The sequence below is a fragment of the Magnolia sinica genome, chromosome 6, assembly GCF_029962835.1.
Source record: "Magnolia sinica isolate HGM2019 chromosome 6, MsV1, whole genome shotgun sequence".
Taxonomy (NCBI): Eukaryota; Viridiplantae; Streptophyta; class Magnoliopsida; order Magnoliales; family Magnoliaceae; genus Magnolia; species Magnolia sinica.
This window is the reverse complement of record NC_080578.1, coordinates 16,840,732-16,912,820: the sequence shown is the minus strand read 5'-3', so window position 1 is coordinate 16,912,820 and position 72,089 is coordinate 16,840,732. Positions and strand designations below refer to the sequence as shown.

The 72,089-nt window shown below is 40.9% G+C and overlaps 1 protein-coding gene, 1 long non-coding RNA gene and 1 other non-coding gene across 5 annotated transcripts; all 3 read left to right on the top strand.

Annotated features, from left to right (window-relative positions):
* The first annotated feature begins 132 nt into the window (after positions 1 to 132).
* LOC131250468 (small nucleolar RNA R71) lies at positions 133 to 239 on the top strand. Its single transcript, XR_009173393.1, has one exon. It is a non-coding gene; the product is annotated as a small nucleolar RNA R71 (small nucleolar RNA).
* Positions 240 to 30,110: 29,871 nt separating this feature from the next.
* LOC131248411 (uncharacterized) lies at positions 30,111 to 32,518 on the top strand. The gene has a single exon (XM_058248691.1). It carries the CDS (start codon positions 30,235 to 30,237, stop codon positions 32,131 to 32,133), a length of 1,899 nt encoding a protein of 632 aa, XP_058104674.1. The 5' UTR covers positions 30,111 to 30,234; the 3' UTR covers positions 32,134 to 32,518.
* Positions 32,519 to 49,413: 16,895 nt separating this feature from the next.
* On the top strand, positions 49,414 to 59,315 carry LOC131248412 (uncharacterized). Of its 3 annotated transcripts, none has more exons than XR_009172225.1 (4): positions 49,414 to 51,101; positions 57,581 to 57,699; positions 57,816 to 59,001; positions 59,088 to 59,315. It is a non-coding gene; the product is annotated as an uncharacterized LOC131248412 (long non-coding RNA). The 3 variants fall into 3 exon arrangements; XR_009172224.1 differs by lacking the exon at positions 49,414 to 51,101 and adding an exon at positions 56,848 to 57,481; XR_009172223.1 differs by lacking the exon at positions 49,414 to 51,101 and having other exon boundaries at positions 56,848 to 57,699.
* Positions 59,316 to 72,089: the final 12,774 nt, after the last annotated feature.

Genomic DNA, 72,089 nt, shown 5'->3' with positions numbered 1-72,089 from the left:
AAGGTTTCAAAGAAATTCCAAGCTTCGACATCACTTTTGGTCATGAATGACCCTCCACTGGTGGCGTCAACCATGCGACGGTTTTGGGGTGTCAGACCATCATAGAAGTATTGAACCTATTGCCACTTTTCAAAACCATGGTGTGGACATTTAAGAAGTAAATCCTTCCATCTTTCCCAACATTCATGAAAGTGCTCACCCTCTTTTTGTGTGAAATTTGTAATTTCTCTACGGAGAGCATTAGTTTTGTGAACCGGGAAGAACTTGTTTAAGAACTTCTTAGACAGTTGGTCCCATGTAGTGATAGACCCAACTCCTAGAGAATTCAACCATGCTTTCGCCTTATCCTTCAAAGAAAAAGGAAAGAGGCGCAAACGGATCGAATCATCTAAAAAGTTTTGGAACTTAAAGGTGGAGCAAATGTCTAAGAATTCTTTCACATGATGATATGGATCCTCCTTATCTGAACCATAAACAATTGTATGACCCCAGTTTTAAGTTCAAAGTGTGTTGCCGTGGTGGCAGGCAACACTATACATGAAGGCGCATTGAATTGGACAGGAGCTGAATAATCTCTAAGAGCTTTAGTTCCATTCTCTTCCGCCATTTCAAATAGGATGTTTCTAAATCTTCTACGAAAGGTTCTTTCTATTTCAGGATCGAAAGGTGCTAGTTCTATGTTCAGAGATCTACGTCCTAGCATAAATTATGTTATCAATATAAGAAAGAAAACTAAACTAAGATGTAACCTAAGATGAATAAAACTTAAAAATAAAAGTTATGAATTCCTAAAAATAAGAGAAAGCTATGTAAACGAGAATTGGAAGGAAGAACCCGGAAAAGGCGATGATGAATGTCTGAAGATTTGAGAGCTCCTCCTTTTGAAGATAATCTTATTTAGAAGCTTCCTTCCTCAATTCCTGTAAACATAAAAAAAATAAATTGAATTTCCTAAAATAATGCTAGAAAAATCCTAAGCAACGGTTAATTTCTAAAAAAGAAAGTTTATAATCTTAGAAATAAAAGCTAAGTTAGTTTCTAAAAAGGGAAAAAAATTTCTAAAACTAGAAAATAGAAAGTTACTTGAAAGAAGAATCAAAATCTAAAATTAGAAAATAGGAAATTTCTAAAAAAAAGAAAGCCTAGAAATAGAAAATTTCTAAAAAAAATAAAACCCTAATTCTAAAAATAGAAATTAGAAAAAAAAATTTGTAAAGAGATTACCAAATTAGTAGTTTATGTCAGGTCCCTACAAAACAGGAAATAGGTTAGTTTCTAAAAATAAAAATTTAACCTAAAGTTAGTAAAAAAAATCTAAGACTATGAATTATGATAAGAGAGAATCCTAAATCCAATTGGACCGAAATAGTCCCCGGCAACGGCGCCAAAAACTTGATGTTTTATTTAAACCAACCTGATTTAAATGATTTTAAACTCGCAAGTATACGAATCAGATGTAGATATGATACGTATTACGAGATCGTTCCCACGAGGACTGGTTGTCACAATTCAAAATTAAAGACTCTTCTTTAACTAATCCAACAAATATTTGAGATAGTAATTGAGTAAACTAAATAAAAATTAATGAAAAAATAACCGAGAGCAATAAGGAAAATTCAATCAAGGAGAAAACTAGGACTTTCGAATCCACCCCTAATTATCATAAACCTTGTTCTACCTGTTGATTCACCCTAATTCAGATTGATATCAAAATAAATACAGCGCACTCTATGTCCTTGGCCGGGCACACATAATGTATATTCCTTAAAGCATATGGATCACATCTTTCCATCCATGGTCAGGCATGGAGAAATGTAGATTCCTGTTTCTTCCTCTATAGGAACCTGTTCATGGTCAGACACAAGCGCCTAGAATAATATTTCAAACAACATCCATAACTAGACTTTGGTTAAACTCGTAAAATGGAGAAGTACGGAGATTTCTATTAAGCATACTAGAGAAAGAAACCAATCAAATCATATGAAATCAACATATAACAAGAGTTATTCAAATTAGGGGCTTCATCTCAGCCCTAGTTAAAAGATTAACAATCCATGAATTCAAATAAAAAGAAAGAAAAATAAAATTGATACAAGGAGAACATCATTCTCTTTCTTCTTCTCTTTTCTTCTCTTTTCTTCTCTTTCTCTTCTCTGGATCTGTTCCCTGGCTCTCCTCCCCCTTGTCTACGTTTTGCATCTCTTCTTATAGCTGCTGGAGTGGCTGGAATGGAGAAAATCGGGTTTGGAAAGCTGTCGTATGCGCAGCGAAAGCCCTTTTCGCAGCAAACTTCTGTACCTGCATAAGTCCCTCATTCTTTGCACTTTATCCGTAAAATCAACGTCTCCTGGGACGTTTTTGGCTGGTCTATATGATGGACGGATCAGATCTTCCATCTGATCAAAGATGGTGGGCCACAACCGCCCGGAAGTCCGCTTTTCGCGGACGTGCGTAAGCCTTCGCACGTCCAGCGCTGTGATGCTCGGTGGGCCCCACATAAGCTTTTTCGGGGAAATCCAAGCCGTCCACTGGATGCACGACGAATTTTCGGTCAGATATGGATGGTTTTAAACATCCATTGACGCGACCCATAGAAGGAATTACAATAAAATCAATTTTGAACGTCACCGGACAGTCCACTTGTGGCCTCTGTATCTCACACGTGTGCACGTATGGGCACAAACTGTAAACATGGTTTTGTAGCTCTTGAACCCTTCTACACGATGAACGGCTTGGATCAGACGAACGTGCTATCGGTGGGGCCCACAGCGGTCCGTAAAAACGGACTTTCCATCCGTTACACGGTGCCAGAAACGGCAACTTCCGTTTTTGAAGAAGGAAGTCGGGTCAGCGCTGCTGACCGACTTAGTTCGTTCGGTGCACGGGCAGTGCACATGTGCACTATGCACATGTCACACAAGGTGGGGTCCACTATGATTCTGTCGAGAAATCTAATCTGTCCATCCTATTTCTCATCTTATTTAAACCGTCTAGGTCAATTTTGAAGTATATCCAGATTGTAGGCGGGCCTAAAATTGGAGATTAATGAGCTGATCTGTCTGTTGGCCCACTTCTCGAGATATCCAATGGTTGAAATTTAATATGTACGGTTTATTTATAGCCTCCAGGCCATGTATGAAGTTTCGAGTCAATTGGATGACAGAAACCATGTGATCTTGCATTCTGGACCATTTTCGGGCCCTTTTAACGTGAACGACTTGATTTCCTCGAATCCCTGGCATGTAAATTCTTCAGTCTTAGTTCTCTAGAGTGCGTCCCTTGCTTTGGTGACTTCAGAGTGTCAAATCCATGCTTGTAGTAGTCTTTTTCCATCAACGCTCCTGATTTCATCCTGCAACAAAAATATAATTAAAATACTCCGTTAAGCATTATCATATACGTAAAATCAGGTAATAATTGGGGTCTGATATGTAATATTCGACCCTCATCAGTCCCACCTGGCGATGTTATTAGTCAGCTGAATACTGTCATACTACAACAACAAGCTTCGATCGCCACACTGTTAAAAGATCTCCAACATAATATGGGTGCATCAGTCTCGAAGACTGAAGAAGTTAGTGGGGCAGATTTGTTTAAAAGGTTTCAAAGGCTAAGGTCGTCGTCTTTCTCAGGAACACCAGATCCAGTTCTAGCAGAACACTGGCTGAATAGAATGACTAAGATGATGAAACCAGAAGGTTGTTCTCGCCACTTATGCCTTGGAAGGCGAGGCTAATATATGGTGGGAAGGCATGCTAAGAAGAGTCCCACCTAATTATGAGTGGACCTAGAATGAGTTTAAGAAGAGGTTTAATGAAAAATACTTTCTTCCATGCTATCGTCACGAGAAAATATCCGAGTTTCTCAAGTTGGAACAAGGGAATACGACAGTACCACTATATGAAGCACGTTTCGACGAATTGTCACGATATGTACTAAAGGCTGTTGAGGATGAGGAATATAAATTGTAAAAGTTTATGGAAGGTCTCCGATCTGAAATTCAGTCGAGATCGTGCACCTTCAACTTTACTGACTTCACTGATATCGTGGACAAGGCCATGTGCGTAGAGAAGGACTTCGAGCATAGGGCCAAAATATGTACTCTTATTCGAGGTTCAGCAAGCAAAGCCAAGACGGTGCCATTTGGATCTCCTATGACTAAGAAAAGGATGGAATTAATGTCTCACCCAACTCATTCTTCAGGTCAGGATAAGCTTTGTGACTATTGTAGAAGGCCAAGTCACTTCTTAAAGCGGTGTTTTAAGAAACGATGAGATGAGGGAACCTTCCCTCCAGTACAACAACTTCAGCCACCAAGGTACGACCCTTATAAATCTTCCTTAGTAGTTATAAGGTAGTTCGCAAGGATTATAAATTTTTAAGAACGCGTAGTAATGTGACTAAAACAATTAGAAACAATTGGATTATTGATTTTTGGATAGCACCCAGATAGCTAAATTGCAATGTTGTAGCGTAAAGAATCATTTAGGCTTATTCTTTAGGGAAGTAGGAAATTAAATAGCTTATCTCAAAAGACTAAAATGATCAGGAACACAAATCAACGGAACCATGTCTAAGCAAGATATGCGCGGTTTGACGTGACTTCTAAATCCTAATGATTACAATGATCTCAATGCCCTGATTAAGCAGAAGATCGGTACTCACGGGAATTAAGAAAGATACTAGTAAACTCACTGCCCGGCCAGGCAGAAGTTTGACGTATCAGGCCTAGACCAACTATAACTATCCGTTCATATTTACCTGAACACTAAAAACGTAAACTACTCTTCCTATAAGATGACATAGATTCTCATCGTGAATTTCAAACTTATATATATAAATAGGATAGTCATGATGAAACTCCTCTTTACGACATGTGAGCAAACCCTTGATCTTAATTGATACTAAAGGAAATTGAGATGACCATAATCGAATCTTGTGGGTGAGATTCTTCTTTAAGGGGGGTAGATTGTAACAACTCTAGTCCTAATAGTTGATCGTGAACGCTTACGCGTATACATACAAGTAATAGAAAACTAGTAAATGCATAGAGACATTGTTGCTCCCATTTAAGGTAGAAATATTGAATTTTGGGGGCGAGATTCTTCTTTAAGGGAGGTATATTGTAACAACCCTAGTCCTAGCAAATAGTCTTGAACACTTGTGCATACAAACATGCTTCAGAGGGAAGGTAGTAAATGATAAGAGACATGGTAAAATAGATTGTCCTCGTTTCCATTTAAGTTAAGAGCGTTGAATTTCGAGGGCGAAATTCTCTTCAAGGGGGGTAGATTGTAACACCTCATACTTTTCAGTACTCGGGTGTTACCATGAGGGCCTAATTTAGGATCCCAAAGTTGATTTAGTGAACCAATTACCCTCGTCTGTTAGTAGGGTCAAATCGACTCGAATCACTCGACTTAAGGTAATTCGATCTCCACGATGTTGAAATAGAACTTTATTCACATTTTTGAACTAATTAGAATTATTCCTATTAAATTGAGAAATTTAGATTCTCTAACCCTCACCCGAAACTAGTTGATCGGATTTTGTTTAGATTTGATATACTCCTAATTAGAGTACTTATGGTCTTGTAGGGTTAGCATTCTCTCACCGATTCATAGTTGAACTCGATACCGAGTTGGGTCAAATCAGGTGACTTATTCCCCTTGATTAGTAGGTAAAATCATTTCTATTAGAGTGATGTTCGGTCTCAAATCGCATTGGTTTAAGTGAAGTAAGATATTTAAAATCCTCAGTTAGGACTTTATTCAATTGAGTTGAAGCTGGGCCAAATCGCCCCTAGGGCAAGTTGAATCATAAATCAAGGTGATTTAGTATCCAAGCTTCTAATAGTTTTCAGATTAGGGTTTAAGTTGGGTTTAATTAAGTCAAATTTTGACTAAAATGTAGGGATTTGGAGTTTTTCTCTTTCTTGTTCATATTGGAGTATATACTCGATTGAAGCTGCACTCTAAGGTGAGGACTCACCCTTTAAGCTTCTCACTTAAATTCACCAATCTAGATATAAATGATACTTTAATTCTATGAAGTTAGTAGCTCTAAATTATCTCATAGTTTACTTATCTTATTATATAATTTTGCCAAAATGTCATGTGACTGACTCATGTAATGAATAATTGTTGTCTCTTTAATGTTAGCAGACATGAATGAATTGGTTGCAACATGTTATCTCAAGTTGTAGGGTTTGTTAATTAATTAAATGTGGACGTTTGTGATTATCTTATGGACTGAATGGAACATGTTAAGGTCTAGCCATCTTGCGGTCCATGGTTGCCTTACATGGCTTGGATCGCACTTTGCCTTACATGGCTTGGACCGCATGTTGCCTATGTGGCTTGGATCGTCTAGTTGCCCTTCGTGGCGTTGATGGATTATTGGTGCCTTCTTGTGGCTTGATGGTTGCATTCACATATCGTGTTGCGTCCTAGCCATCTTGTGGTGTTCAGTCATACCATGATCTCCGAGTGGAGCTAAAGTTTGTTTATCGATTTTCTAGCCATCTTGCAGTGTTCACGTACGATATGATTTTCGGGTGGTTCAGGGTTTGTGTGTTGATTGTCTCTTCATCTTGCTGTAGTCAGTCGTACCATGATTTCTGGGTGGAGCTGAAGTTCGCTTATCAATTTTCTAGTCTTCTTGCGGAGTTCACACATGGCATGATTTCTGAGTGAAGAAGAGGTTTGAAGGTTGATTTTCTATTTACCTCATGAATTTCACTTGTACCACGATTTCCAAGTGGAGTTGAAGTTCGCTTATCAATTTTCTAGTAATCTTACGGAGTTCACTTACAATATGATTCTCGGGTGTAATAGAAAGTCGTGTGATTGATTATTTAACTATCTGAACACATTTTCTTATATTGTAATTACTACCATATTTTGCTTATGATGAGATTCTATTGATTGGTTTAATTTTTGAGTATATACGTATGATTATGAAATGCCTTGTTTAATATATATAAATTCCTGACTTGTGTTCTATATTGATTATGAATGATGAGTGCGCAATCTTAGAGGGTGCTCATCCCTGCGATAGCCATTGATGCTATCAAACCGTAACAGTTGATGCAGCTGTAGAGTGAGCCGATGATGTTCACTTGGTTGTTAGGGCAGATCGGGTAGCTGAGGAGCTAGACGGGGTCCCTGTGACCCATATTGAGCTCCACCATTAGATGATAGAATTCTGTTTTTTCTTTTATTTAATGAACTTTGTATTTAGAATTATATAAGTCCTATATGGGTGTTACATTTGGATTTTCATTATAGTTGGAATGTTTTTATTCAATGCATGGTTTACTCTAGTTTCATTGCTGTTAACTCTAATTAATGATTCAGCGGTTCAAATTCACCCTAAATTTTATAGGCTAACACTTGGGTTTTTGGATAACGAGTCATATACTCAGGTTCCAAAAACTGGGGCGTTACAATTTCAAATATAGGGGGTTCTGACTCAGGAGTTTACAAATCCAAACTTCCAAGCGGGCCCATCAGACATTAGGATGATAACCGAACCATGATTCTAGTCCGACTGTTTATTTATTTCAGTTTTAAAATATATTGACGATTCAAATCACCACACCATCTCAAAAGTTGGCCGCAAGTGGTGACACACGTATCATCATGGGTTGCGACAAAAGAAGGGGATTGACTGGTGTACCACACACCATCAACTTAACTAGGGGTATGTGTCATGCCAAGACTAGCGGTGACGCACTTCTCATTAGCTTTGAGCTGTACGAACGCTTTAAAGGAGAACAAAGTTACATGAGCCTCACAATAATGTATTTATTATATCCACACCATTCATCCATTTGGCCATATAATTTTAGAACATGAGCTTATAATTGTGTCTTATATCATTTAAAACATGAGCTTAAAATTGTGTCTTATCCAAAGCTCAGGTGGAGCCCACCATAAATAGTAGAAGAGACAATGACTCTCACTATTAAAACATTCGTGTGGCTCGGCATAATGTTTATTTTCCATCCAATCTTATCATAAGGTCACACAGATGAGATGAAGAGGTAAAACAAATATATTATTGATCTAAAACTTATCTGACTGTGTAAAGGTTATGATGGTATACATTCAATCCTCCCTCGCTTTTTGTAGTTTGGTCCACTTGATTTTTAATCTAATTTTTTCACTTAAGCTTTACTAAGAGCCCGCTAAATGAATCTAAGGGGTCATTTAGCATCATAGATTTGGGGGATCTGAGGAGGTTTCAAATCCCTTGGTTGTTTAGCACTGGGGGTTTCAAAATCTTGTGAAAGCTTAGATTGCATCTAAAATCTTTCTAATAGTTACATATGTAACATGTGTGTCACTAGATTATTAATCTATTAGACAGATGACCTACTAATGATATTCTAAAATAATTAGATTATCAATTACACCACTGTAATTACTTTAATATGATTAGAGCTATACACGAACTGACTTATCTCAGTTAACTCGCTCAACTCGACTCGAAAAAGCTCGATTCTACTCAGTTTGAAATGGAGTTCGAGGCAATTTTTGGAGCTCAAAAAAATTTCGAGCCGAGTTCAAGCTTGGCCTAGCTCGAATCGACTTGGATCGAACCTCAACTCAAATTGAACTAGTTTGGTGGCTCGATTATTTTGATATTGATGTTGCTCACCAAGTGTTTGATAAAATGACTCAACGAAGTGTTGTTTCGGATGGATACATTCTCTGCGGGATCGGCCAGTGGTGAGGAAGGCATGGATATGAAAAAAATCACTACCAGAAAAAAATAAACATTACATTATAAAACTAACCTTGGATCTTGATTTTAATGCTACCTACTAAGTGTTTGATGAAATACCTGTAAAACTATTGCTGCTATTTTGCAAACTCTGATAAATTGAAGGTACACTTCATATGTTTGAGAAAATGCCGCACATGCTCAAACTAGCCCAAGCTGTTGATCGAACCGAGGTGAGCTCTCCAGTCGGGCTTAAGTACCTAACTGAGCTGAGTTCGAGCTAGGATCGGCTAATGGACGAGCTGAGTTGAGTTGTGCCAAGCTTGACTCAGTTCGACTCATGTGCAACTCTAAATATGATGATCAACGCCGTCCAAACATTGTCTATGTAAATCAATGATTAAAAATCGTTGGTTAGTCAGTTGGACATAATCTTGTGCTTGTGGCCTATCCATGACTTGGAATTTCATCATTTTCGAGCAAAATTTATATTTCAATGGGCTTATTACAACCATTGTGTTAAACGTTGCATACGTTCACTAATTGGAAATGTTAAAGTTGGTTTAGTAATTAAATTCAAATCCATGTAAATATATTATACATAACCACTTTTGGGTTAAAGTTGATTTTAATTATAGGATGCCAAACACAATACAGGATTTCAAATTTAGGGGTTTTAAAACTAGGGGTTCAGGGGTTCCAAATCTATGCTTCCAAACATGCTGTAGATTTGTATATAACACGTTCCTTTTGATGGGACTCACATAACTCGGTGACACCAACACACCATTTAGTTAGGTGGTGTTTGATACACCAACCAAACGACTTCCCTTTGAACAGTACTATTCGTTATTCCTGGACGGGAATTTGACCGTACTGACCTCGATGTTTGGTCAAATTACCTGGAGAGGTACTACCTTCCAGATATCCCAAGGGTGGCCTTATGACAACTTTGATAATTTTTTCAGACGAAAATGCCTCTGTCCTTTGGTTCTGTAATTGTACGGTCCTGGAGTGAATAAGAAGTTACCTTTTGTTTCAACCCCGAGAAGGAAACAGATTGGCTACTCCCCCTGCCACCAGCCAATGGCTGGTGGTCGGTGCTCTATGGGCCCCACCATGATGTATGTGTTTCATCCATGCCATCCATATATTTTTCCAGATCATTTTATGGTATGAGACCAAAAATGAGGTATATCCCAATGTCAAGTGAACCACATTACAAGAAACAATGTTGAATGAGCGTATACCATTAAAAACTTTTGGGGGGCCATAAAAGTTTTGGATCAAGCTGATCTTTGTTTTTTCCCTTCATTTGTGTCTGTATGACCTAATCAACAGATTGGATGTCAAATAAACAGTACAGTGGGCCTTAGGAGGATTTTAATCGTGGATATCCAATCACTATTATTTACCGGTGCTGTGGTCCAGCTGAGATTTATATACCTCTCATTTTTAGGATCAAGCCCTAAAATGATCTATAAAAATGGATGAACAGAATGGATGAAACACATACATCATGGTTGGGCCCATAGAGCACCGAACGCCAGCCACATGGCTAGTGGCAGGGGGAGTAGCCAATCCGTTTCCCCCCGAGAATGTGTGACATGGACGGAAGCATTTATGAGCTTGGGAAGGGTCAAATGTCGCATTTATTCACATTTTACAGACATTCTTCTTCTTCTTTCGCTTTCCTAGAAAAGTGAAGATCCAGGGACCAACTGTCAGAGAGGGACGTTGTTTCTCCTTGTTGTTTCTCTTGTCGAAAGCCTCTTCCACTACGAGGTTGGTATTTTATTTTATTGTAGGCATTTGTTAAGGTAAAGAAAGATCGGAGTGGAGAAGGTGAGGGTTTTGGTTGTCACGTGAAGGGAGCTTACTGTAAGGCACACCTTTATCAAACATCCACTATTGATAGTAGAAAACCACGACTTCATGTTTTTAAACCTTTCACCCTCTAAGAAATCAAACATCGACCATTGACAGTGACAACCACAACCCTTCGCGTTGTCAAACCAGTTGTTATGGATAGTGGTTGTCACAGTATATGGATTGTGATTTCTAGTTGTTATGGATCGTGGTTTCCAGTTATTATGGGTCGTGGTTGTCATGTTATATGGTTCGTGGTTTGCATGTTATACGGGTCGTGGTTGTCAGTTATCATGGGTCGTGGTTATCATGTTATATGGGTAGTTGTTGTCACGACATACGGATCGTGGTTGTCATGTTATAAGGATCGTGCCTTTCATTGCCCTGTGCAAGGCCCAACTTGTTTGGCCCATAACCTTGTATCATGGTTGTCAAGTTATATGGGTCATGGTTGTCACGGTATATAAATCGTGGCTTCCAATTGTTATGGATCATAGTTGTCATGTTATATGGGTCGTGGTTTTCATGTTACACAGTTTGCGGTTGTTAGCTATTATGGGTCATGGTTGCCATGTGATATGGGTCGTGGTTGTCACGGAATATGGGTTGTGGTTGACAACTACGATCCACGTTGTATACAACAACAATCCATTGTTCATCATAACTATGACCCTACATGTATGACAACTACGATCCATCGTGCATTTGAACCGCGACCCATTGTCTATGACAATAGGACCATTTGCTCTTCATAACCACGACCCTTCGTACTGGCCTCGATGTATGGTCATGCCTCTCAAATATTCTAAGGGTGGCCTTCTGACAATCTTTATAAAATATTTTGGACGAAAATGTCCATTGTCCTTGAATCAGTAGTTATATGGTTTCAGAGTGCAGAAGAAGTTACCTGTTTTGAACAATCCCGATAATGTGACGTGGACCAAAGCCTTTTTGAGCAATGGATCGTGGTTTCATGTAGACTGGGTCATGGTTGACAACCATAATCCAATGTGGATGAAAATCACGATCCAATGTGCATGTGAACCATGATCCGATGACCTGGTCGTGGTTGTCATACAGAGTGGGTTGTGGTTCCCAACCACGATCTAATGTGGATGACAACCACGACCCATTGTTCATAACAACTAAGACCCTTCTCATGGGTCGTGTTGTCATTCACATAGGTATCACGACTCATTGTAAATGACAACCATGACCCATTGTTTGTCATAACCAAGACCCTTCGAGTAGATTGTGATTGTCATCTACAGTGGTCTTGATTATGAAGAACAATTGGTCCTTGTTGCCTTGTTGTCATACACAATGGGTTGTGGTTCAGGTTGACAACCACGACCCATTCTTCGTCATAACTACGACCCTTCGAGTGGATTGTGGTTGTCGTCCACAGTGGGTCGTGATCGTTAACCACAACTCAATTTGGATGACAACCACGATCCATAGTGGTGATAACCACGACCCTTTACAAATGACAACTAGGATCCTTCATTTCTAACAAGCTGTACCCATTCAATTTTTTTGCAGATTAACTCATATTAGAAGAGTATGGGTCGTAGGCCTATATTATGCTATTATGATGGAGATAGTATATAAGACAAGGGAAGGTTTACCTACGATGGTGGAGACTCAAAAAGATTTGTTGGGAGTGATGATATTACATATTGACAGCTCCTAGATAAAATGCATCAGATTACGAAGACTACATCGGATGGATTTGATTTGATAATTAACGTCATGTATGGTAATGGACTACATGGATTCCTCCGTCCACATAAAATTAAAGACGATGAAGATCTCGAAGCATATATGTTATTTTGTAGACAGACTCCAGCACAAATACCATTGTATTTAGAGAAAGTGAGGCGTTGTCCTCTCGTTGAAGATAATAGCATAGATTATACTTTACATTCGAACCTATCGTCTTTTGATTTGTAGCCTTCAAGCAATGATTAGATAGTCGATAATTTCGATATACTTGGCCCTTCAAGTAATAATAGATATCACGATCAAGGACTCGACGATTGTGATACATGCGGCCCTTCATGTAACGATACATATAATGATCTAGGGAATGATGACTGTGATATACCTGACCCATCAAGTAATGATAGATATCATGATCGAGGACTCGACAATTGCGATATATGCAACCCTTCAAGTAACGATCAATTTCAAAGAACAGTTGACCACTGCAATCTCCAAATCTCATCCGTCAATGATGCATCTTTTAATCCATCTGTGTAGGTCAATCCACAGCCTATAAACTTAAATTTACCCATACCGGTATATGAAGAAAATGAAGATATTTCTAGATCATTGTATAGTGTCTTCGCTCCATTTAATGAAGCTTTTGTCAATTCAGATCATCAAGGATATCCGGAATTGGTGGAAGATCCAATCGAAATATCTGTCGTATAAGTGTTCAAGGACAAAGGTCGATTACAACATTTTCTATGTAAATATGCGATGCGCCACAACTTCCAATATAATGTCTTGAAGTCTAACAAGCTGAGATATACGATTAAGTGCATTATAGAAATTATAGTTAAAGGATGCATGTTTCAAAATTGGACGGCACAGGGATGTTCAGGATAAAGACTTACAACTCGAAGCATACATGTACCATGTCGTTTAAGGCGATATGCCACTTTGAGTCAACAATCGTGGAGGACGAATGTGATATAGTAACCCCGAAGAGGAAGGGATAAGATCATCGCCAAGCCACCAGTTTGATAAGTAGTGAATTTGGCGTTGGTCGTATAAGTTCGGGACTGACTTGCATGCCAAAATAAATTTAATATCAAATGAGTGAGATGCACGGGGTTGAGATCGGCTACAAGAAATCACGGAAAGGTAAAGAGATTGCAATGGAACAAGTCTTGGGATCTTACGAGGGTTCTTATTATTAGCTTTCGACCTATCTTCATGAGTTGAGAAATGTCAATTCAGGGATTATGACCGAGTTACAGGTGAATGAAGAAACAAATAGTTTTGAAAGATGCTTTATTACAATTGGACAGTGCATCAGAAGCCTGCATTTGCATATTCGGAGGGTTTTGTGTGTTGATGCGACATATTTAACAGGAAGGTACAGGGGTGTTCTTTTCATGGCTACTGTATTGGATGAAAATAATTATATTCTCCCTGTGGCATATGGGATCAGAGAATCCAAGAATAATAGTGGCTGGAGGTGGTTTCTTAGAAATTTATCTAAAGCAATCAGGATTCTTCCAGGACTAGTTATCGTGTCAGATCATCACAAAGGGTTGGTTAGTGAAGTCCCTAACATTTTTCCCTTGCAATCCATGGATATTGTGCTCATCATATTCTTAGAAACATGAAGAAGGCGTGTTCGGATGATTCTGTGAGGGAATACTTTTAGGGTACTGTTAAGACATACAAGACATCTACGTTTTGGGAGATGATGCGATGCATTCAAATGTTGAATCCCATAGTATATCAGTTCCTTAATGGTATAGAAATGGAAATATGGGCGTCCGTTTTCTTTCCTGGCATGAGGTATAACGTTGTAACCACCAACATTATCGAAAGCATGAATGCATTGTTCGTAGATGCACGAGAGTACCCCGTCACGAAACTTCTTGAATCAATAAGAAGTAAAATCTAAGATTTCTTACTCCACCGACGAGACGAGGCCTCGGCTTGCAAGGGAATTTTGACTCATTGGGCAAAAAAAATGACTAAATTTTATCATTCGAAAGTGCGAAAGACACAATGTATTGAGATTTCAGCGGATGAGTTCCAAGTGACAGCACAGGGAATGACCGATGTAGTGAAGCCAAGAGGAATGAAGTGTACATGCAGTGAGTTTAGTTCTATGTTGTTGTCTTGTGTTCATGTGATAGCGGTCTGTAATAAGTATCAGCTTGATATTTATAAATACTGCTCTCCATTCTACTTAAAAGAAATATATTGTAAAACATACTAAGAGTCGGTTTACTCAGTGTTTGACAAGACACAATGGAACATTCCAGACGAAGTAAAAGTTTTATGTGAGAATATGAAGTATCTAGAAAGGAAAATGTAAGACCCGTATCCTAGTCTGTACCGTTCCGTTAGCTTCCGCGGTCCTTCCGGTTTAATTCCGGCAACCTTCGCACCGTATCCGACGATTACGCGTAATCCTAAGCCGAGTCCTGCATACCGAAGACCGCTCGACCTGAAACTTGTATCATGGCGACCGCATCATCGCCGCGGTTCCAACGCCGCGACTCACGTACCGAACAGATACCCAGGCCAGGAGATGTGGGCCTGCATTCATTCCAAAGAAACGCCGCGCGTTGCGGATTTCGAGAGAATCTCTACAAAATGTCACATCAAATCAAGATAAGTACACCACCTTACCTCCATGCTACCTCACCCAACAACTAGTACAAGTGGCCTCTCTCCCTTTTCCCACAAGTCAAACCTCTCTCTCCCCTCACCATTCCTCCTTTTTACAATTTTCAAACAAACCCATCCCCTTTTTCTAAAAAAATCAAACTCACACATACCTCCCATCCCATTCCTTACATCATCCCAGCCCTTTTATTATTTTTCCTCTCTCATTCCATCTCTTCACTCCCAACAACAAAACTTCACACGTCCAATACTCTTTCCCAAATGTCAAGTGTGACCCACTTTCCCTACCCTCTCATCTCTCATCTCAACCATTCATCTTTCATCAACCACCATTAAAAGTAAAGGCAATGGGCTAAGGAGGCTAAGGGAGCAAGGAGGCCTAGAGGTGGGTGATTTATCGTTATTTTCGATTTTAGGCCCACTTGTTGGTGGGACCCATTTTGATGTATGTGATTTAATCAAGAGGGGCCCATAGTGGTGGGGTCCCTCTCTCTCTGTCTCTCTTTCTCTCTCTCTTTTATTATGGGTGTGGTCCACTAGATCCACACCGATCGTGGACCCACCATGATGGATGTATCTTATCAACACCATCCATCTGCCTTATCCATCCCATCCAGTGGGCCTGACCTGGATGATGAAAAACACAAATATTAGACCCATTAGGTGGGCCACGTTCATGTGGGACCCACCTTGATGACACGTGGGCCACCTACATGTGGGATCCACCGTGATGATTATGTTATATCCATGCTGCCCAGCGTCCAGGAGACGCTGGACAGTGGCTAACATGGAGTGTGTATACTGACGTGGGTGTGTTCTAACAATATATATATATATATTTGCTTTTGAGGCGGGCTGTCCATGTAGGCCCCACCTTGATGTATGTATATAATCCAAGCCGTCCATTCCATTCTCCAGCTCATTTCAGGCGTTGAGCCAAATTTTGGGACCAGACCGACTCTCGGGTGGGCCATACCATAGGAAATAGCGGTATCACCCTTGAAACCCACCTAGATCCTTCTATTCGCCAAAAACAGGCCGTATATTAGACTCATCTGGTCAGTCTTGGACCGTGGAATCCAATGGCTGGAGTGGATCTGCCCAATGCGGCCCCCACCTATGAAAATCTGTAGAAAAATAGATTTTAAAAAAAAGAAGCAGCGCTGACGCTGCTGCAGGACGTCCGCAGGCTGCGCCTGCGCCTGACGCACGGACGGACGAGGCGGGCCTCATGGCCCCAGTTGTGGGCCCCACCCTGCTGCCTTTCGACCATCAACACCATGCATTTGATGGGTCCCCTCAGACCAGGAGGCCACCCCAAAAATTAACTGAATACGGCACTCAAGTGGGCCAAACCATTTAAAATCATGTGAAGACATGCCTAAACATATAAAAACACTTGGTGGGGCCTACTTGAAATTTGGATGCAGCTGAAACTTGGCCTGAACCCTCAACCAAGTGGGACACACATAATGGGTGGGCTGGATTTATGAACCACATCAGTGTGGGCTCTCTGTCCACATGATAAAAAAAATAAACAAAATAATAAAAAAAAATGTCACGGTGGGCTCCCTGACCGTGTGACCCTGTCAACGGGTTGCATGGCAAATAAACGTTACGGTGGGCCCCATGCCCCACCCAAGTCCACGTGACCTTATGAACTGTTGGATGGCAAATAAATAGTACAGTGGGCCCAGGTTGTGTGGCAAATAAACATTACTGTGGGCCCCAGGTCTGAGTGACCTTATCAATGGGTTGGATGGAAAATAAATGTTATGGTGGGCCCCACGTGGGACCCACTGATGTAGGTATTTTATCCACTCTATCCCCACATGTGGGGAGTGGGGTGGTTGGGGTGGACGTCACTGCAGCTATATGGCTGCTGTAGTGATGTTGCCAAGGTCTGTGGGTCCTACCTTGATACTAATGTGGTGTTTATCCACACCGTCCATAGGCAGTGGACCCCTCGTGATGAATGTTTTATCCATGTCGTCCGCCATAACACGTGGAACCGACCGTGATGTACGTGTTTAACCCACTGCCCATCTTTGTTTGCTAAATCATTGGCTACCTTACGAGGCCCACCTTGAAACATGTAAGGCCGTGTGATGAGGCCCATCTTGGTTTATTTGTGGCCGTCCGTTGAGGCCCACATTGATTTGTATAAGCCCATATTATGAGGCCCATTGTGATGTATGCAAGGCCCATGGGTTATGGCCCATTGCAATGTACGTGAGGCCCGTTGGTGCGGCCCACTAGTACGACCCACTTAATGAATATAAGGCCCATATGATAGGGCCCAATTGATGTATTTAAGGCCCAATGGGACGCAATTAGGTCCATTGCAATGCGTGATTCCTCCGTGGTGTATATAATGATGTTTATAACGGGTAGTGCCTTGGGAACAATGATGGTTAGAGGCCCACATTGTAAGGATGATGTCGGTTAAATGTCCGCATTGTCACTCTCCCCAGGGCCCATTGATAGCCCCATACTTGCAGTGTGTAGGCCGTCTAGGCCCATCTTCGTTTTGATCAGAGCCCATCATCACATAACATATATAGCATAGATCCATGATTCATGATCCTACGCATCATATGTATGCCTGATATGAGAAGTGACTGATCATAGCATATGCCTTCGGGTAGATCGTTTATGGGCTCCCTGATAGGCGGAGTCGCCCCACATGAGCGCTCGGTACGCGCAGGATTGTTACATGTCTGATAGTATGACTTGCATTTGTGTGATTGTGATTATTGTATGCCCTAGCGATATCAGGGCCATAGCCTCTACAGATACATCGTGGGTGGCTGGATTGGATACCAAAAATATTTTTTCTAAGTATCGAGGCGCCATAGATGTCCCAGGGTAAAAATCCCTAAACCCGATGATACCAGAGGATGATTCCAACGTCGAGACCGAGTGGATATATGAGCGCACGAGGGCCGAATACCAGGAGGCTGCGTCTCCTACTGTGTCGTGGTCGGTTAGAAAGGGGTGTGGCCTTACTCGCCCGAGGGTAGGGGCAATACTAGGCTGAGTTTGACCAGCTCATGAATGAGTCAGCTATCGACGTGCCGGATAGGTATTGGCAGACTATTGGCCAGGCGGATAATGAGATTTCTTATGCTCACTTGGACTATGCAGCTAGGAGAGCGACAGTATCATTTGGAGTGTATTGAACCGCGGTGATTATCAAGAATGAGAACTGTACTGATACATGATGAGGATTGGCATGCTTGAGTTGCATCTCGCATCGCATGGCCGTGTTATGGCCGATAGCATTCATATCTTGCACCACATAGCTTTGGTACGGCTGATTGCATTCATGTACTCATCACCATGATTCCGCATTACTCTGACCTTGCATTCTGAGCATGCTTATATTGCGCACACACTTACACCACCCTCTAAGCTTTCTATAAGCTTATGCATGATCGATGCGTGCAGGTGACGCTAGGACACAGCCGTAGCTTTGTCAGAGTTGGAGCGTGCAGCCGAGCTTTTGGAGTTTCTATTATTTGTATTATCTTATATTTCCTTTCAGACGCATTGTCCTTAAAAGTTTTTCATCATAGTGGATTTTGTGATGGTGTTCTTGTGGTTATTGTTCATGGGTTATGCTTGGTTATGCTCATTATGAATTAAATTAATATTAGAAATCCTCATTGTAAGATCCCAGGATCGGAACCTGGTAAATGGGTGCCGGGAACCGAGAATGGAGTTCTACGGAGGCTGTCGGCATCGGATTCGGCGATCGAAAATTTTGTGAACCCGGTTTCCGAGTTCGGGACGTGACAAAAGATTTGCTGAAGGACCGAAAAGGTTTGAATTACATCTCAGGGAGAAGATAGGCCAACACCCATATGCTTAAGATGTAATTGAATAAGTCATAATTGACGTCAATGCACTTTCATCCCTGCAGGCTGAGGCTGATGATGACTCATTACTTTGGTTTATTTATTTATTTATTTTTATTTTTTGTGATAATGTAATGTAGTCACACCAATGAGCATTTTGGCCTTATGAATTATGATATACTTATTGATTCACAAACCGTTGTGTATGTTAACCACGACCCAATGTGAATGATAATCACGAACCATTGTGCATTTGAACCATGACCCAATGTGGATATCGTATACTTAACAATAGGTCATGGTTGTCATATTATGTGGATCGTGGTTGTCATGTTATATGGGCCATGCTTTCACATAGGGTCTAACTGTCAACCACGATCCAATACAGTTGACAATCACGATCCATAGTGGATGATAACCACGATCCATAATGGGAATGTTTGCCTACGATGGTGGAGACTCAAACAGGAAGAGATATCAAGTAGACCAATGAAGAGAGTCAAACACTGATTTGGTATTGAATGTTGAATGGATTGGAGTTTATAATATTTCTTCTTATTATTATCTGTAATGGTTGGGTGGATGAGATGGGCCGTAATTGTCCGTGGTGGTCGTAGTTGTCATGCTGTTTGGATCGTGGTTGTGATGTTATATGGGTCGTGGTTGTAAACCACGAGCCTTTGTGGATGACAACCACGATCTATTTTTCATGTGAACCAAGATGCATTTTGGAACTGAACAAAGATGCATTCCATCATGGATGACAATCACGATCCATGTAACATGAGAACCATGACCCATGAAAACCCTAGAAAAGGGCTCGCATGAACGTGAGAACCACAACCCATATAACATGATAACCACGATCCATATAACATGTTAACCATAGTCAATGTTACATGATAACTACGATCCATGTAACCACGATCCATATAACATGATAACCACATTCCATATAACATGATAACCACGATCCATGCAACATGATAACCACGATCCATGTAACCACAATCCATATAACATGATAACCATGACCCATATAACATGATAACCACAATCCATGTAATGTGAGAACCACGACCCATGTAACATATCAACCACGGACCATGAAAATGGCTTTTTTGATCGAAAAATGGCAACCACGATCCATATAGTGTAACAACCACGACCCGTATGACATGACAACCATGAACCATTACAACTGAGAACCATGATCAATGCAACACGACAACCACGACCCGTATAACATCACAACCATGAATCATATCAACTGACAACCATGATCAATGCTTCACAACAACCACGACCCATATAACATGACAACCACGACCCATATATCATTACATTTGGGGACCATGTATCATAACAACCACGACCCATACAATGTTACAACCATGACCCATATATAATGACAATCACGACCCATATAACATGTTAGCCATGACCCATGTAACATGTCAACCACGACCCATGTGCTAAGGTTGGCGGTTATGCTGAGATCATGTGCCAGATATCGCATCATACGTGCGTTATTGGAGTTAAGTCTCAAGCGCGATTGTAGGGCTTGTCTCTATCCAAGCCGACCTTATAATCTGAGTCCTTCCTGTGACAGTTTAACCATGTTGTCGATGAGCACCTACTCAGAGTCAGCAGATGAGGTGTGTAATGGCTTCTTCTGGGTTCCAGGCTGATGTCAAAGCTCTACAGAAGAACTTAGACAAAGTCCTATGGCTTGAGCTGATGAAAGACATTTTGTCATGACAATTTAGCCATGTTGTGATTGAGCACTTGGAGTCGGCGGACGAGGTGTGTAATGGCTTCTTCTGGGTTCCAGGCTAACATGAAAGCTCTAAAAAAGAACTTGGACATTTTGTAACATGACAACAACGATCCATATAATATAACAATCACGATACATATAACATGACAACCATGACCCATAACAATTGACACCACGACCCATGTAACATGAAAACCACGACCCATAACAACTGCCAACAACGACCCTTCGTCTGGGCCGTGGTTTGACAATGTGAGGGATCATGGTTGTCAATTACGAAGAGTCGTGGTTGTCACTGTAAATGGTCGAGATTTGATTTCTTGGAGGGTGGAAGGTTTGAAAATGTGAGTCGTGACTTTTAACTATCAATGATGGAGGTTTGATCAAGGTGTGCCCTATAGTAAGCTCCCTTCACTTGACAATGAAAACCCTCACCTTCTCTACTTTGATCTTCCTTTACCGTATCAAATGCCTAGAAGAAGGTCCAATAAATAGATATATCCTCCTATGGGGAAATAATCGTTTTTCATTGGGAAATCCATTAGATACATTCCTCCTATGGGGAAACGGACGTTTTCCATTGAGAAATCCATTTCTCAATATATTCCCCGTATGGGGAAACAGTCATTTTCCATTGAGAAACCCTCACTTACTCAAATTATATTTTGTTTAATTCGATCCGTCCATTCTCTTAGTAAAATTAAGGAAGTCAAATGTCCAAAGAATGATCAAAATATTCAAATCTGATGGACCACAACAATTTAAAATAGTAGGTATAGTATCATCAAAGTATTTGTCATTTTTTCATGGTTGTCGTCCACATTAGGTCGACCCAATGTGGATGACAACCACGATCCACTCGAAGGGTCGTAGTTATGATAAAGAATGGGTCGTGGTTGTCATCCACAATGGATCGTGGTTGGGAATCACCACCCACTGTGTATGACAGCCACGACTCGGATGTCAGGTTGTGGTTCACATGCACATTGGATTGTGGTTTTCATGTACATTGGGTCGTGGTTGTTAATAATGACCCGATTTGGAAGAAATCACGAGCCACTGATTAAAAAGTCTTCGGTTCACGTCACATTCTTGAGATTATTGAAAACAGGCAACTTTTTCCGCACTTTGAAACCGTATCATTACTGATCCAAGGATAAGGGACATTTTCGTCTGAAACATTTTATAAAAGTTATCAGAAGGTCACCATCGAAATATTTGAGAGGTATGACCACACATCGAGGCCAGTACGAAGGATTGTGGTTACGAAGAACAATTGGTCCTGGTCGTCATGGACAATGGATCATGGTTTACATACACAATGGATCGTGGTTGTCATACACGTTGGGTCATGGTTATGATGAACAATGGATCATTATTGTCAAATGACAACCACGATCCATATGCATTGACAATCACGACCCATAATTGAAAGATCAAAGAAATCCATGAATGCTTAAGGTGTTGCAATAAGGATTTTGGTTCGGATTGGTTTGTGAAAGTAATTTGTAACCCAAGTACCACTTTTATAGGCTGGTGATCTAGTGGCTAATGTGATTAGGATGCGGTGTGACTATTGGTTTTTCGATGTTAGGTGACCCGTTTTTCAGGATTACGAAGAAGTAGCGAAATGAATGTGATTTTCTGAAAAAGAACGTGGCGCTATGACCATGGTCGATGTAATCTTCGTAATCTGATGCATTTTATTTAGGAGCTGTCAATATTTAATATCAGCACTTATAACAAATCCTTTTGAGTCTTCACCATCGTAGGTAAATATTCCATTGTCATATACACTCTTTCCATCATAATAACATAATATAGGCATACGACCCATACTCTTATAATATTAGTTAATCTGCGAAAAAATTAAATGGGTACAGCTTGTCAGAAATCAAGGATCCTGGTTGTCATCTGTAAAGGGTTGTGGTTATTATCTACTATGGATCCTGGTTGTCATCCACATTGACCACGGCCCACTGTGTACGACAACCACGATTCACTCGAAGGGTCATGGTTATGATGAAGAATGGGTCGTGGTTGGTGAACCATGTTCCATTGTGGTTGACAAACTGACAACAAGGACCATTTGTTCTTCATAACCACGGCCCACTATGGATGACAACCACGATCCACTCGAAGGGTTATGGTTATGACGAACAATGAGTCGTGGTTATCATCAACAATCGATCGTAGTTGGGAACCACCACCTAGTGTGTATGACAACCACGACCTGATCGTTGAATCATGGTTCACATGCACATTGGATCGTGGTTTTCATCCACGCTGGATTGTGGTTGTCAACCACGACCCACTCTAGATGAAACCACGATCCATTGCTCAAAAAGAGTTCAGTCCACGTCACATTTTCGTAATTGTTTAAAACAGGTAACTTCTTCTTCTTTTGCACTCTGAAACTGTACAATTACCGATCCAAGGACAATGGACATTTTTGTCTGAAACATTTTATAAAGGTTGTCAGAAGGCCACCCTCGGAATATTTGAGAGGTAGGACCATACATCGAGGCCAGCACGAAGGATCATGGTTTTGAAGAGCAAATAGTCCTGGTTGTCATGGACAATGGGTCGTGGTTTACATGCACAATGGATCGTGGTTGTCATACACGTTGGGTCATGGTTATGATGAACAATAGATTGTTGTTGTATCTAAAGTGGATCGTGGTTGTCGACCACGATCCATATTCCGTGACAACCACGACTCATATAATATGATAATCACGACCCATAACAGCTGATGACCACGATCCGTGTAACATGCAAACCATGACCTATATAACATGAAAACCATGATCCATGACAGCCGGATGCCACGATCTATACACCGTGACAAACATGACCCATATAATATGACAACCACGATACAAAGGTTATGAGCCTAACGAGTTAGGCCTTGTACAGGGTAGTGAAAGGCACGATCCTTATAGCATGGCAACCGGGACCCACATAGCATGACATTCACGTCTCATAACAACTGCTAACCATGATGCACGACCCATGTAATGTGACAGCCACGATACAACGTTGTGGGCCAAACGATTTGGGCCTTGTACATGACAATGAAAGGCACGATCCTTATAACATGATGACCATGATCCATATATCGTAACAACCATGACCCATATAACATGACAACCACGACCCATAAAAACTGACAATCACGACCCATGTAACATGCAAACCACGACCCATATAATGTGACAACCACGATTCATAACAACTGGAAGCCACGATCCATATAATGTGACAACCACAACCCATGTAACACGACAACCACGATATAAAGTTATGGGCCAAACGAGTTGGGCCTTGCACGGGGTAGTGAAAGGCATGATCCTTATAACTTGACAACCACGACTCATATAACATGACAACTATGACCCATAACATCTGCCAACCACGACCCATGTAACATGATAATCACGACTCATGTGCATGTGAAAAACGCGATCCTTATAATATGACAACCACGATCCAATCTGTATGTGAATCACGACCCTTCATCTGGGTCGTGGTTTGACAACGTGAAGGGTTGTGGTTGTCGCTGTCAGTGGTCGAGGTTTGATTTCTTGGATAGTAAAAGGTTTGAAAACGTGAAGTCATAGTTTTCTACTATCAATGGTGGAGGTTTGATCAAGGTGTGCCCTACAGTGAGCTCCCTTCACGTGACAACAAGAACCCTCGCCTTCTCCACTTTGATCTTCCTTAACCTTAACAAATGCGTAAAATAAAATATTAACCTTGTAGTGGAAGAAACTTTCAGATGAAAGAAACAATAAGGAGAAACAACGTCCCTCTCTGGCAGTTGGTCCTCGGATCTTCGCTTTTATAGTAAAATGAAAGAAGAAGAAGGTCTGTAAAAGGTGAATAAAGATGACACTTGGCCCTTCCTAAGATCATAAATGTTTTTGTCCACATCACACTTTTTTGGAGTTGAAACAAAATGTAACTTCTTATTCACTTGGGGCCCATTTGGCCGGTCGGATTGGAAGGGATTGGATGGTATTGGAAGTTAAATCCCGGGATTGGCCGGGCGTGCCAAACAGAGTCGGTGATCTGATCTCAATCCCATGGGTCTTAAGACAATCCACTGACAACACCATCATTACCTTTAAATCCCATCCAATCCACCTTAATCCATTCAAATTTGCCTGAGACGTGTTTGGTTCGAGGGATCAGAAGGGATTGGAAGGTATAATCCCGGGATTGGCCGGGCATGCCAAACAGACTGGACATAATAATCCAGGGATATAGCAATCCCATGTATCTCAAGACAATCTACTAACAACACCATCATTACCTAGAAATCCATGTCATCCACCCTAATACCATTCAATCCCTTTCAATCCATAGGGCCCGTTTGGCTGGGCGAATCCCATGGGATTAGGAGGGATGGGATGGATTTTAAGGTAATGACAGTGGTGTCAGTGGATTGGTTTAAGATCCATGGGATTGCTACATCCCGGGACAAGTTCACTGGGTCTGTTTGGCGTGCCCGGCATATCCTGGGATTTTACCTTCCAATCCGTCCAACCAAGGGATGGGATCAATTTCAAGGTAATGATGGTGATGTCAGTGGATTGTTTTAAGATCCGTGGGATTGGTTATATCCCGGGACAAGTTCACCCAGTCTGTTTGGCTCGTCATGCATATCTCGGGATATTACGATCCCATCCCTTCTAATACTGTGGGATCGGTCCGACCAAACAGGCCCTTAAGGACTGTACAACTTTTGAACCAAGGACGAGAGCATTTTTGTGTTAAACAATTTATAAGGGTCTATTTGGCTGGAACAATCCCATGGTATTAGGAGGGATGGGATCGCGATATTCCGGGATATGCATGTTGAGCCAAACAGACCCGGTAAACTTGTCCCGGGATATAAGCAATCCCATGAATCTTAAAACAATCTACTAACATCACCATTATTACCTTAAAATTGATCCCATTCCTTGGTTGGATGGATTGGAAGGTAAAATCTCAGGATATGCTAGACATGCCAAACAAACTCAATGAAAAGTAGTACCTCTCCAGGATATGCTAGGCATGCCAAACTCAATGAAAAGTAGTACCTCTTCGGGATATGCCAGGCATGCCAAACAAAATCTCAAGATATGCCAGGTAAGATATATGGGATATAACAATCCCATATATCTTAAACCAATCCACTGACACCACCATCATTACCTTAGGGCCTGTTTAGGCAGACGGTTTTAGGTATATTGAGGTGAATAGAATTAGCTAGTCGGATGCATTTAATGTTGTCAGTGGATGGTAGGGTGGTTTGGGTGTAGACGCCAATCCCATGACCAGCTACGGTTCTATTTGGGTGTTGTGGTATTGCAACCATCCCACCACCTAAAACGACTTTTCTCTCAAAAATCCTAAAACGACTACCATTTCTCTCTCTTCTCTACCTTTCCTTCCATAGCCGATTCCCGCAATAGCTTCTAGACCTGTGGAGGAGGGGAATGGAAGACGGAGATGCCAAATGACAGTGCCTTTGGGCAGGCCTACCAAAAATCCACACACTCGCCCAATCCTCCCTCCGAATGGTGCTCTAGCAAGCCGAAGACGATTTACAGTGTGCCTTCGACATCCATGTTTCCTTCGTTCTCGACCATCAACGATCGTGAGTTGCAGCGGAGAAAACGAGTCGCGGGTTACAAGTCGTATGCTCTGGGCGGGCAGGTTAAGGCTTCTTTCCGTAAGGGATTCCGTTGGGTCGAGAACATTTGCTCCCATTTCGTCCATGGTCACTGAAATAGAGAGAAATTGACAGAAATAACCCTCACTGATTTTTTTAATTTCTTTTCTTTCCTGCTAGAAATCGCTTTTAGGAGATCGAGGGGCATTTCTGAGAGAGGAAGGTTGATGGATTTGTATGTCTTTTTGTTTATTTGTTTGAGTGTTTTAGGGGAAGGTTTTCTTCTTCTGGGGGGGGATTGATTTCTATTAGCCGATTCTTCGTTTTCTGGGCGATTTCATTCCTGGTGCTATTCAACACCACAATACCCAAACAAAACCGATGTAGCGAGAAAACCAGGGAGGGATTTGCGAATCCCTCGTCTCATCACCTCAAATCCGGTGCTATACCCTATCCACCTTAAACCCTCGCCACCCAAACAGGCTATCATGCGGCAGTTGCTAGATTTGACAATTCAATCCCATGTAATCCCTCCTAATACACTCAGGGCGTGTTTGGGCACTGGGATTAGAAGGGATTAGATGGGACAGAATTGCATCTGGTCCCGTGCCAATTCCACTCCATGTTTGGGGAGGATGGAAAAGCTGTCGACGGAATTGCATTGGGTTTGATGCCAATTTCACCCAATGTTAACAAGTTGTGTGGGTCCCACTATGATTTCTAGGTTAGATCCACACCGTCCACCCATTTTTTGAGATTATTTTAGAGCATGGGCCAAAAAATCAGGTTAATCTAAAGCTCAGGTGGACCCCACCATAGAAAGCAATGGGGATTGAATACTTACCGTTGAAAACTTCAATGGGGCTATATAAGTTTTGGATCTATCTCATTTTTAGGCCCATGCCATAAAATGAGGTTACAAAACAAATGAACGGTCTAGATATAACACATGTGTGTTATTCTTAATAACTTCGAATGATGGTTAGTATATCCATTCAATGTACCACCGGATTATCAACAAATCATGGGATTATTCTTATCCCATGGCAACAGGGTAATTATGTTTTTTGAATCCCATCCCACCGAATCCCTTCCAATCCCAACGCCCAAACACGCCCTCAAAGCCAAAGTCGTTTGCACAAACAAGCTCTTAGAATCCATCCCATCCCTCCTAATCCCATGGGAATCGCCGGCCAAACAGCCTAAAGGCTGTTATAAGGCCACCCTTCTAATACATGAAAAGTAGTTCCTCTCCAAATAATTTGACCGAACTACCAGATGAGTACGGTAGATTTCCCTTAATGGAAATGTATCTTACGTGTATTTTGAAATAAGCCTGGGAGGTAGTTTTCATTTCAACCGTGCAATGGATGTCCATCAATCCAACGGTCAAATCAAGTAAAGCTATTTTTAGCTCATGACTGATGTAATCTGGGAATCATAATCTTAACAGCTCAATTTGAATTTACTGTATGCCATGTGCTCCTCGTGCCTGCATATCATCCATTACACTCGGCTAGAGTAACAAAGTTTTTCTCTTTCCAATGATCGGTCAACTCCACGACAGTAAAAGAGGAGGAAACATCAAGTCATTGCTCGGCTTTTCTAGCCAACGTATATACACGTAACAGTAACGTACAGAACTGTACCATACGGACTACAGTAAATCACCTAACGACCGTACACGTGGAGCACATTTACGTCGATCTACACCAGGCAGATGATCGTCTCCGCCGTGGATGACTCATCGCCTGAGGGCGTCCAGATCTGATTGACCAAGTACAGATGACAAATCGTATGGTTAGATGGTCTGATCCGTGGGACTTTCGGAACCACACATTCAGGGCAGTAATCACGCCATGAAGTGGAGGATGGCGGACCACATGCGTGCACATTTCCCCCGTTCAAACGAGATGTACGTGTATCAAAGGTGGCCCGAATCAACGGCTGATGGGGCATGGCAAAAAAATTACAGCCTCCAAGGCCATGAATTTGACGATTGAGAATAAAAGGTGCCCAGCTGTCTTAAAGTTCAATAGATGAATTGGACGGTCAGGATCGGCTGATTAGTTCGCGCCATTGCCACAATGGAGCGCACGATTTGAATGATTTTGTGCACGTATGCCACGTGACCGAGACGAGAGTAGTATATTCTACTATACGTTGAGGTAGTAGTTACAGCTCGTGAAGAGCTTTCTTTACCAGAAAAAAAAAAAGGCTTATACGATAGTACTCTAGAGAGCCCGTATTCAAGCACTCATCATCCGTACACATTACAGAGGTATAGACCGTTCAAATGATGGGACCCACAATTACACTTATTGAAAGTGTCCATCCATCTCACTTTTCGACATCTGCCGTTGAACTCGGACTATTAACCTATTCTTTTAGATGGAAACCAGTAACCGTCTTAATAGTAATCAATCGAGCTTTTTTCATCATTTAGTCAGTATTATTTTTAATGGACGACTCATCCGTGAAGAATATGATACTTGAACGGCATGGATTGAAGTAATTTTGAGCTATTTGTGATTTGGATGCTTACACGAGTATGATTGGCCATATACTCGCACGGTACCCTTTTTATTTCCTTTCTAATGCCTGTCTGGGCCTTTTGTGCTAGTTTTGCACCATTTCTTAGATGCAACCTATGATCTCTCGATCCAGACCGTCCAAACTGTGGGGTATCTATTATGGCAGGACCTTAGCCCAGAGACAAAACTTATAGAATTCTGATAAAATGGCATACGCTTTTGAAATTCGACCACCTGCCGCTTCCTTCTTGACCATCCATTTCGTGGCTAACAATTAGATAGATGATCCAACAGTCGTGATCATTTTATGGACACGTTCCATCCAAGATTGATCCCACTATTTGGACGGTCTGGATTAATTTACATGATTTCTACCCATAAGTTGAATGAATCACCATCATTTAACAACAGTCGCAAAGCGCAAATGATATTACTAACACAAAGCTTATCTTAGAACAGGCGAACAGCGAGTGTAAGCCGCTGCTCGTTCTCACCCTCCTCACACGCACTTTTATAAAATGTGCACGTGCAAACCTGTCATACATGTAAACATTCTAATCCGTCCATAAGAACTAACCCACCATGAAGATAAGATGAGGAAAAAATATCAGGCTGTTCACCATCAACTTGGCTATTTCCATTCAAAAGAGATAGATGGTTCCAAAGAACTAACCAATGGTCCACATTACAGGACATCTATCACCTATCTAATAAGAATAACCATTTGATTTTTTCTCCATAGTGTCCATGCAGTAGGGCCCACCTTATTAACGAATCAGATTTCTCACACACAATCACCTTGGCACGCTGGTGCGAGCAGAGAGGTTTCTTTGGGCTAGCAAAACCCTCATGAAATGTCACATAGGTCATACCTGGAATTATAGAGTGCACAGTGTACGATACGCGACCCGCGAATTTGAATCCCATCCGCGGGTTCTATGCACTAACAAGTGATGGTAACTTTTCAGAAATCCAGACCATTAATCTGCTGAGACAATGGGCCATATTACACCGAAATCATCCATATTGAAGAATCACAACGACCTATAAACTACTGTTTTAGATTGAAGGTGGACCGTAGATGCAATCTCTACCTATCCACGGTCCATCATTCGATATAGAGGTTTTTTCTAATCAAGATGAATATCAATCCACCTTAATCTACAGCACACCAACGGTCTGGATTACGAAAAAAAGTGTCCCACTTATCCGAATTAAAAACCCGCGTATATGGTTTAAGACTCGGGTTTGGCATCATATAATTACACAGCGGGCTAAAGATGATATAGTCTCTGCTCCGAATCCAGGCCTTACCCTAACGCACCGCTCCAGACACCACACACACCCTCGAGCGCGTCTGAAAGAAATGACGGCTGTCGCCTCAGACCAGACGCGGGTACAGTTATCATCAGGCGCATGAAGAACCCCTGCAAAAACCCCAACCAAAACCCTCAACCTATCCAAACCCCATCCATGGAGAAGCAACAGTCAGACCCGACCTTACCATCAGACCCGACTCACCAACCCCCTTTCTCCCTCCTCCCATCCATCCCTGATATCGTCGTCTTCCGCGACTCAGATTCGTCTGACTCAGATACTGCCGCAGCACCACCAAACCCCCCAACTACCAAACCCTCGGACTCCCCCTCGGACTCTCCCCGGCCTAACCTACACCCCCCGGCGTACATTAACCCCGAGCCTCATGTCTCTTCCCAATTCTACACGTTTAATCGAGAATCACACGCACTGATGGTTCGTTGCATCCTGGAGCGTCGCCTTGCGTCACCTGATGAGATCCGACGGGCCACGCCGCGTGCCGTACTGCGATCATGGCGGCTCGTCTGGAAGGACCGGAACGAGGACACGGCATACCTGACCGCCTGGAAGCGGATTCAGGACAAGCTCAATGCGCATGTTGACAACCACGGCAACGAGATCCTCTACTTCAAGAACAACTCCCAGCAGTATGTGTCTCATGTCGACCAGTGGCAGGACATTGTCATGAGCTTCCACGGCGACGCCGACCTCCGACACCTTGGCCTTAAGGACACGGTCGAGAGGATTAAACAGGTCTGGACCGTTGGTGCCAAGTTCTATGGCATCCCTGAGTCGTTCATCCGTGCCTGTGTTGCGTCCTGCCCTGTCTGCTCCGACGCCTCTGCGTCATCTGCCGCTGCCGCCCAGCGCACCAAGCGTCGCCGGTTTGAATACACTGAGTCCTTTGATGTACCTGCGAGGGACGTTCCGCAGAAGCTGCAGCAGCTCGCGGCAAAGCACAAGGTCGTGCTTTGCATCCGCCAGAAGTACATCAGGTACAAGCCGTTCATGGCTGAGGTGAAGGACTATGCGTGCCACAGGGCGGGGGAGCCGGCGGCAGTGGCCGCTGCGAAGAAGCCACGGGCGTTGAAGCGGGAGCCGTACGCTTCGAAGCGGTGTGGGTGTGGGTTCCGCATTCGGGCCATTGTCCCGATTGCGAATTATAATGAGAAGGACAAGACTTTCGTGTACCAGGAGGAAGGGACTGCTGTGTTCAAGCTCTATGCAGTGCATTCGGGGCATGAGCCTGGCCCGCTCGATGGGAATGCGAGGATCATCCATAGGGTTGTTGGGCACAAACCAGGGTTTGATCAAGATACAATTTATGGGATTGAAGGTGACGTGGAGTCAGAAGGGTTTGGTTTAATGGGGAAGGATGAGGGTGATCTGCAGCTCACAGTTCTGCAGCAGGTGCAGGAACTCCAGGCTGAAATTGGGGTCTTGGAAGGAAAAATTACGAAGATGCCACGGGAGCTGTTCAATTCTGTCTCGAGAGAGCTGTCGGATATCATGAATAGGGTCCGGAATCTTGGGGAAGATGCGTCGAGGTCATCCGGGCTATTGCTCGATAAGCAGCATTCGGATGAGGTGTTGGTGGATAGTGGGCTTGGCCACTGGGGTGATCCACACCATGATCGGATTTATGGTGATGGAAAGGATCAGGAACTGATTGATGATGAGGATGACGCTTTTGAACGGTCACTCGGGGACATCCCGCCATGGGACAGGTGTAGGGATAGGAAGGATCTCATGAGGGAGAATTGCAAATCAGATAAATGGTTGAAAGATTTTGATGAGAAAAGCATCCTCAATTGCGAGGAAGCGAAGCTGATCAAGCCCATAAGGGATGATGGGACGATTGTAACGGATGCAAGTCTTGTCGGGATACAGGTGGACAGCTTCTATCCAGAGAATCCAAAGTGGTACGATTCACCTTGTGGTTTGGACCCCGGCACCGATTGTGGGGATGGTGCATTTAGACATGGGGAAATTGTGTAGAGTATTTTGAATCAGGTTTACCTGTGCTAATGTTACTTGATATGGTGCCATTGTCACTTTCTCAAATGGTGGAAGTGGGGTTGTACATTGTGAATACAGAAGATTGGAATCCGTCGCACGCGCTTAGGATGTCATCACCGTGCAGTGGTTCCTTAACTATCCCTGTTGGGATTTTCTTCACATGATATCTTTGATGACTGTTTTAACATGTTTTCTTGGCCTCTCCGCTTTCCTTAGATGGAGTACTTTTGAATTTTGCCTTTTTTTTACCATTCTTAGACCTTTGTATCTCTTATTAATATGTTGCTTTGCCTTATACCTTGCAATTTGCGTAGTTTTAACTTCGGTGGTTAGTAACATAAGTGGATATTTTATATATGCAGAATGCGTTTGGTGTTTTTTCTCTTAAATCTACGTTCATCTTCCTTGACTATTCTGCTGTTGGAGAAATTGTCATATACTCTATATAGGTGCTAATTGTCATATACTCTATAGTTGTTTTCAGTGCAAGATGACTAAGGTCTTTAGGTTTACGAGTGGGCTTCCATGCAGCTATATGCACACACAAGATGAAAAAGGTACGTGATATGTAATTGGCAACAACCCTTGTAAAATCATCTTCTTGGCTAGCGATTCTTTTGTTCTTGGCGCTATTGTCATATATCCAATACTATTTATTCATGTTGTGTATTTCGCTAATTCTCTTTGGTTCTAATCCTTATGTCGTCCTGATTTCGTGAGTTTTTATTTTTTATTTTTTATTTTTATTTTTAATTAAAAAAATCTTTTTTCTCTTTCTGAACAATTGGAGAGTTGATTTAAACATAGGATAAGAGCAGTAAGAGGTGTCCAAAATAAGGAGAGAACAAACTGTTTAAGTCTTCATCTTGTTAAAAGATGTGACTCCAAAGTTAACCAAGAAGTTAGCCTGAAAATTTCCTTCATGACCAATGTGGCAAATCTGCCATATCCTAGAATCATAGTAGAATTCCCAAGGTTGATGGGATTCTTTCGTGAGCAAGGATTCCCCTTCTGCCCACAATCTTCAAAGGAGAAAGTTTGGACAGGAACATGTTTCGTGCTCTAGTGTTAGAACCTCTACCCTCTTGTACTAAGGTCATTCAAGAAGTAAGTTTTCTTGAGATGGATACTTGGATATTCAAATGAGGTTAAGGATAAGGGTTCCCCTCCCCAAGCCTTCTAGATTGAGAATTACCATGGTTTTGAATTCTAGGTCCACTAGTTGCTTGGGACTTAGATTATATAGTACCAATTGTGCTACTAGCTGGCCATTGAATATTGTTGGGATATATTTTCACATCATTATACTTATGATTGGTAATGATCCTTGTGGTATCCATGTCTTGATAATTTGGTTTAAGAGAATTTGATATACCCCATCTTACCGCATTCAATATCGATTTAGTACCAAGCAGATAGCACGTTGTTGCCTCCCCCCGACATCGCCTGACTAGAGATGCATGAGGGCAGGCCCCCACTCTGTCTTGGTCTTAGATTATTTGGATATAATGCATATAATTATTTACATGTATTTTGCTTATTTTATTGCATTCATGATGTTTAAATTTGTAATCACATATATTTTAATTTTGGATAATTTGCTGCATTCCTATGATTTTTGTTGAAAACTAAGTATGTAACAAATCCCATTTCAGTAAGAATTGACAATAAATCAAAGAACTTCTATTTTCAATTTAGCACCAAATTTAAAGGTCAACGACTCACCACCACCACCTCCTCTTAAGTCCTAACTAATTGGGGTCAACTACACAAGTCCTATTCCACCAATCTCGAAATGTCGGGTTGTTAGGATCCATGAGAAAAATTATCTAACCTTTTGGTTTATTTTATGTCTCTTTTTAATTTCCCTTCCTCGGTGCTGCATAAAATAGACAAAATGCGAAGGGATTTTCTTTGGCAAGGAGGATCGGAAGATAGGACGTTCCATCTCTTGAATTGGAAAGAGGTGTGCTCTCCTACAGATTAGGGCGGAGTGGGAATTAAGAAACTGGATCTGGTTAATAAATCTTTAATGGGTAAATGGGTTTGAAGGTTTGTCCAGGAAAATGACAGCCTTTGGAAAACCATTTTGGTTGCCAAATATGGGATTTCCTCTAACAGATGGTGGCTAAGACAGTCTTCTAAGTATAAAATGTCCCATACTTGCAAATTGATCAACATATTAGCCCCCCTTGATTTTTTCCAAATCTGAATTTCTAATAGGTGATGGCAGCATAATTCGTTTTTGGTTGGATTCTTGGGTTGCGCACCATCCTTTGAGTTCTCTTTTCTCGGATCTTGTAGCGCCGTCCATGAATTCAGAAATTTTGGTAGCTGACTGCTTGGCAAGGAATGGAGGAGCTAATCTGGTCTCCTCCTTTGCGGAGGAACCTGGCCGATTTTGAGATATGATCTCCCACTTCTCTCCTTTTAGTATTGTAGGAAGTCAAGATAATTCCTGATTCTCAAGATTCAATGGTGTGGAAGGCTGATGTTGCTGGAGTCTTTTCAGTGAAATCTTTTTATGCAGACATGGTCAAAGAGGGAGGAGCTAGTGCTATAGTTCTAGCATAGATCTCGAAATTTAGAGCCCCTCCAAAAGTTGCGGCTTTTGGATGGCTAGCCGGGAGAAAAAGAGTGCTCACAGCCAATAATCTTTAAAAACGTGGAATGATTATCCCAAATGTGTGCCTCCTATGCTACAAGCAAGCTGAGTATGTCGACCACCTATTTCTCCACTGTGCTCTCTCCTTTGCTATTTGGATGCAGATATTGTCCTGGGCTTCGATTGTTTGGGTTATGCCACGATCGATTGAGGACCTCTTCATAGCTTGACACGATGAGGATGGAGGAAGGCTCTGTCTTTGTGGGTAATCTAGGTTGAAAGAAATGATTGTTGCTTCCGTAATAAGAGGAACTTGAGGCATGAATTTTCCTTAGAGTTACCCAATTTTTGAGGGATTGGGCGCGGGTCTCTCTTCGGGCTTTCCTTGTTTATGGGTTTGGTTGTCTTTGGGAGTCCTTGCAGTGGTGAGTTTGGGTTTTCCAGTGATGCCACTGGTTGTTGTTGTATTTTTAGTTTTAGGTTTTTCTAGTCTCTATTAGTTATCTTTTTATGGCCTTGCCAGCTTCTCTGTCTCTTGTTTCCTTTCTTTTCAATAAAATTTCACCTTTATAAAAAAATTGAGAAAAAGTTGTGGTGGAAGTTCAGGCCCCAGACAATACTCTTGAACTGGACATAAGGACAAATTTAGAGGTCAAATACACCATTGTCATCATCATCATCTTCCAACCGATTTGGGTCTCCTACACAAATCCTGTTCCACCATTCTCAAAATGTCAGATTGTTAAGATTCATGAGAAGAAGTTATGGAGGAACCCTGGATATAGTGGTCTTGAACTGAACATAGGGAATAAATTGGCTTCCAAAAATATGTTTAAACTTTAAATGTTCGATGCTGACACTCCAGTGTTGAAAACGGATGAGATATTTAATTAGTGACTTGGAAGACGATTTGGTGGCTCATGAGGATCATCATCGACAATGGGGCAACAAGCTAACTCTCATGTAAGATGGCCATGCAATCTCCCATAGGTTGAGGGATGGTAGATGGCCATGGACAAGGGACTATTGCACCCTAGACACGACGAAGTAGCACTTGTTTCACATGATTTAAGTGCGGGCATTTGAGACATTTTGCTTTTGAATTCCCTCCACATTAGTTCAGAGTAAAAGCATGGAAACTATGTTGAAGACACCAATCCATGAGAAGACAAAAAATAGAGCATGCATGACAATGCAAAACATGCATGTTATGACAAGGCATGATTTGTAAAAGATGTAATCAATGTGTATGGAGATAGCTGGGAGACACTTAGTATCCAGCTGGGATGCTATCTATGTCTCTATTGGTTAATGAGCTGCAGTGGTTATTTCAGAATATTTTCCACCTCCACTTGCTTTTTTGGTGGAAAGATATGCACAATTCTAGTTAACCGGGGAAGATAACAGTCTTGCAGGAATTTGTTGATAAATTGAAATTGTTAAATAACATGGGCATCCAAGTTTGTACCATATTCATTGGATCAAGCAGGTGAAGTTTTGTTCAATTCAAGTGCTTAGTATGCTTCTTTCCCGGATCTAAGTATGGGGATACGTTGTGGCGTGACGTAGTCTCCATGGATGTATGTACGTACATCTTATTAGGAAACCATGTTTTTGGAATGGAGATATGGTGCATTTAACTTGGGCTAACCACCTATTCCTTCCTTAAGGATGGTGTTAATATCACATTGTGTTTGATGAAGTAGCTTTGGGTGTCCAAGTATAATAAAGAGGATGTGCAGAAATTGCTCATACCATTGAAGTTTGAAAGGAGAAAAAGTGAAAGTAGGCACAAAACAAGTGTTACGCTAAAGGCTATTGACACTAGACGAGGATGATAGAAGCATTACTTGGTGAAATGGAGGAAAAAAGCGCCATTTTGAATGCATGTGGATCATGGACGGGGAATTGAAGATTGGATCCTGATCTCTACTACTTGAATGAACATCTCACTATAGTCCAATTTTTCTAACCCAGAGGTATAATATAGGCCCAAGGTCCACCATGACTCCCAACATGGGTTGAATTTCTGGGTTTTCTGTTGACGAGTTTTGGGCCTAAATTCCAGGGACTATAATGGTACTTTTGGAGGATTTCAGTTGAAGATTTTGTTTGTTCTTTGAAGAGGGGCTACATTTTCGCAAATTTTTTGTAGTTCCATTTGTTGCTATTTTGAGTAGATTTGATTGTTGCTGAATCAAGCTAATAGTCAGGAATCTTGTTAAAGATTTAGGAAGTAGTTTAGGATGTCTCTTTAGGATTTGTAAGTAGGGACTGTTTGAGGAGGTAGAGGCATTACATTTTCTGAGGATTATTCAAGTATTTTTAAAAAGGGAACAAATTTCAATATTCTTGCAATTTGGGTATGGCTATCTCACTGTTTGATAGCTAGACTGCATCAAATAGTACGTCTATTAAACTATTATTAACTTGCCAACCATTGAACCATCTCCCTTTCTTTTACTTAAACACCCATTTAATGTGTATCGCTTAGACTTTTACCATATAAGATTGGAGGTTTGCTAAGGGTCAAACACATGTTGAAAAATGCCCAGCAACATAGAAGCACACGTGCCAATATGGCTCACCTGCAAGGTCCGAGCTTTTTATCTGATGGGTTGCATAAGTTAGATCTTCTCCCTAAAAATCAGGCCATTTCACTCTGTGGCCACATTGTACAGAACTGATGGATGGCTGGAAAAAGAAAGATTTTTCCATCTACTTATTTTTGAAAATTATCGCTACCTGATAAGTGAAATGGCCTGATTGTTGAGCTAGAAGATTTAAACAGCGTGCCCCACCAGATGAAAAACTTGGATGACACACACCTGCTCTATATTAAGCATGTGTGGTGGGCAGGGCTCTACATATTGTGTGGGCTTAGCAAATGACTTGAGATTTTTATTGGAATATGTGATGATAGTTGAGAGTGAAGATGTAGGTCTTCCATATTACGACAATTCTATTTCTCCCAAATAAACTGTCATGAATAGTATAAAATAAAGAAAAATACAAATCAAAGAGTAGATAAATCTAGGACATCCTAAAAGCTAGCTAATTAACAAGCAATAGGAACGATGGATCTTTGGGCCCATATATTCTAAGGCTTAGATGGTTGATAACCATATGTGATAGTCTTTACCTTGTTTAAGTGAAATGACTTTTCATAACCCCAAAAGTGTGGTACATGATTCCTAACCATGGGAAGTGCTTGGGCCTATAGCCACGTAGGTAAAAAAAAGGTTGTCACCTTAGCCTATGCCTCCTAGTTTTTGTTCTTGTACCCTTATAGTGGTGCATTTGCAACCGTCTGCAACAACATTGTCCTCTATAGTATTAAACAGCTATTTGTTTGGCAGGAAGTGAAACATTACTCGTTTTGGACAGTTTGTGGGCTATATCGTGGTCTCCTAGGGTCAATGCTTTATGAGAACTGCATTTTCTTGGTAAAATTCTTGCCATCCCTGACATGAAGAAGTTAGAATCCCTATAAGACATGTCTTTTGCTATGTAGTAGAAGGGAGCCTATCATTTGTATTCTGTTGCTAATTCACATGTTGGATTTGGAGCTTCTTTCTTTATGTATTTTTGTTTAAGATTGGATGATGCCAGTTGCACTTTTATATATGTTGATGATTTGGTCTGGTGCTATCATCTCCTTTCTTTGCTAATAAAAAAGGATTTGGTCTCAACTCCTAATGGTGATCTTTTGCCTCTTGGAGAGAACTCGACAACGAGTCTTGAGACGTTTACTTATAGTGTTAGAGAGGATGGAAGGTCCGTATCATTTCTTGAGATTCGATGTGCAAGTAGTTTAGAGATTTTAGAGATGATCCTTGCAGGTGTTGGAAAACATTTGAAAATAAATATGGAGGCAAACTGGCAAACTGGAGAAATCATGGAAATAATATTGGTGGAATCTCTCAAACTCAGTGTTTTAAAAACACCGATCCAACAAGGTGGTCAGGTTGGTTTGGACCAAAACCAGCCACCAAAATTGGTTGTCTCTACAAACCTTTGTAAATTGAGTGGATAACTTTGTTGTTAGAAATTGCAACTATATTGGTCAAAGCTTAGACTCATGCCTTCAACTCAAAAATAAAGGTTTTAACCACTATGGTAACAGAAGCTTACTTGTTAATTGCTTCTATTTTTATCCTTTTAGTTTAAGTAGATTTCTGGGTCGAAAGGGGCTAGAGCTTACTGGTTGGACAGTCTGACCTAACCATCCACAGAATGTGTCGAGGTCCAGTCTGGGGGTTTAAAACACATCATAAATTAATTTTGATGACTTATTATTATTATTATTATTGAAAATTCCAGTGGTATCTGGGATGTTATTCAGGATCAATCAGGTGGGAGATATTAGGCCTTCAGTTCAGTTATAAGAGATTCAAAGATAGAAGTGCTCATATACACGTTCTTTGCTCCTTGATGCTCTAGTCTTCATGTGTCTTTGGTATGCATCTTTTAAGGGCTCCACTGACTCCCTAACACACAAACACACGTGATTGACAAACAAGGTGCATAAATAAAAGCATTGACAAACACGGATTGTTTTCCACACATTTCTTTGTTCTTAGTTTTCTCATGTTTTGGTTTTCACCAGTGCAAACAAGTCATTAGAACAAGGTTTTCTTTATGTATATGCCAAATCATGAATTAGTAACTGCATCCAATCTCCAAAAGAGACTGATGATCCCAACATATGTTTCTCTATATGGAGGTCGAGGAGTCAAAAACTCATGCCAGTTTGAGAACCAACAAATAGGACATTTTAAAGAACCTAGATCTCCCATAATCAGATACTTTGACCAGCCAATGACACCTTAAGAGGTTTGACAATATGGACTCTGTACACTAGTAATCTAGCAGAAGTGTTAAAACTTCAGTCTTCAATAAACACTCATGTCCTATGATCCCATTGATATGTCAAACCATGGTCATCATATTTGATTCAACATAGTGATTGCAACTATCAATATCCTCAAGCTTGAAATCGCTTGACCCACAATGAAGCATGCTTCTTCTTAGGTTTTAACATCTCATACTTGTAGGTGATGTTTGAAGGAGAGTAACATTGATTGATAATTTCTAGCATCCTCTAGCTTAAATCCTCTGGAGGTCTGCGGCCCCACTTTTTGGTCTTGCCCTAGTTAATACGGTGGAAACTATAGGTAATAATATGTTGAAATTTCAGGTAATAATATATTTGAAATTTCATCTTGTCAATGCAACATAACATCAGAGAAGTTGCATCATTTCATGATTAAAGTGTTGAAAAAGAATTGTTGAGAGTTGACATTTGGATTGGCATACCCATGAATGTGGTGAAAGGAGATTTCTAAAGGGCAGTCAAGATAATGGATCTGGGGATTTTGTCTGGGAAGGTCAGGAATATTGGTGTGGGATTCTATTATCGAAAATTTCGACAGGAACCTATCCTTGTGGAAATCCAAATTTATCTTTTGGTGATAGGATTACTTTAGTCAAGGCGGTCTTGGAAATGTGGCTATTTAACTTATGTCCATTTTGAAACGTCAGGCGAGTTGCTTCAAAAAAAAAAAGAAAAGAAAAGAAAAAAAGTAAAAAGTAAAAAAAAAAAAGAAAAAAGAAAGAAAGAAAGAAAGAAATTGTGGAACCGATGGGAGAAACGTCATGTGGTGTTGTGAGAGAATATGCGAGCTTTAGAAGTGTGGTTGTCTTGCCCACCGAAACATCAGCCAGTTAAACACCGCTTTACTTGGAAAATGGTGGTGGAGAATTAGTTTTGGTGAGGATTCCCTTCTCAGAAATGTTTTGATTGCTGGATGTGGGTTATCAGATAATGGTTGGGTGGTTAATTGTGCAAATCGGCAACTGGGTTCTGCATCTTGGAGAGCAATATCTGCCGTGCAGGATGATTTTTCTACCATATCAGATTCAGAGTTAGTTCCAGTGTCTTTATCTGTTTCTGAGAATATTGCTGGTATTTGGATTTGCCATTATGCAGCTGATTCGGTTGAAAAAATATCGAGAAAATCTAAAATAATATAAATATTTCAAATATGTATTCAGTTTTTGTTTTAAACATATTTATGGTAGCATAACGGTCCACTCTTTGGTGAGAGTGTTGTATCAGGATGTTTGGTGAATTTTTGAACATGGTTATGTCTCCAATGTTTACACATTACAATCAAGCATTAGAACTAGAAATTGGGGAAAAAAGCATAAATATCATTTTTTTTTCAATTTTTTGACAAAATGGCCCTTACAGCTTCTATTCGCTCAAATCACTTCAATGTATGGTTTTAATCTTAAAAACTATAGTAAGAGTAGTTGAAATTTGCTGTAGAATGATGTATGAGAGCTTTTGGAATGAGAAAAGTGAAAAATTAATTTAAATAGAAAAAGTAGTTGCTGTTTTTCAACTGTTACGGGGGTAACAGTCATTATGCCCCGTAATGACCGATATGGCTCATACGGTTCCAAAAAATCAACTACCCCCATTTCACTGCCATATTGCGTTATAGTCATGGTTATACCTATACGTATCGGCCTTTATGGCCGTATCGGAACGGATACGAAACACCTTGGTTAGATGTCCTCCACCCATCATAGTGGGCCCTAGATGCAATTTGGAAGTTTTTAATGGTGGACGTCCCATTCTTCCCTCTCGCTAGGTCCATCTGATGATCAATCATGCCATTTTTTTAGGGCTATGGGAGGGCATCAAGGGAAGCATATGACATATAGATTGGATCCATTGTGCACGTCATGGTGGGCCCCATACATCACAAGTGTGTATCAACCATCAACCATGGTGTTTTACTATGTATGTTCATGTCCTTTTAGCTGTAAAGACTTGTAATTTGAAACATGTGTTTTTGCTAAGTTTCAAATTACAACAAAAAACTGTAATGTGTTTAAAGAGTGTAAAGCCTTTATGGGCAAAATGCAGTTATCCAAACAGGGCCTGCAATATGATTACCTATAATCCCTTTACAACTTAAGGATTTTACAAGCATCCAAACGATCCCTAACAATTACCCTACCTGATATTACCTATCCTGTTTGCATGGTTAGTCAATTTATGCAGGCTCCTCGGGTCCCTCATACGTAGGTTGTGCTTTGTATCCTCATGTATTTAAAGGAAACTCTTGGTCGATGTTATGCATTGCAAGTGGAATGTTCATCTTCGAGTTGAAATATATTCTGATGGAGATTGAGCTCGTTCTCCATTTGTAGGTGATTTACATGTGGCTACTGTACTTTTGTAGGTGGCAACCTTGTTATTTGGAAGAGTAAGAAGTAAAGTGTCGTGTCTTGTTTAAGTGTTGAGGCAGAATATAGGGCAATGGCATGCAACACATGAACTCGTTTGGATAAAGATGTTAATGTGCAAACTTGGGTTTATGGTTGAGGTTCTCATGAGGTTGTATTGTGATAATTGAGCAGCCTCACATATTGTTGATAACCCTGTCTCTCATGATAAGACCAAACGCATCGAGGTCTACAGCCACTTCATTCAAGAGAAAGTTACTAACAAGGAAATTTGCATGTCGTTTATCAAAGTCCTATGATCAACTGGTAGATACGTTCATGAAAGCTCTTGGTCGTTCTCAACTAGATTTTGTCTTTGTCAAGTTGGGCATTTATGATATACACCCTTTAGCTAGAGGGGGAGTGGTATTCTTGCTTTTGTTACTAATGACATTATTGTAATTATTGGAAACCATGTTTTTTTATGGGGGTGCTCTTCATTCCTTTTTTTTTTTCCTTCCTCTTTTCTTCTTCTCTCTTTTATCAATCACACCACAGACCCAAACCTGACACAATTTTTAAACAGTTACTGAAGATTGGACCCAGGCTTTTGTAAATTGGGTTAGGTCCATCTGGTATCTATGGGTCCAGGCACCTATTGACAGCCGTAGAAAATATTATGCTAACCTATGGTCTAGCTGAAGGTCATTAATAAAGTATGGACTTTTCCCATCTAGCTACACCAAAGGTAGCTACTGTCGTCACCTTTGTAAAGAACTATGGAACACCATGCATGTGAAGGGATTATCCATATAACATGCTAGGGAATTCTCGAACCTTGCTTATCGCAACCTTTCAAGTCCAGTTTTATGCTCATTGAAGCAGTGTTCTTTGAATTTAAAGAGAACAGATGCTTCCAATGGTATCTGCCTTTTCCATTTTGTTGGCTACCATCTGTGGAAATGTTGATATAATTTCCTCGTCTCCTCCCTTTTTGCTCCACCTTTATGCATTCACCTCTTTGCAAGCCTCTCTCTCTCTCTCTCTTTCAAGTGCCCAAGGATCAAGAAGCTACACGAAATGGTTATTTTTATAGGCTCAGGAGTCATGACTTGCTTGCTCACCTAAAAATTCTTCATAAGATCAGGAATTGTTCAATTGTCGAAAGCCCAATTCCCATTAAAAAGGTTGTATCCATTTGGGAAGGTGTGCTAGGATCATATAGAGAATGCTAGTGTATTATATTTATAGTGTGTCCTTTTAGTGTAAGTGCATGTGCACACTTCCCTATTCCCCTGCAGTGTACTATATGTTTTTTTCATAATAAAATATTATGTGTTAGGGCATGCAAGCCTAACACATATCATCTCTCCCAAACTCTCCTCCTCCTTCTCTCTCAATATTCTCATCTCTTCTTCACATTATCCTCATGAAATCTTTTTCTACTTGGTATCAGAGAAAGTTCAAGGCATTCCGCATCCAACAGGTTGAGAGGCGACACATCACCTTGCTGACGTCAGCGTTGTACGGACGCATGGGCTCTGTTTGAGCTAAAAGTTTAGGGGTTTGATAGATCTTGATTTTAGAAGATTTGTCATGATTTTTTCAGAATTTATTGGACCTCATTTCATGGTATTTTGGGCGAAATAGAGAAATTCGAAAATCGGTTCCAGATTCCGTTTTTCTTCGATCTACCTCAAATCGGTAAGCTTTTCTTCGGTTTCTTTGCTCAAGATGGACCGAAATCTTCCTCCCAAGCTATCCATGGTGGATTTTTTACTTAAGATCAATGTTTGAGAGGTTTTTAACCTCAAATGGGCGTGCGGCTGGGCCGTTTTTCACTCGGTCAGGCCCTATTTCATTGCGTTTCATGGTATTTTGGATGATTGACATTTGTTTGAGGTTTATCTCTTGTTATGTTGAAGGATTGAGTGAGATAGAGTTGTTTGAATCAATCTTTCTTGGCATAGGGGGTCTCTTGGCATAGGTTTATTTCTCTTGGACTCTATTATGGCTGACAAAGGGCCCTCATCTCTTGATATAGGGTCTCTTGAATCTAACCCCTTGCATATTACCTCCATTAAGTTGAATGGTGACAACTATCTTCAATGGGCACAATCTGTGAAAGTATTTTTAGGAGCCCGTGACAAGTTGTCGTATATTTTGGATGATTCCCCAAGCTCTACAGATGTTACCTACAAGTCTTGGACAAAGGAGAATTATCAAGTTATTGCATGGTTGTTGAATAGCATGGATTCCTCGATTAGCCACTCAGTGATGTTTTTATCCTCGGCTAAAGGCATTTGGGATACGCTTCATGATATGTTCTCGGAATCTCAGAATTTTTCACGAGTATTCCAGCTTATTCAAGAAATTGGTCGGTTTCAACAAAACTCCAGATCCTTAAAAGACTACTATTCGATGCTTCGGGGTATGTGGGATGAGTTGGATATGTATCAGCCTCTTCCTTCCAAATGTAAAGAGGATCATGAACATGCTCATAAGCAACGGGATGATACTCGTATCATGCAATTCCTAGTTGGGTTGAATTCTGATTATCTTCATGTTTGAGATCAAATTGTTATGCAAGATCCTCTTCCCCCATTGATGACAGTTTATGCTATATGTCAGCGTGCTACTGTCTCTACTCTTCCTTCTCATTCATTTGTGCCCCCCGACTTCGGCACATCTTGTTGGTAATCAGTCCTCTCTTGGTCTTCGGATACCATCCTTGAGTTCAGGGCGCATTTTTGGTTTTGGTGGTCGTGGTAGAGGCCGCGATCTAGATCGCAGTCGCGGCGGCCGTAGTCTTCGTGGTCGAGGAGGACGTGGACGAGGACGTGATGGTTCCCGCATTTGTTTACATTGCGGTGGAACTAATTACACTATTGATTATTGCTGGCAGCTACATGGTCGTCCTAAGTATGCCGCTGCTTCTGTTGCTTCCACTGTTGCTTCTGAGACACATTCTTCCACCTCGACAGCTGAGCAGTCTACTTCAGGGGAGTCTCTTATTATTTCTCGGGCGGCATATGATGCCCTTATGCGGCTTCACATTCGGGATATTCCTGAGCCTTCTCACGCAGCTTCGGCCCAGTCAGGTACCGCCCTTCTTGCGTCATCCTCTCCTACCTCCGGGGTCATTGACTCTGGAGCTTCCTCCCATATGACTGGTAAGTTGCAATTCTTTTCTTCTTATTCTTCTTCTTCTTCTCCCACTTAGTATGTCACAGTCGCAGATGGAACCCAATCTCCCATCTCTGGGATTGGTTCCATCCCTCTCTCTTCTTCCTTGTCTTTGTCCTCCGTATTGCATGTGCCTCGTTTTCCATTAAACTTATTGTCTGTTAGCTCTCTTACTAAATCACTCAATTGTTCCATCACCTTCTTTCCTTCTTATTGTTTGTTTCAGGACCTACAGACGAAGAGAGTGATTGGTGGGGGGCATGAGCGAGGAGGCGTTTATCTTCTCGATGATACACTTGTTGTCGCTTCTAGTACCCTTTCTCTAGATCAAGAGTCCATGACTCGGTGGCATTGCCGCTTAGGCCACCCATCCATTGCTAGATTGAGACTTTTATTTCCCTCCTTACCTGTCACTAAACCATTATGCTGTGATATTTGTGAATTGTCTAAACATCATCGTGCTACGTTTCCTCCTAGCTCTTCTGGGAGGAAATCTCAACCTTTTCTTCTGGTTCACTCGGATGTTTGGGGACCAGCTCCGGTTACCTCGACTTTTGGATTTAGATATTTTGTTACCTTTATTGATGATTATTCCCGCATGACTTGGATTTATCTTTTGAAATCTAAAAGTGAAGTATTTGATGCATTTAAAGTGTTTTATCATGAAGTGTGCACTCAATTTCATTGTTCCATCAAATCCCTCCATTCTGATAATGGGGGAGAATACATGTCTACTGCCTTTCTGTCCTTTTTGCAGGAACGCAGTATTTTATCTAGGACGTCATGTGCTCGCACTCCTCAACAAAATGGTATTGTAGAACGAAAGAATCGTCATCTTCTTGACGTTGCTCGCACCCTTCTACTTGGTATGCATCTACCCAAACATTTTTGGGGTGATGCTCTTTTAACTGCTACTTTTCTTATTAATCGTATACCCTCACGTATTCTGTCTTATAAATCTTCATTTACCTATAACTGCAAGGTTGAAAGATTTATATGTGTTTGAACTTGCCAATTGAAGGAGCAATGGACCAGGAGGTAGGGGTTGTTTCTCTATCTCCATTGAGTCATGTCCATATCCATTTTAGAAACTGGAAATTATATATTTTTGCATACTTGTCTGTTATGTTCTTGGTCTGTACTCAGGCTTTTTCAGAGGGCCTTATATTAGATAAGGGGCCTTTATTACTATTACGTTTCTTCAAAAAAGAAAATGGAAAGCAGACAAGACATTGTTAGTAACAACACCCAGATAGTTTCATTTTTAACTGCCTATACCACTTTTTGGGACCCGTGCCCTCTTTTTTTTTTTTTTTGGTTGTTCTGGCTCACGGTTTGCTTATCTGGTTTATAGCTGCTTTCTTGACGTGTCCTTATCTTGCGAGTTATCCTTAAGAGATTTATCTTTAGGGGTCTGTAATCAATTCATTCTCACACCTTGGTCAGGGCACATTGAACGTAATCGCACTTGAGAGGCTGGTTGTTGACCTATTCCATTTTGTTGTAGAGGTTGGCTCTGAAGCTCCTGCTAGTCATGGCACCTTGCTCACACTATTGATGGACTTTTTGCTCTTTACGAGCCATTTGTCCAAGAGGTGTATAGGCAGGCGTTTACGAGCCATTTGTCTAAGAGGTGCATAGGCAGGCGTACCAGTTGAAGTTGGAGACTCTGTTTTAATCATTCCATAGGACTAGGAGACTTGAAGAAGTGACCTCGAACCAACTAGAGGTCTATTTGTAGAAAGGTTTTCCCACCTTCCCTCCAGTTTACAATGAATCCACAAGAGCAAGAGTTTGCACAAAGCAAACTGAAAAGCCGTTGTGTGCTAGTGCACTGTAGTTTTGAAGCTGAAAAAGTCCCGCGCGTGCAACAGCTTAACGTTGACTTTGCCCCCTTATGTATAGAAGGTTAGAGTCCTTAGTTTGTGTCGCTGGCTAGCGTGCTGTTACTAGTCAACTGTAGCTTGCTCCTTGTTGCATATTTTCCATCATCCAATCCACAACAAATCAAATGAAACCTGGTGAAAAAGAAGTGAACACTTTGCTCAGGAACGAAGCTTCGTGTTTGTTTTTCTTCGAACCCCCAATTCGCTCTTGCTCACCGCTACTAACGGGGTCTTAGTTGATTTCCCTTTTGCTAATCAGATGTTTCAGTTCACTAAGTTTGAAAAGTCCATAGAGTGCAGACTAGCCAAAGCAAAATTCATTATCATAATGGATATGAAAGTATATTAGCGTATCATATACGCGAATATACTTTCATATCCATTGTCTTTGGGAGGTCGGCTTACTATGTTAAAGTCCGCTTTCTCTAATATGCCATTTTACTTCTTATCCCTATTTAAATGCCCCAAAGCAGTGTTGGACATATTGGAGAAATTGAGGCGGAACTTCTTTTGGACTAAAGCGAGTGATGAAAGGAAGTTCCATCTTCTTAAGTGGGATGAGGTTTGCAAGCCAGTTCGAGAGGCTGGGGTGGGTTAAAAGCAAGGTGTCCCGTATCGGTATCGGTTGGCGTAATGGTGACCTCCAAAACCGATACGGATACGGGGGCGTAACGGTGATACGGGGGCGTAACGGCGCAAATTTTTTTTTTTGCCAAAAAAATATGAAAAAATATGGATTAAATTCGGAATATTCTAAGCATTCCAAATATGCATTCATTTATAAATTGGAACATGTTTATGGTGGTGTAACGGTCCACTCTTTAGTGAGAAGTTGTATCGGACTGTCTGATGAATTTATGAACTAGATAACCTGAATTTGACTACAAAATTCATATATTTAATTTTCTAACTATCTACTATCAATGATAGATATATTTGAATGAATGTAACATGAAAATATCTTACATTTAGGTGTTTGCAATTATTTTTGAGGGCCAAAATTCATGCGTAAATAGAAAAAAATATAAAATGGCACCCCAAATATGTAAAATGCACATTAACATGTTCTACTATGATTAACACATCATATGGCATCATTAAAACAGCAAAAGAATCATTAAAAAATGATTTTTCGAATTTTCAAAAAAAGGGCCGAAATAAATGCGTAAATAGAAAAAAATAAAAAAATATATAAAATGGCACCCCAAATATGTAAAATGCACATTAACATGTTCTACTATGATTAACACATCATATGGCATCATTAAAACAGCAAAAGAATCGTTAAAAAATGATTTTTTGAATTTTCAAAAAAAGGGCCGAAATAAATGCGTAAATAGAAAAAAATATAAAAAAAATATAAAATGGCACCCCAAATCTGTAAAATGCATATTAACATGTTCTACTATGATTAACACATCATATGGCATCATTAAAACAACAAAAGAATCATTAAAAAATGATTTTTCGAATTTTCAAAAAAAGGGCCAAAATAAATGCGTAAATAGAAAAAAATATAAAAAATATATAAAATGGAACCCCAAATCTGTAAAATGCACATTAACATGTTCTACTATGATTAACACATCATATGACATCATTAAAACAGCAAAAGAATCATTTAAAAATGGTTTTTCGAATTTTCAAAAAAAGGGCCAAAATAAATGCGTAAATAGAAAAAAATATTAAAAAAATATAAAATGGCACCCCAAATCTGTAAAATGCACATTAACATGTTCTACTATGATTAATACATCAAATGGCATGATTAAAACAGCAAAACAACCATTAAAAACTGATTTTTCGAATTTTAAAAAAAGGGGCCAAAATTCATGCGTAAATAGAAAAAAATATTAAAAAATTATTAAATGGCACCCCAAATCTGTAAAATGCACATTAACATGTTCTACTATGATTAACACATCATATGACATGATTAAAACAACAAAATATATTAAAAAAAGTATAAATACCTATTTTTGACGAATTTATGAAAAATGGCCCACCGAGCTTTGATTCAAAAAAATCTATAATATAATGTGTTTTTCTATCAAATACCTAGCTAAGGTTGGTCGAAATTAGTAGTAGAAGGACTTAGAAACAGTTTGGAAGCAAGAGGTTTCAAAAAAACGGCAAAAACAGAGCTAAAAAAAAAGTTACCGTTTCGGGCCCGTAACGGCCCGTTACGCCCGTATCGGCTGATACGGGTACAAAAAATCGAATCGGCCGTTTCGGCCCCGAAACGGGTAACGGTTCGCACCGTTACCGTTACGTATCGGCCGATACGGCCGATATGTAACCGATTTGGCATACCATGGTTAAAAGCCGTTGGGTGCTATGAACACAACATCACTGGGGAAATGGATTTGGCACTTTGAGGTAGAGGAAGGGAGGCTTTAGAGACGGGTGATAGTGGGTAAGTATAGTATGCAAGAGGGAGGGTGGTTCATGAGAAAGGCTTCCCTTTATAGAGCTTCGATAGTTTGGAAAGTGGTGGTGGAGATAGACTATCTAGTTAGGCGTGGGATCTCTTTCAAGCTGGGCAAAGGTAATCATATTTGATTTTGGATTAGCCCTTGGCGTGGTAGTCAAACTCTTCAAAATCTTTTTCTGATAATTGCTCGTCTTGCTCTTGACAGATTTGTTACGGTGGCTAAGTGCTATTCGTTGGTTGAGGGATTGATAGTCTATCCCCACCATGCCGTAGGGACATTCTTGAAGGCAAAATTGATGAGGTGGCTAAGCTTCTTAACCACCTGAGCAACGTTTAGCCCGAGCTGCATCAAGATGATTACATGCATTGGTCCAAACATCAGTCGGGAAAGTTCTCGGTTAAGTCCTTTTTTGAGCTGATCATTGAGGCCCCCTCCCCGTCAGGCTCGGCTTACTCGTTCCGTTTCTATTTCTATGGGGCTCCTCCTAGGGTCACGGCCTTTGTGTGGCTCCTTGGTTGGGAGAGAGTTCTTACGATATATAATTACCAAGGAGATCCCTCTTGCTCTCTAACATTTGCCTCAGTGTATGGCGAATGGGGAGTCAGTTGATCATCTCTTCATTCATTGCTCTTTTGTCCGCCAAGTTTGGGATTACTTCTTGAATTGCTTGCAAATGGCTTGTGCAATGCCAAAAATGGTTGCAGAATTAATTTGGGCGTGGCACAACGGAGGAGTTGGTAAATCAAGAAAGTTGATTTGGAGATTGCTCCTAATGGCGGTTTTTTGGGTCTTGTGGGGAGCTTGGAATGGTCCTTGTTTTAACAACAAGGTTGTTAGTCTAGAAAGGTTATCTACAAAATTGAAACTTTGATGTAAGTTGGGTGGTGTGTGCGTAGGTCGCCATGAGTGGTTCTCTGTTTTTGTTTTTGTGTTGGGGGTTGTATTCTTTGTCCGCTGTTGCGATGTTTCAGTAAATTATCATTACCTCTGAAAAAAAGTATATTAGGTGCTTGTATTGGCATACCTTCTCTATGCATACCTATGTTCTAGTGACTCTTGAGTAGATGGGCAACTAATCTTGTGGTCAACCAGTGCCCTGCTAAATGGTATTTCTGTCGCTGGTCAATAGATTTACCAACTCATCTGTTTGGGCTACTAGACCCTTGGTCTAAACAGTGGAAAGAGGGGCCATATTTAGAGGTCAGAAAGCATTGGATTTAAAGGCCAGATTGGGCACTTTAAATTAGCAGTTTCTCAGAAATAAATCTCATGCTCAACCCTCATTTGAAGCTTAAGGGAATATGTCCTAAACTGTAATCTTCCAAAACCTTGCAAGTTAGTGTTTTCCTTGCATGTTTCTAATGGCCTTGATCAGTCTCCAATTTGTCATTTAACCAATTAGATTGAACTGAATTCAGCAAATTGATTCAGGGGTGGAACTGCAGTTACCAATCTTTGAGTTACTTGTGTCTTTGCAAGCAAGCGTGGTTACTATGAGTAGCACAAGGAGGTAGACAGATGAAGAAGTTACAAGGAGCTCATTGATGCCTTGATGAATGGTGGAGCTTTCGCATGGTCAAATAAGCAATAAACGTTAGTCAAATGCAGGACAGATAGGTTTCTTGATTCTAAATGTGGGGTATCATTTTCTGAAATTATTGGGTCCATTTTACAAACACCAACATTAGATCATCATCTAGTAATGGTTGATTTGGGTGGCATAATGTCCAGTTTCATTCATTTCACATTGGAGAATGTGTGGCTCGAAGATTCGCTTTTTGAATTCTTTGGGAGCTTGGTGGAATGAGTCAAATGACGAGGGTCTGAGCGGTTTGAAATTTATGAAGGAGCTTTAATACGTGCGACAAAGGCCGAGGCATGGAATAGGTCTGTTTTCAAAATGTTAGAAGAGAGGAAGGACTAAATTTTATCGATAATTGCAAGCATAAAGAAGGAGAGTTGGTTGTGCTTTTGATATCTAGATGTGATAGAAGGGAAGACCTCAGAACATTTCTCCTCAACATGCTTAAATGTGAAAAGATATCTTACAAACAAAAATCTCAGGCAACATCGCTCAAAATTGTGACAAAAGGTCACAAGACATCCTTCTTTCATTGCATCATCAATGCCAAAAGAAGAAATAGTATCTTAAAATTGAACGTGGGTGACAATATTGTAGATGAGTCGGCAACAGGATGGCAAGACCGTCATTAGATGGTATCCATCCAGCCAATCGCCTTTGGAAAAAACAGAATGTTGGAACGAAGCTTTGAGGAGAAGGAGACAAAACTTGCACTTTCAAAATAAAACAAGGCACCTGGTCCCAACGGCTTCACAGTGGTGTTTTACCAATAGCTGCACAAAGCCTATAGCGAAACAATAAATTCGGGTGCAAGTGCAGGGAAGCGCTTGTTTCAAAATGTTAGCAAGTATAAATAACTAGGAAATAGGAGTTGGAGCATGAGTGAGCAGGAGTAACACCTAGTTAGAAGATTCATGCAACTAAGGTTTCACGGTTTCACCACAAATTTGGGGGTGTATCAAGAAGTGATTTGATTTTAGTCTTTGATGAATCCCATAAAGGATATGCCTCCATGAAGGAACCACTGGCTGGATCCTCTACAGATATTTAGTAAACATTCTTTCCAAAAGATCTAAACAAGTCACGGGCTTTATCTCTACTCTCCATGGTCATTTGTAATGGGTTAGCAAATTTTGGATGGGATTCTGATAACTAATGAGTGTGAACATTGTATACAAAATAGATATGGAGAAAGTCATGATAGCGTTGATTGGGGTTTCCTTTGATTCCTCTTTTAGAGGATGAGTTTTGGAGCTAGGTTGATTGCCTACTTATCGATTTTGATTAATGATAGTCCAATGTACTTATTTAAAAGTGAAAGGCTATGGCATGGAGATCCATTTCCTCACTCTTTTTTCATAGTGGTTGCAGATGGGGGTGGTAGTGGGCCCGGCTAGGGCCGAGTTGAAGTTGGCCTTGGGCCGGCCATTGCCCCCTAAGCTCAAGCCCTAGCCTTAGCTTGAACATTGCCCTTATCAAGCTAAATAGGCCTTGATCTTGGCCCTAGCCCTATGAGGTTGGGTCAGGCCCTGTAAGGAAAAGAGTGACATGACCAAAGGTACCGTCTGTCCGCAATGACTCATTATATAAATGGTTTTGATGATGAAAACATGACCTTGGATCCAAGAAGTACCTTTGAACTACACATGAAAGTTTAATGGTCCCTCATAAGTTTCTTCAAATAGTCCATCCTTTTATATGACAACGACCCATATTGGATGAATCTAATGGGTCGAGAGGGGCATCATTGGCCTCGGCTTAGCCCTGGCATGGACATCAGGTGTAGATTTCAAGCCCGTGTTAACCATCGAGCCACGTTTAAGGGTCCAAGCTTTGACCCTATAGGGTTGGCCCACTAGGGCCGAGCTAGGCAGTCGAACCCATTGCCATCCCTAGTTGCAGTAGGTCTTGGCAAGTTGGGTCGAGAAGACATCTAATTTTAACATTTTCAGAAGCTTTACAGTTGGAAGTCTAGCCATATATGTTTCCATTCTTCAATTTGTTGATGATACTATAATTTTGTGAGGCATCTGTTGAGCAAGTCGGTGTTATCAACTCCATAATGAGATCTTTTGAAGCATCCTAGTTGTCAAGTCAAATTTAACATAAGTGCCATTGTCGGGGTGGGAATCCAAGACAACCTTTCAGAGTAATTAGAAACAATGATGGTGTGTAGACCAACAAATTACCCATGAAATATCTCGGGCTTCCACTTGGAGAGAGCCTGAACTCCATAACAATGTCGGAACTGATTATTGAAAATTTTGAAAAAAAAGTTGACAACATCTCTTGCAAAACAGTCCCTCACATTTTGCCGTCAGCCCGAAGAATTACTCTGATTAAAGACATGAATTAGAGGAGGACAAGATTGAACGGTCCGTCTAATATACTGAAATTGCATGGTGACTAAGCTCCTAGATCTATTATATGCTTCACCACCCTCCCCATTCGATGACAAGAGGATTTGGGTTCCATGACCTAAAACCTAGTTTCTTTGTAAATTCTTTTAAGGAACTTTGCCTCGTGGAATGGTTGAATACCATGGGTGAAGGGGTGGAGATTAGTGTCAGGTTTTCCGAAATGCGGCGGAAATAGAAACCTTTTAAAAGCCTTGATTATAAAATTAAATCTTATGAATTGTTGTTTAGAAATATCCAAGTTTCTTTTAAAAAAAAATCCAATATCCAATAGTTCCGATTTACGTGATTAATGCTTATGTGAAACCATTGTTTATCAATGCCGATCTTCCAACCAAAGAAGTCTCTTCCATATTTATCCCAAATGGAGGAGAGATGTGTGCCCTCGTGGAATGGTTGAAGCTACTATGGGTGAAGGGGTGGAGATTAGTGTCAGGTTTTTCGAAATGCGGCGGAAATAGAAACCTTTTAAAAGCCTTGATTATAAAATTAAATCTTATGAATTGTTGTTTAGAAATATCCAAGTTTCTTTAAAATAAAAAATAAAAAATCCAATATCCAATAGTTACAATTTACCTGATTAATGCTTATGTGAAACCGTTGTTTGTCAATGCCGATCTTCCAACCAAAGAAGTCTCTTCCATATTTATCCCAAATGGAGGAGAGATGTGTGCCCTCGGGTAGGGCCAAGGAAGATGTATACCATCCACGTGTCATGTGTGTGATGGAGGCGGGAGGGAGAGCGGGTGATCTCTCTCCTCTTTAGGTAGTGATGCTCAAGGGTTGAGAGGCTCTCACTTCTCTATTATGTCTTCTCGCCCTCTGGGATAAGAACCATTTATAAGGAGGAAGCTAGGGTTTAGGGAGACACCTGTTATGGTACTCCACCACTCTAAAGTCTTCCATATGCCTCAATACATTGGAATCTTGTGATTCTGTCTTATCCTTTGCATCCCTATTTGATCCAATCCTTCCATTGCCTTGGCCAGCCACCAAAGACCCAATGCCCATGTAGATCAAGTGGTCAACCCTGAGATTTGGACCACCAAATCATCATCAAGTGTGCTAAAAAAACATTTTTAACGGTTAAAATAAAAATTTAATGGTTGAAAACACTCGTTAACTTTTTAAAACCTTTAGAGTGCTGGGCTTAGTGGAAAAACCACTTGATGAGCATCATATTTCATTGATCTAAGACATAAGTAAGTTCCTAGGAAACCTATGGATCCTTGTCAGCCCAAGTGAGCATCGATGAACCTTAATGGATGCGCTTAGCTTCACCCACTTTTATTAGCTACATGATGACCTCTTAAAGCGAGCCAAAACACATATAATCAAGGCCTTGAACCCTTACACATCCTCAGGTTAAGAATTAATCAAATACAATGTATCCTCAAGTCAATCATCGCCAGTCATGATGGGCCTTATTGTCTAGAGACTTGACCTCAATCCACCAATACAAGTGCCCAATAGGTCCAAATTAGGAGCCTATATCCATGGTACACACACTCTTATGTTGGTAGGGTGAAGGCACATTGACTCATCCTTGTGCCCAGTGGTGGAAATCTTCCATTTCGACTCATTATCAGTCCCCTTGTACAGGATAACCGCATCAATAATCATAATGACAACAACAACCATAGGTTTGTCCTATAACCTGCTAGGTGGTTATGGAACATCTAGGTATTGAGATCCATGGCCCACAATTCTCCTTTTGTCAGTGACTATTGAGTCCAATCTTAAGTTCCCAAGGACAGAGGAATCAATCCCCTTTAACCTACATTCATACATGTTTTAAGGTACTTCCACATGTTAACTATGGCATAGCAATCTGTTCCTCTAGGACCCATGGTCATCATGATCTAAGACTAAGATCATTGATATCATATCCACATCACCAATGGACAAGGTTCACATTGGTTTTTTAGGGCACAACTCCAGCAATTAGGAGCTCCATCGATGGTTGAAGCCTTCTCTTGGGTAGCCTTCGGTGACAAGATTCTTACGATCGATGATCTTCAAAAGAGAAGTTGGACACCGCCCAATAGATGCATCATATGCAAAGACAATTTGGAAAATGTGGATCGTCTTTTCATAAAGTTCTTTAGGCATGGAACATTTGTGCTAGCTTCTTCTATTTATTCCAGATTGAACGGGTACTCTTGAGATCACTTTATAAACTCGTGGAGTTAGAACAATGGGCCTCGAATGTCAAGGTTAGATATTATGGAGAATGTTGTCACTTGCAATTATGTGGGGAATATGGAAGGAAAGAAAGATTTTTTTTCCAATGCAAGTCATGGAACAGGGTCAATGTTATAGTATACATCAAGCAGTCCTTAGTAGATTGGGGTAGCATGTCAGAAGAATTCAAAGTAATCTTGATTTTCAACATTATTTGTGAATGGAAGACGGTAATTAATGACTTTCATCGGCCAATCAACACCATATGATGTATTGGTAGCCTCCTCTCGCGGGTGTCTGGGAACTCAATGAAGATGGTACCTCTGTGGTATCCGCGGTACTTTGGGATAGGAGGGGTTCTAAAGGATGATAGGGCTGTTATCAAGCTAAATTTCTTGGGGCTGGTAAGAAATGCACCACAAATCTAGTGGAGTTGATAGCCATTATTGGGGTGCATACTTTTGCAAGCACAGTAGGTGGAAGGAATAGTGATGGTGGAAGAGGATTCTTCTTTGGCAACTGCGTGGGCCATGGGCAAATGCAGCCCACCATGTAAATTATCTTTGATCCTAAATGCCTTACAATTACGGATCTGAACCACGAATGTTTTGTTAATCATGTTCCCAGAGAGGCAAAGTCTGTTTTGTTAATCATGTTCCCAGAGAGGCAAAGTCTATTGCAGATTCTCTAGCAAAGGAGTCAATAGATCTTCTTTCCATACAGGGAACCTTTTTCTGTTGACTCGATGGATTGCATTTGTACCCTTTCATTTTCTAATATATGCTTTTCTGTTATTCATTGAAAGGAGTATAGTTGAAGAAATTCAACAGATAGGGTTGTCAATGCACACCCAGATCCATGGGTGCCCGAGGAGTCCAATCTGATTTAAATGGGCCCGGGTCCCTTTCGAGGCCTGTTTAAAGAACTGGTCGGGTATGGATCAACCCAAAGGGGTACCTGATTAATTTTACGTTCATATGTCATATCAATATATTACTTGTTAATCTCAACAAATATCATTGTGGGTTGTTCTGAAAGAGAAAAAAACAGAAGAATTCATAATGAAAAGAAAAGGAAGAAGCATTGGAATCGGACATCCGTGGATTGGAATAAGCTAGTTCAGGAGTATGGAATGGCCACATCAGGACACATGGGCACATCAGGACACTAGTCACTCTCTAATGCACCAGGAGCGATAAATTATACAAGCTCACCTGCAAACCCTGATTATTGATTTTCATGTAGTTATTATTTGTGATTTCAATGCTTTTTACCAACTGTCACTGTTTTCAAAATTAGCCAGAACTGACTTGTTTTGTGGATCTGGTGAGGTATAATCCTACAGTTTTGGAAGCCTGTAAAGTCAATGACTTTCCATGTTTGCCAGCAATATATCTTTCAATATGGCTGCATTATCTATCTGTAGTAACATGTATTGGCATCTGCCATTGTTTGCACAAATTGCTTAGTCTGGCATTGCAGAACTGTTGAAGAGATGTATTGTGATCCTCGGCCTTAGGATATGTCTAGTATCATATGGCTATTTGCACGAGCGGGGCCTATTGCAGTGATACAGGTCATCTATCTGAGCGGGTCCACTTTGGATGGTCTCTGCCCAAAAGATCTCCCACATTAGAAGATGCTAGCAATTCAATCCCCTGATGCATGTGGACTGTTGCTGAATGTGGTCCAGGCATGATGAGTCTGGTCAAGTAATGGTCCGGATCAGTCAATGGTGGCCTGTCTCGTGCAAGTTCTGGGCCCTATGATAACATATCCATGTGTTGAAGGTCTCAAAATATTCGTTCCAGATTGGTTCAAAGCGACCATGCTTCTATTTATTTGTTTTGCAAGCTTTGCCAAAATCAGTTTGATATCTCTCAATGCAGGTCGACCAATCTGATGGGTTAAGCGTTGCTGAAAGGAAGTATGCTATGTCTGTATAAATGCTGCTGGAATACAGTGGCATGATTGCAGCTGTCACAATGAACACCAAAGTATCGGACTGGTAGGGTTACGGCATGGATATTTCTCCAATATTGGAAGTGTTTAGGCATCATGGGTAGGGAGTAGTGCCCTTATTTCATTGTCACTCAGTGGGCCCTGCTTTTTTCATGTTTGTAGGAGCCTATCTCAGACGGCTGTGGCTGCTCTCCGTGACTCTCAACATTGTTATTGTTGGCCTCTTGATTGATACTTGGCCATGGAGCTCGCTAGTGAATGGTCAGTCTCAAATGCGTTGCTGTGGAGGATTACAGTATGATTGAAGGGGCTCATTTGGCACCCCTAGAGAAACAGGTGTCTTCAAGCAGATCCAGGCAGATATTCCAAACTCAGTCAGATGCCTCTTTTTTTACCGAGGATGCTACTATGTGATTAATCTCAGGAATGGTGCATTTCCAGCAGGAGAAGTGATCAACAATCACTGGATGCATGCTAACTTGCATCCAGTCCATCTTTCCGGGTAAAACGTCATTTGTGTAGGTCATTCAAACCATGAAAACGATGGGCCCCACTATCAAGATTCCCTGCACAAAAGTGACTCTGATCTGCTCATTAGGCAGGACACATGGGCACGTTTAGTGGGATTGGCAGCTGTCCATGAGTTTTGATGGTGTCCCACCTAATGAGTGGACTGGACTGATTTTTGTGCCACATGAAATTCACGTATGGGTTGGCTGTTTGCATGGATCCAATGTGCTATAAAAATGATGCGTTGGTGAGAAACATGGGGCTGCATGCCAAGCAACCTGCAGCGGGTTGTAGGTGATCAGTCTTCTTTCCACATTCCAGCTCTCTTGCTCATAACCTGGGGTGCTCCCCTCCTTGGATTGGCTATAGTCTAGACATCCCACTGATTGGACAATACCACCATCCAATTGGAGGGCTCTTGCTTATTAAATGTGAAAAGTTGCTCTTTATTTATTTATTTATTTTTTACTTTCAGCCGAGTCCATGATGGTGAAGATCACCTGATCAGCATGGTAGTTGAAGGCAGTGCCTCCAGATGAATGGGCCCGAGCCACAAAGGCACTTCTAGTCCTATGCTATCATTTATTTGTCTGCATGCCTAAGTTTTGATGAGCCCAAATCCACCTCTATGCTCGCTGCTTCATGTTGGACTTACTGACTTTTGCATCTAGTAGGCCCCACCATGTACATGACCTGGCCCAAAGAATGATGCGCATCCACTCTGCTGACGTGTTTAAGTGGATCTTTTTTTTTTTTTTTTTTTTTTTTTCAGGTTATCTACCATTGTGCCTCCTGACGTGTTAAGCGGGTCTTGAAGGGGGGACCATTACCAATCTATGTAGGACGATCATTTTTTTTCACACAGTGGGGACCACTTGACGTGTTAAGCGGTCTTATTATTATTATTATTTTTATTTGTTTCAGGTAATCTACTGTTGTGCCTCCTTTTGCAGGGCTCAGATGCTAATCTTCCATGCCAAATTTACATGCGGCCCGTAACAGCGCACACCTGTATGATATATGTGAACCCTTCATCAGGCAGGCAACCCCACGGATGCAATATTGGTACAAAATCAGGTTCGTCGGACGATACTACTTGATTTGGGTATTGAGGATGGATCTTTGTCAATGTTTATTTATTTATTTATTTATTTATTTTAAAATTTAAATTATTTATTTCTTAACCATTTGTTTTTCCTCAGAACTGTGGTTAGTTAATCATTTGATCGGGTTCGATTCACGGTGGGGCTTGTGCAACTGAGTGGCTTAGCATACAATTCCCTCCTTTTCATGCACAAAGTTGGCATCTTGGCATTTGGCTGTTAACATTTTGCTACATGTTTTGCTAGTTGCACCCTTTTGGAACTTTTTTCTTCATTAGGGCCACTTCCTCTACGAGTCTAATAGAATAAACTTACTCCAAAAGTACTGGCTGGGTCCCACTGGGTTGTGCTTATGGCATCCAACCTGTCCAGCAGTGTTGCTCCACCAGGAAAGCTGGACTGCTAAAAAACGGATGGGTGGATCCGACCATCATGTTGCCCACCACCTGAATCTGAAGATTTTTGAATGGTTTTTCCATTGTTTTCTACTGTGCCTTCCACCTAATGTTTGGGCGTCCATCATCATGGTGGCGCTTATCAATCCACAATCCGGGATAGCGTATACACAACTCGGTGGGCTCCACCATAGAAAACTGTACAACAATCCAAAAACCTCCAAATTCAAGTGGTGGGCCACATGATGATATCATCAGCCTCTGTTTCTCAGGCGTCCTGATACGGTGACATTTGATTGGTCCAACTCTGTTGGTGGAGTATCACTTTCAAACATGCTTTGCAATGGCTGAGAGCAGTCACGTGGCCCAATCAAATGTCGCCGCATCATGGCCTCACCCAACGCACTGCCGGAGGCCACGCATGACTTGTAGAATAAGCTTTACTATATATATATCCGTTTTCATACTTCATCATAATGCCTAGCATGACATGCACGTTGAGGTGACATGATATGCATATGTAACATCTTGGACTGATGCTTTGGCAGGCCCCATCATCATCATGAACGTGCTATAACCCAAAAGTCACAAGCCTCACTTGATCCTAACCGTTCAATCTGACAAGCTTCGAGTGTAGAAAAAAGGATGGCTGGAAAAGATTGACGCATGATTCAAACTCGTTCGTCGATGGTCCTCAATTCCTGCAATTAGGAATGACGTGTCCACGATAGGCCTGCTTGATGAGTGGTCTTGATGGGGGTAGACGTCCTGACCTGCATCGGTGCATCACATGCCAGCATTCAAATGCTTTTTTGAAACCTTGCTTTGAAGTTACAACGCGGCAGGTAATAAAAACGTCAAACGAGAGAGATTGCATGATCTGAGGTTGTTGGATATGGTGGGCCCATTGTTCTTATGACTGTACGGTATTGTATATGCTTCTAACCTAGGACCTATATGCTTTCCCACCGTCCGCAATAAAATCAGCTTTTTTGGATCATCAACCCGAGGATATGTGCTTTGTACTCTGGTTTTTCAGTTTGTATAAGTGGGCGCATGGTTCCCTTGGTGTGTTTGGTTCCACGTAAGCACATCAGGTTGGAAAAATCATAGCCATCGATCTGGGGCTTTTGTGAATGCGGATGGTTGCTTATCTCACAAATGGTTAATTTGCAGGCCACAAGTTAGTAGCTTAGAATTACCAGCAAGATGTGGTCCATCTGACCAATGGTTCAGATCACTGGCGATGGAACCTTCCACAAACTGAAAAGGCGGGTAAACTACATGTCCTTGGTCGAGGATCAAAGAGATATTGTATTTCTTGGAAGATGTTTTGGCTAGTAAGCAACCTCTCATTTTCGTTTGAGATGTTTATGGTGCGAATCTGAATAAATGGAACAAAACAAAGGTGGGCCACACCACGATGGCATTGCACGTAACGTCCACGTGCTGCCATGCCAATGGCTGTGCTAAAAATGAGCCTGGCCTTGTGTATCTGCCGAGAAAATCTAGTATGTTGGCTCATCAGACCACAGGCTGTCCATAGATTTTGATCATGTTTGTCAGTGGGCCGCCCTTTTTGGCACGGCTCAGATGTTCCCACGTCACACGTATTAAGTGCATGATCCCATCAAGAGAAATCCGGCCATTGAATTGATGGGTTTAAGTTAGCTAGGAAGGCGCTCTGGTTCTGCCCTGCTATGCGATGATCTAGACCATTCATCAAGAAGTTCCGTACCGTAAGATGGGGGAACTCACCTCGAGTCCGTATCACCGTTCATGATAGATTGTGATGAGATTTGATCGGCGAGATTCTTTCTTTTGACAGTAAATTACTGGAGTTTGTCAATGGACGGTCCGGATCAATCATGTGATAGGGGAGAAGGGACGAGCGGATGAGGGAGCAATGTACCCGTTCAGAGTCAGCTCGCTATGAAAACGGGATGCACGAAACAGCAGTATATGATCCAACCATCAGGTGGGCCACCACGTAAAAGAGGTTTTCGGGGGATGGACATAACCTACTGAGTAAACTGTGGGGCCCACTGATGTATGTGTTATTATCCACACCGTCCATCCGGCATGGGCCCAAAATTGAAGCATATCCAAAGCTCAAGTGGACTACACCACAGGAAACAGCTACCACAATGAAGTCCACTGTTGAAACCTTCCTAGGGCCCGCAGTGATGTTTATTTGTCATCCAAGCTGTTCAAAAGTCCACTTTTTAAACCTTCCCGTGGTGTGGTCCACTTGATCTTTGGATATGCTTCAATTTTGGGCTCATTCCATGAAAGGAACTGGAAAAGCGGATGGACGGTGTGGATAATTCACATACATCACGGTGGGCCCCACAGAATTTACCCAGTAGGTTACAGTGTACTGAGTTGCTAGGTACGCAATCCGCGTCCCTTTTTGTACGGTTGTCCGTTGGATTCTTTTGCGTGTCCCATCTTTTGGGGAATGCAATCTTGATGGTGGAACAACATTGTTACACTGTTTGGTTTCCATACACATACGCAACTAGTTGCAGCGTTCTGTTCTCATCCACAACTAGTTTTGGAGGTGAGACATTCCGAATTCAAAATTCATTATTGAGAAGGGCGAAAGGTCTCTATTTACAATTGCGTGGTCCAAAACCTTACACGTGGCCCTTGGAGGGAGATCCGGTGAATCGAGTCATACCGTGGATGGTATCATAGCTTGAAAGCTTCATTGATTAGACGGTTGTAACCATTTTGTTGTAGGCCGTGGACGGCATGTCTAGGATCATGGGCCATTGGGATCTCTTTGGTGTGTAAACGGGTTAGAGATCCGGACTTTTCAAGTGTTGGACATTATGTTGGGTGGGGCATAGCTTGTAATAAACTACACCCGTTGGATAATCCTAGCCATTGGTTGGAAGACAGCTATGAAAACTATCCACCGGCAGTTGCTGTCCAATGTGAAAATATCTTCCACTCTCTCAGCCTTGTGTTTTCCGCAAATTTTGCAACTGGGTGGGCCGGAGAATCTGTACTGGGATTGAGTAATTGACAACTGACATAGATTGGTACGGCCATCATTGGTAAAGTCTTTTAGGGAGGTCGGATCCTGAACGGTCGATTGCAGAATAAGCTTGTTCTATAATTACGTGTTTGGAGCCTGCCATAATGTAGGAACCGAATCCACTCCGTCCATCACGTGATTCTCCACATCTTTTTCATGGATCCTAAAAAATTAGATCTATCCAAAACTCAGGTGGGCCATCCCATGCAAAAATCCTTCCTAGAACTTTCATTACACGGTGTGGACAACTGAGTCTAGAGTGGCCTTATTTTGGGGGTGTCTATTCATCCTGGTGGAGCTCATTTCATGAGTGGATCGGATGGAATATTAAGAAAAATGGTGGGGCCCACATGATCTGGAAGGTTTTAATGGTGGGTGTCCCCATCCTAACTGTTCCCTGCGGTATGATCCATCTGTGTTTTGGACCGTCCTGATTTTTGAGATAGAGGTTGAAATTGAAGAGGCGCACCTTATGGACGGGTGGATGTGGCCCTGCATAACGATGTGCCACAAGTGCGTGCTTGGAGAGAAACCGACCTGAGAGAGGAAAACACGGGCGCGGATTAGATACTGACGGGGTCAGTAGCCAAATCGCTACTGAAGTGACGTCACCAAGCTCTGTGGACCCCACCATGATGCATGTGTTGTATCCATACCGTCCAAACAGTTGTAGAGATAGTTTTCTGGCACAAAAAGAATGAGATAGATCTGAACTTCAAGTGGACCCACCACAGAAAACCGTGGGAGAAGTCACACCCACCGTTGAAACATTTATAGGGCCCATCGTGATGTATTTTTGAGATCCAACTTATTCGTAAGTTAACATGGAGAAATATGAAGTTAAAACAAAAATATCAGCTTGATCGGAAACTACTGTGGCCTCTAAGAAGTTTTGAACGGTGGATGTCACTGTCCTCACTGTTTTCTATGGTGGGATCCACTTAAACTTTAGATCTATCACATTCTTTTTGTAATGCCATAAAAAGATCTCTCCAAATGTATGGACGGTATGGATGCAACACATGCATCATGGTGGGGTCCACAGAGCTTGGTGACGTCACTTCAGTAGCGGTTTGGCCCAGAAAAACAGAAAAAGGAAAATCGAGGAAGAAATTAGTGGGCCCAGAAGTTCTTCCAAAGCTCCAGTGGCCCAGTGTAGAAAAGGGTCAGATACCGTTGATTTCTCTGCATATGTAGACAATGTCAGATCTTGATTATTCAACGCGCATCAAAGCTTTCCCATTTGTGCATATGGTTCGATTAAATGAGGGTTGGCATTGAATATCTTCATCCGTTCAACGGCCACTTTACGAAGGCCGAATGAATGAATGTTTCGGTAGATTTTGAAATTTATGAGGCTACTTTCGAATGGGAAGTTATTTGATACTCTGGCAGAGTATCTGTTACTTGATATGCAGGCACTCAGATGTTGTACACGTGGCGGATATTAATTAAAAAATAAGCCGACTAATTTGTGGAACCCAACAGTCATAAAATCAGATTGGTTGAGTAATTATAACCTTTGTCTCGTTGATACTTGTCCGTTGAAATAAGGATCAATGGATATATTTCATCCTCAACCGTCCAATAAATATCCACCAATCTGATAGTCAAGCAATAAAAAGTACGAAATTTCCGGTCATTCTAATTAATATCTAAGTGGCTGCGTATCATCTGTCGTAGTCCGTCAGAGTATCAAAGTTTTTCTCTTTCCGAATTTAGTAACATTGGATCAGGGAAGGTGAGCGTGGGAGACTTCCTTGAAGAAGACTTATATGATACATGGCCTGCATAATGGTACACTGTACACGTGTTTAATTATGGAAAGTGGGGTCCATTATTTTGGTAATCCACACCGTTGGATAGACCTTTCCTTATAATATATTTTCTAAAAAAATCTCAATCATTCTATATATAGTCTACAGTGAGGCATATAAGATGAGAAAAACTCATCAACTTTCTACGTTCAAATAAAAAGAGCTTTAATGTTGATGTCGTGGATATTTTAAATCAGATATAATTTTAGACATGCTCCATCCAATCCGGGAATAGAAAATCAACGGTCCAGATCAGAAAATCATGGGTCCCACTTGTTGTTAGAACTTAGAATTAGAAACGCGTGTATATTGCTTAAAGATGAGCTCATATGTATGATATAACAAGTCCTGAGGAGCAGGTGGAAAACCGTCTTGCAAGAACGCGAGAGAGACTTTCCAAGCTTTCTAGAGTCCTTGGACTCTTGGAAGTCTGACGGACTCGGTCATTTCTCCACAACCCTTCTTCCAAGTTTCCAAATATGATTTTTTTTTTTTTCCTTTTTAATATCTGCTGAAAATCTTTTTGGGTTGAGATTCAACTAAAATGCACTGTGTGGGGCCCACCTGATATGCGTCACAGCCAATTGCCCGTCATGTGCGCCATACAACGTAAGATCAACCCAAAACCACGTGGTGGGGCCCACCTGAGTTGTAGAACGTTCTTAGCTTTGGCATGTGTATTCAATCATCCTGGTGGACGGAATCTTCTGACGGAGGATATGGAATGCTGTGGGCCTCAGAGACAATCTAGGATGATTTTAATGGTGGCCATTTGTAGCAACCCAATTTTTTGTGAGAATCAACTCTACCGTTCGCTTGTGTGTGGCTCACCTGAGTTTTGGATCAGCCTCATTTTTGACCCTATATTCTCTTATGGTCAGACCGAGATGATGAACGGAGTAGATTTATATCATCGTTAGTGGGACCCACCATGTCTTAAAAAAATAATAATAAAATAAAAATAAAATTTTTATATTCTGCACGTCTCCGTCGCGTAACCCACCTTATCCATTCTTCCTTCCTTTTCGTACTGGGCATCGAACCCTCCTACGAAACAAAACTACCTATGTTCCTCATTCTTCTGCTTCGTTCCTCACATCCATTAAAAAGAAAGGAAAAATATAAATGTAACGCCTTGAAAATCGGGGGTCGCGCATATGCTCAACTCCTGAGTTCCCGAGAGTCACTATTAATAGATTTTTTTTTTAATATGCGTTAAATCTGTTTAAGTTGCGCAGCCTGAAATTTCATGAACATGAAACAGAAACACGCCAGTCTGCTGAAATGAAAGAAGTCTGTCATATATATATATATATATAGGTCCAAAATATAAATTGGTCACACAAGGCGTTGCCCAACCAAAACAACAAAAGAATATTATGTCAAAAAAGAATGAGGTTGGACCCATTGCCCAGCCATCCAATCTCGCCCCTCAAGCGGGCGGAGAACCCTCCATTAGCTGGAAGTATGATAGCTCGTCTTCCTCGTCCAAGCTCGCCTCGCCAGGCTCCTCCAGTCCCGAGTCACCTGCATCTATGAATGGGTCTGGTTGGTGTTTTAAAACACCGTCTCAGAGTGAGAGTGAGTGATCAACTCAGTGGGTGCTATTAACCTTAAGTTATCACATGCATCAATTATAATATGATCTTAATGAAAAGCAGACAATCACATACGTCTAAGTAATCTTATTAATGCGCATGTATGCAGCATAACATGATGCATGCCCTCATCACAACGCTCCCTCGAGCGACACCATTTAACGATAGCAAATGTCAACACTCCCTCAGTGCGACCTCGATTGCCGAGTCGCCACCCTAACTAGTGCGATGCAATGCGATCGTGTTAGCCGAGTTATTGGTTAGGTCCATTCATCCAGCCGATTGGGGAATTTGGTACACCCCGCGTATTAATGTCCTAATCTGGGTGCGAGGCCAAGACCCCCCAATGCGTGAGGCCGAGGCCACGGACCCGTGGTCCGTGGTCCCGTCGGGTTCCTCATCCCCGACTTCAAGCACATGAGGAGTGCCAAGAGAAAGGGATTGCTCACGGTCACTACGGGGAGGCGCGGTACCCCAGTGTAGGCCGACAGCTCGGACACAGTGTCCCATTCCACCATGCCCCGCTCACGAGGCCGTGGACCAATTCCAAGTGGGTTGTTGATGAGCTACAATGGTTGTCGGGTGTCCTAGGTTCCATACAAGTGTGAGCAAATAGGGTTAACAATCAAGGTTGGTCAAACAGTAGGCTAGACCGCACGAGTCCAGGCAAGTGCACGGCGGAACGACATCGGGTGCAAGCAACCCATGTAGTCTAACTATTGTCGCCCACCTGCACTCGCCCAAATCCATAGGTTTAGCCTCAAGGCGATCCTACCAATGGGACCGCCTTAACTCTCCTTGTTTTCTTGACCAACCCTAGGGTTTGGATGGTGGTCCACAACATGTCAACGGATAGGGTTATAAACTAGCAAACTCATCATCATGTTCTCACACCTCAACACATAATTCAGATCCTCCTAATAAGCAAGCTAACACAATTTATGAGCAATGGTGCATGTGTGTTGTGTGTGTTGGTGAGGAAGTTGCTCACTTCCTACAACTCATGGAAACAAATTACACAGGAATTAATAAGGCACGCATGCTATAGGGCATCATCATATGAGCAAATCCAACAAGACATCAACAATGATCATCAAATTTTGCACTAAGTCATGTAAGAAGCAAGAACAACATCATGTGAGGAAATCAAATAAAACATATAATTCCATACCACTCTAAATAAATATAAATTCCTAGGTTTTTTCTATATTCTCTAAATGCATCAACCAAGCAATCAAAATCATTAAACTCATAATGAAATTGGTGCTAGACCACCTATGAGTAATAGTCCGCACCTACGATTCGTTGGAGATTCAAAAAATGCCCTATGAAAGAGGGCTTTCGGGTCGATCGGCCGAATCCCTAGAACAAGCTCTTGCATGTTAGAATTCCAATCCAATCCCATCTTACTACATGGATTCCAAGAAGAATGGGTGAATACCTTACCTAGGCAACCCACGGGCGGTTGTTGAAGTCAAGGAGGAGAGTTTCTCCTTGTAAGAGAGATAGGGAGTCGGGAAGGGTTGACTCTCTTGGGCCCCACTTCGATCTAGGGTCCACCTTGAATCTCCCTCCCTTTCTCTCTTTCTTCCCTTCACTCTCCTTTACTCTCTTTCTCCCTTGGTGGTTGTAGGAATTGAGAGAGTGTTATGGGAGCTAGGGTTTATTCCCTAGACTTGGGCCCTTTGGCCTTAAGTTTTCTCAAATTCCTAAAATAGCCTACTAGGATTCACTTTTGGGGTTGGTGTGGCCCTAATACTCCTTTGCCACCAAATTTGGTGGGTAAGCGTCCTGTGGCCCGATTAGGGCCCGTGTAAAATTTGAGAATAAATAGATGGATGGTTACGGGGTTTGAGTCAACGGTTCTGATCTTTAAATGGCCTTGAGGGGTCCATTCTGGTGATTGGAGTGGTTCTGGTGGCCCTCTGGCTATGAAATTTCTAAGATAGATGCTTCATAGCCCGATGAAGGGCCATGTAAAATTTGGGTACGATCAGGTTTGGGTTTTGGTCGTACGGGTCCGATTTGTGTCGACGGTCACCGTTCCATGACAGGTCCTAGAGTTGGTAGACGGGTGTAGGAAAATCCATTAGACCTCCACCGTAAATATGGAAGAGATCTGATGGTTAAATAGCTTGGTATCTCGGTTTCATTTGCAAGCGCCAGATTTCGGTCCTAGCATTGGTGGGGTGCATTTAGTCAATGCCAGATCCCACTTCTGGGTGTCCGCTGGGTCTGCAGTCCGCGATGGTCTACAAGCCCAGTGAGCTCTATAGTTCCCTAAATTTTTAGATTTTTCCAACCTTCTCGCGTCGCGGTATAGCCCGTACGGGCTGTTGCTCAGTGTAAATGGTCATCCGGCTTGGCGGCCCGCACTTGGTCTTGTCATGGCCTGTCTGGTTCATTCAAATGGGCTAGTCCTAGGTTAATTAGGTTATGGTACCCCCACCGCGTATGTTTTAAACGATCGGTCATGCGGAAAATCCTACGTGGACGCCCCAGGACACTGTACTGGTTGGACGGGTTGTTACAATAAACAAAGATTGAAGGGAGAGAGAAAACTCGGTAGATCAAGAGAGAGAGAGAGAGAGAGAGAGAGAGAGAGAGAGAGAGAGAGAGAGAGAGATTAAAGCGGGGTCGGATTATCAGACTTTTAAGGTAGGTGATCTTATCTTGAGGTTTATCATTTTCTATTAATTATTATGCTTATTTATTCCAAAATTTTGATAGAAATATTATTGTCAGTTGATTATTATGTAGGAAATTTTACTCATTTAAGAATTTCTATTTTATATATTTCTGATATTTAATGTTGAAATAATTTATATATAAATAAAATAAAATAAATTTACAGAATAAAATAAACAATTTATTTAAGTTTATATTTTAATTTAGAAATTCTATATATAAAAATTATTTATTAATATTAAAATAAAAATGAGTTATTCCTAAATTTTAAAATTCATTTATATAAAGGTAAATTATTAAAAATAGAATATGTTAAATTAAGTTATGAATTTTTTTAGTCAGATAAAATATAGTATATGCAGATAGATTTTATTATTTTATATCAGAATTATTGAATTTAACTCAGAATTATTTTTAGTAAAAAAATAGAATTAATAACTTAAATTAATTTGTAAATTTTAAGCCTTGTTTAATATATGTATTTAATTTCATAAGTAATAATTAATTTAATTAAATTAATCTAAATCGAGTGAAACTTCAAATATTAAAATGATTTATTAGTTTAATTTAAAGTAAAGTGGTTTCAATTAAATAATTAACAAGCAGTTAAATGAAAATTTTAATTTTTTAGAGTTTGAGAATTAATATTAATTATACTAATTGAGAATTAAAAATTATTATTATTATTATTATTATTGTTGTTGTAAGAATTAAATTAATGTAAATCTAAATTTAAGGTGACTTTGAAGGCTTTAAAAATAATTAATTATAATTCAAAATTTTAATTATTTGTTAAGTATTATGAACTCTGACTTGTATGATTTCTTAAATTAATTAAGTTGAAATTTAATATGATATTAATTCAAACTTCTAATTATTATTCTAATTTAAACTTTAGTTTAAGTTATAAAAATAAAATAATAATGGTAATAATAATAATTTAAATATAAGGTACAACTAAACTTTTATAAATTAATAAATAGGAATTTAAATTATTTACATTGCAAATAAGTAAATAAATTTAAAATTCAAATTTTGAGACAAATTTGATATTTCAGCATTTTCAGGAGTTCTTGTAAATTTTCCAGCACTATTATAGAAATTAACTTGATATTTTAACAAATTTCAAAAACTAAATTTTAATAACATCGAATTTATGCTCCTCATATAGAATCGGCATTATAGTGTAGGAATTTGATTTATTAAATTATTATTTATTTATTTTTATTGATTTTATAATTGTTCATGTTATTCATGATTCTCTATTGATTATTTAATTGTGAGAAATATATATATATATATATATATATCGGCAAGTAGGGCAATTGTGTCCCTTACGTGAGAGACCCTAAAGCCAATAAGTAGGGCAATCGTGTCCCTTGGGTGAAAGGTCCTAGAACTCACTGGATCATTTAGAGTCTCTTTTGTGTACGGCGTATGAGTACAATTGTGTGTGTAGACATACGTCAGAGGTACAACTGGAGCAGTAGTCTAACCAGCTAATGTATAAATGAGTCTATCACCATGAGGTACCAGTGTGTGGGAGTTAATGTAACGTAACCATCCAATTGGGTACGGTGTTGTAAGAAATGATATAAATGTTATGAGTATTCATGGAAAATATCACATGCATCACATTTTCATAATTTTGTTGCTTAAATTCATTATTTGTATTCTATTTTCCTCCATTGTTATAAAAATTTGATTTTTTTTTAACATATTAAATTTTGAGGAAGAAATGACCATATTGGGCTGTTATGCTCACCTTACTATAAAAAAATGCATAGGTGTAGAGATGGAATACTACGAGCAGGCGCGCCTCTACTATTAGTTTTATTTTCTAGAAAATTAGGTTTAGTTTTAATTCCATTCAGTTTTTTTTTTTTGGTTTAGTTTATGTTTAAATTTCGATGTAGAAAGAGAAAATTATCAAGAGAATTGAATTTAATAAACATTTCAGGTGTATTTTTCTTTTAAATGACATTGAATATTTATTGAATTTGATTGAATCACGTGAATTGTAATAAATATCATTATATTATAACTCACGAACCTTGGGATTCGGGTCCCGAAGACCTTATTCGGGTACCCGAATTTCGGGACGTGACACCATCCCATCCCAGCTGTATCCTGTGGTGTCGCCCATCTGAGTTTTGGATGGGCTTGATATTTTAAAAAGACGGAGAAAATGAGGAGACGAACATGATGTATAGATTGGATTGGATGGACAAGTTATGGTGGGCCACACACATCGTATGGTAGTTTTAGCTTAAACTACAGAGTCTTAGAGTGGAACCTCTCTCACTTCCTATTTTTACAATATATATGAGAAATGATGACGTATACAATTACAACCTTAGCATGCTAAGGTATCACAAAATTCCATCTTTCCTACCACGTGTCGTGTTTGTAGGACATCCTGGCTCCAAGAGGCCACGCGGTCGAGATCAATGGAAGAACGACAATCTAGATAAGCGTACGAGTGTGGCCCAGCTGCTGAGGGGATCGGCTTTATTTTAGTCGTGGGAGATCTTTGTTGTTGGGCTCACCTTTTGTACGGTTCCGATCTGCTACACGTGTGACAAGTTAGTGGAAAAGGCGCGGATCAGGTGGTGTCGTGATGCGCTGGGGGCTGTGGGGTCCACCGTGATGTATGTGTTTTTCTATCCACGCCGTTCATTCATTTTTCCAGCTCATTTTAGGGCATGAATCCAAAAATAAGCAGATCCGAAGCTCAAGTGGATCACACCATAGGAAACAGTGGTGATTGAACGCCCACCGTTCAAATTTTCTTGAGGGGCCACCAAGTTTAAAATCAAGCTAATATTTGTATTTTCCCTTCATCCAGGTCCATGTGACCTTATCAACAAGTTGGATGGTAGATAAACATTCAGGTGGGCCTTAGGAAGGTTTCAACGGTGGCCGTCATTGTCTCCTTTCTTTATAGGATGTGGTTTAGCTGAGCTTAAGATTACTTTGTTCTTGGATTCATGCCTTAAAGTGAGCCGAATTATACTCTACGGTGGGGCCCACAATGCCCAACACATCACCTAATGCACGCCAGCTTAGCTTGGGTTGTAGCCTTGAAGTTGTTAGATCATTTCTCATTTAGGGGCGCTTGGATTGGATCCTATGCTGAGATAAGCTACTTATATCATAAGTAACTTATTTTGGTTCCTACTTGTTAATAATAAAAAAAGTAAAAAAAAGTATGTTTTGCTTCCAACATTATAAATAATTATTTCACAAGTTTGTTTAGTCCCCCTCACATCCATCATC

Bases quoted from the DNA above. Each gene is read 5' to 3' on its own strand.
- LOC131248411 (XM_058248691.1), top strand. From the start codon at position 30,235: ATGAAGAACCCCTGCAAAAACCCCAACCAAAACCCTCAACCTATCCAA.